Source organism: Ananas comosus, linkage group 21 (genome assembly GCF_001540865.1).
Source record: "Ananas comosus cultivar F153 linkage group 21, ASM154086v1, whole genome shotgun sequence".
In the NCBI taxonomy this organism is placed as follows: domain Eukaryota; kingdom Viridiplantae; phylum Streptophyta; class Magnoliopsida; order Poales; family Bromeliaceae; genus Ananas; species Ananas comosus.
In genome coordinates, this window is record NC_033641.1 from 1136786 (window position 1) to 1197733 (window position 60948).

The 60948-nt window shown below is 34.5% G+C and overlaps 4 protein-coding genes across 9 annotated transcripts; 1 reads left to right on the forward strand and 3 right to left on the reverse strand.

Moving 5' to 3' along the window:
- Positions 36993-39085, forward strand: LOC109726201 (F-box/kelch-repeat protein At1g67480). Its single transcript, XM_020255692.1, has 2 exons — positions 36993-37650; positions 38192-39085. The coding sequence occupies exons 1-2, from the start codon at positions 37136-37138 to the stop codon at positions 38817-38819; spliced, it is 1143 nt and encodes a 380-aa protein (XP_020111281.1). The 5' UTR covers positions 36993-37135; the 3' UTR covers positions 38820-39085.
- LOC109726202 (uncharacterized protein At3g27210-like) lies at positions 39398-43470 on the reverse strand. The gene is made up of 3 exons (XM_020255693.1): positions 43227-43470; positions 40336-40416; positions 39398-40138 (listed from the first exon to the last, which is right to left on the reverse strand). The coding sequence occupies exons 1-3, from the start codon at positions 43354-43356 to the stop codon at positions 39756-39758; spliced, it is 594 nt and encodes a 197-aa protein (XP_020111282.1). The 5' UTR covers positions 43357-43470; the 3' UTR covers positions 39398-39755.
- On the reverse strand, positions 46169-52504 carry LOC109726573 (putative pentatricopeptide repeat-containing protein At5g52630). Of its 5 annotated transcripts, none has more exons than XM_020256238.1 (3): positions 52169-52504; positions 49597-51838; positions 46169-46898 (listed from the first exon to the last, which is right to left on the reverse strand). In XM_020256238.1, the coding sequence occupies exons 1-2, from the start codon at positions 52274-52276 to the stop codon at positions 49631-49633; spliced, it is 2316 nt and encodes a 771-aa protein (XP_020111827.1). In that variant the 5' UTR covers positions 52277-52504; the 3' UTR covers positions 46169-46898; positions 49597-49630. The 5 variants fall into 5 exon arrangements, with proteins under 5 accessions (XP_020111827.1, XP_020111825.1, XP_020111824.1 ...); XM_020256236.1 differs by lacking the exon at positions 46169-46898 and adding an exon at positions 48539-48764; XM_020256235.1 differs by lacking the exon at positions 46169-46898 and adding an exon at positions 48539-48799.
- LOC109726654 lies at positions 53641-60596 on the reverse strand. 2 transcript variants are annotated; one of them, XM_020256396.1, is made up of 12 exons: positions 60480-60596; positions 60298-60403; positions 60129-60192; positions 59695-59796; positions 59555-59619; positions 58749-58835; positions 57519-57598; positions 56192-56408; positions 55914-55969; positions 54987-55100; positions 54402-54585; positions 53641-54024 (listed from the first exon to the last, which is right to left on the reverse strand). In XM_020256396.1, the coding sequence occupies exons 1-12, from the start codon at positions 60557-60559 to the stop codon at positions 53914-53916; spliced, it is 1266 nt and encodes a 421-aa protein (XP_020111985.1). In that variant the 5' UTR covers positions 60560-60596; the 3' UTR covers positions 53641-53913. The 2 variants fall into 2 exon arrangements, with proteins under 2 accessions (XP_020111985.1, XP_020111984.1); XM_020256395.1 differs by having other exon boundaries at positions 57519-57616.

Below are 60948 nucleotides of genomic sequence, written 5' to 3' on the forward strand. Positions count from 1 at the left end.
AGAGCTTATACACTTCTCTTTCTTATTCAATTTGTTCCTTTCCTCCCACAAAGGGGAAACATTAAGCTAGTAACTAACTTAAGCTATATATGAACTTTTGATTCTAATGCCTTTTTACCACATATGTAACAATAGCATTTGCTCCAAAACCCCTTGCAAATACCACCATGGTAGCTATTGAGGAAGCAAAGCGCCGTGCAAATCGGATTTATGCATGGCCCAGGATACAATATGAGTTTCTTCTCACACTTTTCATCACCCTCGTCATCACCGTTTCCACCATCACCCTTGTCACTACCACCCTTGTCACCACCTTTTCCATTACCCTTGTCATCACCTTTTCCATCACCCTTGTCATCACCCTTTCCACCATCACTCTTGTCATCACCGTTCACTATCTCTGCAAGCAAACCATTTTCAACAAACATATATGTATATAAAGTTAGATGCAAAACATGCTTTCACAAGAAGCACTTCCATTTATGTGAATATATTAATCTTAAGCTTAAACTGGTTTTGAAAGTTCTTGTATGTTATATAACATTAACATATATAGTTTCTCATGAGAACTACAAGCACCCATATATACCCCCCCATAATGAAGTATATATATAAGCTCCATTAAGGGACTTACATTGTTTGCATGTAGTTGTAATTGTGTTGTAGTTTTATTTACATGCTAAATCAATTACATGAATGTTTGATTGATGAATTTGAATCCAAATGCTATAGTTGGAACTGCAAAATAAAATGCAATTGCAGCAATTAGGCTACATGTGGATTGTCCACAGTTTGAACTGCAGTATTGGGAGATTGAAATTTTTAAACAAGAGGTAAGCCTACCTTTCTAGGCGCATTTCAAACAAAAAATATATTTTTTCTTCTGCATTAGAGGTAATCTCACCACGCTATAAGTAGAGTGACAAAGTTTGTAAACACTATTTTTAATTGCATGCAACCAAACATATTATTTACAACTACAGTGATTTCGACCACATCTAATCAAGCAATATACGTAATAGCTGCAATTGCTGCATTTTCAACTATACTGCATACACAATTAGATTCAACCCAAGGCTCCTTAAAAGAGGTGTGGAGACTCAATACCTATGGATAGAGAGACCATCAACAAGCATACAAAAATAATTGCTATACTTTTTCTATACATAGCTAACTTTCTTAATCATATATATTTGCTATAACATAATAGAGAGCCCTCCATATATATACCTCTAAGTATGAAAAAAATTAATGTGGTAATTGAATGAAGTGCATTTATGAGAAAAGTTGATACATTAATTGTAGTGAGATATGATATTTCATAAAGTGAGATTATAGAAGATTTGTGGCATTTACATAAGCTTCTACTTTTTGACTCTCTTAGTAGTTCGTTGACTATGCTAAAATGTTAAACAAGTAGTTTGTTGACAATAGAAAAATTTTAAAAACTTTGTTTATTTAGAAATGGCTAAATTATATATAGCTTTGGTTCTCAAACTATGAAACAAGTGATATTTTGGTTCTCAAACTTTAATTTATTGTAATTCGTGTATCAAATTTCTTAAATTGTTGTAAACTTGCTGATTCTCTCTAATTCTTTCACATGTAGATCTTTTTTAAAACAAATTTATGAGGGTGTCATTCTCTCTTATTTACTACCTTTGAAAAGCTTGATGACTATTGCATAACAAAATTTCTCTTATTTACTACCTTTGAAAAGCTTGATGAACTATTGCATAACAAAATTTATCCTATATATTGGATAATGTGTCTTGAATTTAAATGACATCGAATGCTTGTTTTGATTTTGATCTAATTTGAAGAGAAGTGAATTGTCTCTTAAGTGAGAAAGCTTTAGTCAAGTTAGATATAAATGAATTATCTGATCCAAATTGAAAGTTTAGGAAAAACTTAACATGGCATGTGAGACACATTATCCAATATGAGAAAGCTTTAGTCAAGTTAGATATAAATGAATTATCTGATCCAAATTGAAAGTTTAGGAAAAACTTAACATGGCATGTGAGACACAAGAGAGAGAAAGAGAGAGAGAGAGAGAGAGAAGAAGAAGAAGAAAAAGAAGACGAAGAATTACCATACTACATATCAGCTTATATATGCATAATATAAAAGTATAGAGTTAACATATCCCCAATCCCAAATCTTCTTCTCTCACTGCTTGTTACAATAGGTAATTAGTTCACCAGTACTAATAACTCATTGGGCTCACATTATTTATCCAAAATGCGTAGTTATTATCACTAAGCCCTTAATTCTTATAATTCCATACATAATTTTTTAGATCATAAGGTGATGTGAGACCTTTCTCACATGCACTTTCAGCTGATAAGTCAGCTTAATTTGTAACCAAATATAATAATCCGATCAACCAGCAGTAATAACTCGTTGTATCCAAATTAGCTCAAAATGTTTAAGTTTAGTTATTATTACTATATCGTTTGCCCTTATAATTCCTTTGCCATCCAATTGGGAGCGATTGAGGCATAATTTACTCTTTTCCTCGTGTCTTCATCTCTATGCCTCTCTTTTAATTTTTTTCTTCGTCGCCTCTTTATATATTTCTCTCTCTTTTCTTTCATGATCCATATTCTCTCTCTGTCTCTCTTTTTCTCTATCTTCCACCCCTTCTATCTTCTCCTTTTCTTTCTCATCAAGCTCTTTGCTACATATGCAAGGGATGTGTGTATATAGTTCTCTCTTCATGGTGTTTGTGCTAGCTTTAGGCTTGTTGTGTTGCCTCGCCTTTATTATATTGATAAATATTTCTGAGCATACTCTTCTTATAATGATCTTTTCAGTAGCATGATATCGATCAGAGTCAATTTCAAACACCTTTGTCTTGCAAGGTTGTGGGTCTAAATCCTACTTTTGATACTTAATAAGTTAAAATCCTTTATTATATATGTTGGAAATAATAGGCAGCAGAAACTTACAAACCGGATAGCCAACGTATCCGGGAACCGTAATCGGATCGGGTTGCTCGTTTTACAAGCCTTCTTGGATCGTCCTTGTCTCGATGCTTCTAGATCTTCCACGTTTCTCGTCTTCTTCCACGCGTACGCCTTACGTCACGGAACGGATCGCCTTACGTCACGGATGCCAATCGGAGAGGGCTACCAGAGTCCTCTCCTATGTCCACACCCTAAAATCCCGGGAACGTAGGTGGAAATCCCAGAGAGGAAGAAGAGAGAGAGAAGAAGGAAGATTTTGTGGATTCTCAAATTAGATCGTATTATTTTTCTGTCGTTCCTACGGGAGAAAACAGGGGCGTATATATAGAATAACGGAACCCCTAAATATCCTGAATCTCATTGGGGTTAGGATTGGGATATTTATTAACATATAATAAATATCCATTATAAGATATATTTCTTAACTGATAAGAAATATATAATTTATACTTATCCTAAACTTATTAGGATAAATCATGATCCACATCTTATGTGGATCGGGTTTAATCATAACCCGCCAATGTGGACAAACCAAATGGCAACAATATAATAATTTAAATCTCGTTTCCTACCTCCCCTATCAATTTCTCATTCCATTTATATCCATCATGTACATAAATAAAATGTGTTAGTACATATTCTTTAGCCCCTTTCATACTAAATAGATCCTTTGGATAACATATGACATAAGTTTGCATCTTAGGGTGACAATGGGCTATACTCCGCGCCTGTTTGAGGTGTCAACCAGCTAGGTTTTAGTGCCCATTATTATAGGCTGTGTTCACTGAGTGCCAGCAAGATATCAGCATGATAAACAACCTACCAATACCGTAGATCAAAATTCTATTTTCTTTAAAATTAGCCTATAATAATCTTAATAAAATGAAAATGATTTGATAAAAATATAAAATAAGCAATTGTAATATATTGGTGCAAAAAAAAAAAAAAATTTACAATATTGTGTGTCAGCACAGGTCTTTTTTTTTTTTTTACTGGAATGCATTAACATGCATGGCACGGTATGCACCATGCAATACTTTACTGGTTTTGGTAGATATGCACGATCTCATGCTATGACACTTAAATCCATGTTGTATATGTGTAGTAACTTTTACCACTTTCATAGGTTTTTGTTGAGAGTAGGGCTGGCAAATGAACGAGCAAACCAGTGTATTTTACAAGAAGCTAGACTCGAAATTAAGTAAGTCGNTTTACCTCAAACTTAAACAAATTTGAATAACTTAAAAAAAATTGAATGTAGATGAAAAAAAATTTAAATTCAACGTATTTAATATGTTGTAATATTTTGGGTATGGATTTTTATTGTATCTGATCCGAAACCGAAACTGACCGAAACCCAAATTTATTTTATGTTATATACTATATATATAAAGAGTTGGGCCAGAATACTATTAACAATATTTGCCTCCTTTTGTCATTAAGTTTTTAGCATTTGGATCAATTCCTTTGATCATTTATAGCCATTGGATTAAATATTATAACTAGTGGGGACCAGCCAACCCTAAGGGAACCACTCAATTCTAAAAGATTAATGTCATCCTAACCCTACAATTTTTTATCCAAGGGTAAAAACTTGATAGCAAAAGGGGTCAAATATTATCAATAGCATTTCAGCCCAACTCTCTCTCGCTCTCTCTCTCTCTCTCTCTCTCTCTCTCTCTCTCTCTCTCTCTCTCTCTCTCTCTATATATATATATATATATATAATATTTTAATTATATGTAGGCTGAGTGAGTAATCTGAATTTTATTAAAATTGGGCCAATGTTGCTGGCCCATAAAAACAAACCCATTGAATTATACATGCATAATATAAAAGCATAAGTTTTGTCTCCAATATTTATCTTTATCATTTGTGACAATCTCAACTTGAACATGGAAATCGAGAGCTTATACACTTCACTTTCTTATTCAATTTGTTCCTTTCCTCCCACAAAGGGGAAACATTAAGCTAGTAACCAACTTAAGCTATATATGAACCTTTGATTCTAATGTCTTTTTACCACATATGTAACAATAACATTTGTTCCAAAATCCCTTGCAAATACCACCATGGTACATATTGATGAAGCAAAGTGTCGTGCAAATCGGATTTATGCATGGCCCAGGGTACAGTATGAGTCTCTTCTCACATTTTTCATCACCCTCGTCATCACCCTTTCCACCATCACCTTTGTCACCACCACCCTTGTCATCACCCTTTCCATCACTCTTGTCACCACCCTTGTCATCACCCTTTCCACCGTCACCCTTGTCATCACCCTTCACTGTCTCTGCAAGCAAACCATTTTCAACAAACATATGTGTATATATAGTTAGATGCAAAACATGCTTTTATAAGAAGCACTTCCATTTATGTGCATATATATTAATTTTAAGCTCAAACTGGTTTTTTTCTTTTATGTTATATACCATTAGCATATATAGTTTCTCATGAGAACTACAAGCACCCATATACATCCCCCATAATGAAATATATAAGCTCCTTTTAGGTACTTACATTGTTTGCATGTAGTTGTAATTGTGTTGTATTTTTATTTACATGCTAATTCAATTACATGAGTGTTTGTTTGATGAATTTGAATTCAAATGCTATAGTTGGAACTGCATAATATGACACAATTGCAGCAACTAGGCTACACCTGAATTTTCCACAGTTTGAACTGCAGTATTGGGAGACTGAGATTTTTAAACAAGATGTAAGCCTACCTTTCTAAGCGCATTTCAAACAAAAAATATACATTTTCTTCTGCATTAGAGTTAATCTCGCCGCGCTAACAATAAGTAGAGTGATAAAGTTTGTAAACACTACTTTGAATTGCATGCAACCAAACATATTATTTACAACTGCAATGATTTCGACCGCATCCAATCAAGCAATATGCATAATAGCTGCAATTGCTGCATTTTCAACTACATGCATACATAATTAGATTCAACCCAAGGCTCCTTAAAAGAGGTGTAGAGACTCAATACCTATGGATAGAGAGACCATCAACAAGCATACAAAAATAATTGCTATACTTTTTCTACCCATAGTTAACTTTCTTAGTAATATATATCTTCCATAACATAATAGAGAGCCCTCTATATATATACCTCTAAGTATGGGATAAATTAATGTGGTAATTGAATGAAGTGCATTACAAGAAAAGTTGATACATTAATTATAGTGAGATATGATATTTCTAAAAGTAAGATTATAGAAGATTTGTGGCATTTACATAAGCTTCTACTTTTTGACTCTCTTAGTAGTTCGTTGACTATGCTAAAATGTTAAAAAGTAGTCTGTTGACAATAGAAAAATTAAAAAAAAAACTTTGTTTATTTAGAAATGGCTAAATTATAGCTTTGGTTCTCAAATTATGAGACACGTGATATTTTGGTCCTCAAACTTTAATTTATTATAATTCATGGATCAAATTTCTTAAATTATTGTAAATTTGTTGATTCTCTCTGTTGGGAATCCGGTACTCGCTCCGGTACTGGATCTTGTGAATCCGCAACAGATTGTTAGGATTCCGCAACGAAAACGTCGAATCCGGTTTTCACCATAAACCCGTCTCCTCAGCAGAAGCTGATACAATCATAAAAGAGAAAAATATGCAGGTAAAATAAGATTCAATTAAATAAGAGAATATTACACTTGATTCCTCTTCTATACAGAGTAGCTACAATCCGAGCCCTCTTTCTGAATCTCTTCTACCCTTCTCTCGTCTTCTATAAACTCAAAAGAAGACTTCTCTTGTTGGTACACCCGTGCACTAGGTGCATCAACTCTTTAACTCTCTCTCTCTCTTTTTCTCTCTCTCGTACGGCACATCCCAAAGGCTCCAGCCGTACTCCCTAAAAAATAAACCCATCAAGAGCTATTTACAAAGCTCCACCAAAACGTACCCCAATCCTAATATATTTAGAATTTCTACTCCAATAAATATTTAAATCTTAATTGATTTATCTCCAATAGATTTAAATATTTATTCTAATCTAATTAGATTTATACTCTAATTAATATTTAAATCTTAATTTATCTCCAACATATTTAAATATTAATTCTTATCCAAATAGGATTCAACTACAAATCTAACCAAATTCTAACAATCTTTATCCTGGTTGGATTTGTAATCTTCAACCGCTACGTCGAGCTTACCATGCAAGCTCCACCTTAAGCTTATCTCCTCCGCTCGATGTCGCCGCATCCGTCGCTCCGCCTCGAGCGACTGCACCTCCGCGAACTTTTGGAACCCAAATCGTCTTTGTTTCCGTTCTGACTGTGCTCCCATTCAGAACGTACAAGTTCCCACGCTTGTTCGCCTCGCACACGACTCGATCTCACTTTCGAACCCTCATAGCTCCACCTGAAGCCGAAATATCACAACCCTTCGAGTCCAACGCGCCTAACGAGATTAAATTTCGCTTCAATGCAGGAACATGTAGAACACCCATCAGCGTCCTCACGACCCCATCGTGCATTCAGATCTTCACTGTGCCGACTCCCAAAACTTTGCACGCCGTCCCGTTCACCATCAGAGCTTTTCCACCTTTGATCGCCTTATAGGTGGCAAAAGACTCCTTCTCTGGGCAGACGTGAAAGAAACACGCCGAATCGAGCACCCACGCATCATCCAAAATTTTCGCACCTCCGGTCGCCTCATACAGTACATCAGAATCGATCATCTCCGACTCTGCCGCCTACGCCACTGCTGTTATCGCCTCGTCCTGGTTCACGACAGTTTTCTCCTTCTGTCGCTTTAACTCCTTCAGATCATTCTGAAGTTTTCGACAATTGCGCTTGATATGCCCTTTCCTGTGACAGTAAAAGCACTCCACCTCGGATAGTGGCTTCTTCTGTCGATCTCCGGTCGCCAATATATTGTTGCCTCCTTCTTCGCTCTCACCACCAAAGCAGTATCCCGGCTCTGCGTGCCGGACTCCTGAGTCATCTTCCGCATCTCGTTCGACAGAAGCGCCGCCGTGACCGCCTCCACGCTCATGATCTCCTTGCCATAAAGTAACATGGTCACTAGATGCTCATATGTCGTCGGTAGCGAAGATAGTAAAATCAGCGCCTTATCTTCGTCATCCAGATTGACTCCGATGCTAGTCAATTGGGCCACCACCTTGTTGAACTCGTTCAGATGCTCATGTAGGCTTACCGCTTCTTGCATCCGCAGCGTAAACAGTCGCTGCTTCAGATACAACCTGTTCGTCAAGGATTTGGTCATATACAGATTTTCTAATTTCTTCCACAACTTCGCCGGTGTCGTCTTGCTGGCTACGTTTTAAAGAACCTCATCTGCTAATAATAGATGAAGCGTACTCAGCACCTTCTGCTCCATCTTCGTCCATGCCGCATCCGTGACCTCCGCCGGCTTCGCCTCCATCCCGTTCAACGCCTCGTCCAACTCTTGTTGTACGAGGATTGCTCGTACTTTAATTTGCCATAATCCGAAATTATTCTTGCCGTCGAACTTCTCGATTTCGAATTTCGTGGCCATCTTCGTCGATCTCTCCCTCGGATTGATAAACTTCAGCTCTAATACCAATTGTTGGGAATCTGGTACTCGCTCCGGTACCGGATCTTGTGAATCCGCAATAGATTGTTGGGATTCCGCATTAGAAACGTCGAATCGGGTTTTCACCATAAAGCCGTCTCCTCAGCAGAAGCTGATACAATCATAAAAGAGAAAAATATGCAGGTAAAATAAGATTCAATTAAATAAGAGAAGATTACACCAGACTCCTCTTCTGTACAGATCTAGTAGCTACAACCCGAGCCCTCTTTCTGCATCTCTTCTACCCTTCTCTCGTCTTCTATAAACTCAAAAGAAGACTTCTCTTGTTGGTACACCCGTGCACTAGGTGCATCAACTCTTTAGCTCTCTCTCTCTTTTTCTCTCTCTCGTACGACACATCCCAAAGGCTCTAGCCATACTCCCCTAAAAAACAAACCTATCAAGAGCTATTTATAAAGCTCCACCAAAACGTACCACAATCCTAATATATTTAGAATTTCTACTCCAATAAATATTTAAATCTTAATTGATTTATCTCCAATAGATTTAAATATTTATTCTAATCTAATTAGATTTATACTCTAATTAATATTTAAATCTTAATTTATCTCCAACAGATTTAAATATTAATTCTTATCCAAATAGGATTCAACTATAAATCTAACCAAATCCTAACACTCTCTAATTCTTTCATATGTAGTTCTTTTTGAAAACAAATTTATGTGGGTGTCATTCTCTCTTATTTACTACCTTTGAGAAGAGCTTGATGAAATATTGCCTAACAAAATTTATCCTATATGTTGGCTAATGTGTTTTGAATTTAAATGACATTGAATGCTTGTTTTCATTTTGATCTAATTTGAAGAGAAGTGAATTGACTCTTAAGTGAGAAAGCTTTAGTCTAGTTAGATATAAATGAATTATCTGATCCAAATTGAAAGTTTAGTAAAAACTTAACATGGCATGTGAGACACAAGAGAGAGAGAGAAAGAGGAGAAGAAAAAGAATTATCATACTTTATATCAACGTATATAATAGTATAAAAGCATAGAGTTAACATCCCGAATCCCAAATCTTCTTCTCTCTTTGTTTGTTACAATAGGTAATTAGTTCACCAATACTAATAATTCATTGGGCTCATATTATCTATCCAAAATGCATAATTATTATCACTGAGCTCTTAATTCTTATAATTCCATACATAATTTTTTAGATCATAAGGTGATGTGAGACCTTTCTCGCACTTTCAGCTGAGAAGCCAGCTTAATTTGTTACCAAATATAACAATCCAACCAACTAGCAGTAATAACTCGTTGGACCCAAAATATTTAAGTTCAATTATTATTACTATATCGTTTGCCCTTATAACACTACAAAAAAAGCGGTCTTTACCGACGCTTTTTAGATCATATAACGACGCACCAAAGCGTCGCCAATATTTCCGCCGACGCTTCACAAAGCGTCGGGAAGTGGGTCGGTAACCGCAGTGACGGCAGAAAATTGCCGACGCTTATAAAAGCGTCGGTAAACATACCGACGTGTGAATGCCGACGCTTTGTCGTGCGTCGGTAAGTATGTCCGACGCATAAAAGCGTCGGCCTATTGGTCGTTGTTTCGGAATAAAATGGATATAAATATTTGTTTGCCGACACGCAAAAGCGTCGGCAGTGATTTTTGTTAGCGATGCTTGAAAGCGTCGGCAAGCGTTTTTGTTCACGATGCTTTAAAGCGTCGGCAAAATAGTTAATATGATACTTTTGTATTTCTAAATAGTGACGCTTTGGTGCGTCGGCAATTCCATAGTGTATATTAATTAATTTATTTTTTTATAATTTTTATCAAAAAAGATATTTATTGTTTAATTTCTTCAACCAAGAATTAAAATCTACTAACCATGCACATCAATAATAAAAAATACCAATAACAACAATAACACAAACATATATACACAAACATATATATGAAAGGACATAACATATCCTTTCAAAAAAGAAAGCACATAACATAGAAACTTCATACCAATATATTTTGTGGTTAGAACAAATGGAGTAAAAGGATGAAATGGTAAAACAGAGCCAAAGTCTCAGGTTACTCTTCTAGTAGAATGGAAATTATATCTATGAAAAACTAAAAAATTTAACATCTATAATGAACAGCATAAAAACAAGGAGGTCGCTTAAGATGATTTTATTCTTTTTACCTTTCGTCCCTCAGACCGCTTTCTCAAATTTTTTGATGTGCTCTTTACCAGCTGGAAGATCAAGTGCTCGTTTAAACCTCTCTGAATCTATCCCAATAGGAAACTGAAAAGTTTAGGCCAAAGTGTGTAAGAACCATGAACACCAAGACTAGAAAAGGATTTAGTAAAAAAATAGAATGATTTGATCTATGAACAAATTAGGTAATTACATAAAGCACGCATGAGTAATGTTTGAAAATACTTGTAATACATTTTTTTAAGACTTATCTAATATAGATTAAGAAATTCGAAAACTAATGTGATACAATGCATACATACAAAAATATTGAACAATATGATGCAATAATATAATAACAGTGACAATGTGTATCAAACCACTGCCACTCTCATCAGTTTTCCTTGATCTTTTACCCCTTCTGGTGTGCCCTCAAGCCCAAAAATTCTTGCGCAAGCACTAATGAAGTGCCTTACATAATTGTATGCATGGAAACTGAAGCATGAAATTGCTTAGTAATAGTAAAACAACTAATAGAAAAATAGTTAGAAAGAGGATAAAACTATTTTTTTTTCCTTTAGAGAAAAAAACATGTATTGAAACTAGCTGGCCACAGGAATTGCTGGTTTCAACCATAGCTACACAGAGCAACACAAAATTTTCGAAAACACATTCCCTTCCTCTACATTTAAAGTTAAACTCAAATTAAAATCTAAATCTCATAGTAAAAAACCCTAATCCACCACCCAATTCAAATAAATGGGTTGAATCTCGCACTCTTCGTGGCTCCAAACCATGGGATTTAAATTTCGAAGCAAAAACAATTGATAAAAGGAAAAATCAAACCAGAAAAAGAATCGATTCTTCTCGATGTGTCGGCGTCGAAATCCTCCTCTCCCGCTCGCTTTCTCTTCCTTCGCCGCAGGAGACCGGCGAGTTGCCACCTTCGAAATGAAGAAGGGAAGGCAGAGAAGCGTGAGGTGGAGTAGGGCTAGAGGACGGCGCGCGACCTGGATGGAGGAGGTGGTGACGACGAGGCGAGGAAGGGGCGGATTTGGGAGAGGGAGCCAAACCCTAGCATACGTTGGGAGAGGGAGGCGCTGAGGAGAAAGGGTTGAGCGGGAGAGAAAGGAGGGAGATGAAAAGTGCCCAAATAAAAAATATAGCTAAATAATTTTAATAATAATAATAAATTATCTAACCTCTTTTGTTTCCTTATTTTGTTTCTCGCGCATTATAAATAACGACGCTAAACCCTTGCGTCGGTAAAATTTTGACAGTAGAAAAAATTGCCTTTAAAAGCGTCGGCATAAAAGCGTCGACACAGGCATATTTTTCTGTAGTGTAATTCCTTTTCCTTCTTATTGAGGCATAACTCACTCTTTTACCTCGTGGTCTTCATCTCTATGTTTCTCTCTTAATTTTTCCGTCCATTGCCTCTTTATCTACTCCATGACCCGTATTCTCTCTCCCTCTCTTTTCCCTTCATGACCCTTATTCTCTCTCTCTCTTTCTCTCTTCTTCTTCCTTATCAAGTTCTTTGCTACATATGCAAGGAATGTGTGTATATAGTGTTGGAACAAATACCGCACAGAAATCTGATTGTGATTTAAATCTAACTAAATTTTATGATGAAAATAAATAAATCAACTTACAGATTATCGCTAAATCCAAATAAATACTTTATTGATCCGGAAGCATGCGAAGCACTGCCCTAAGGCGTATTTCCGTCCTTACGTGCGGGATTAACCGGAAACACCGCCCCAAGGTACGACCGGAATTCCTCCTCCTGCGAGCACGATCGTGAAGGAGGTTGACGGAGACTCTTTCAACATCCAGCAAAAAAGGAATTAAGAGAATATAAAATTGATGAAAACTTAAAAATAAAACTCTCTGTTTTACTTGTTGTGGATGTTCATTGTACGAACAGTAAAAACAAGTATTTATATACATGCGAAAGAGAAAAGTTAACGTTGGAATTCCCAACGTTAACTTTTTTCTTAATTAGACCCCTTAATTAGCGCCAATAAGTGTCCGCATGTAACAGAGCGCAAGTACGCGAAACGTCCGCGCGGCATATGCACGGTGCGGACGCTCACTTAATAAAAAGATAAATAATAAAAATAAATTAGATTAATATTTTAAAATATAAAATTTTGAATTTTCATCAACATATAGTTCTCTCTTCATGATGTTTGTGCTAGTTTTGGGCTTGTTGCGTTGCCTCATCTTTATTATGTTGATAAATATTTCTGGACCTGCTCTTTATTATAATGATCTTTTCGGTAGCATGATATCAGAGTCAATTTCAAACACATTTGTGTTGCGAGGTTGTAGGTTCGAATTCTACTTTTGATACTTAATATATAAGTTAAAATCCTTCATTATATAATAAGTTAAAGTCTCCTATTTTCTACCCCACATATCAATTTCTCGTTCCATTATATAACAAGTTTTTGGCAGATAAGCATGATCTCATGTCACGGTATTTAAATATTTTTTATATGTGTATGTAGTAACTTTTACCATTTCTGTGGGCTTTTATTGAGATTATGCTAAGTGGGATTATGTTGAGTGCCACATGGCCTTTAATTAGCTACATAATTATGAGTTTTATTTATTTATCGTAGATGTCATTCTATTTCTTTTCCGGGTGTGTAGATTCCATCATTTCCGGGCTTCATACTTGTGGTGGTAAAAAATAATAATAATAATAATTTGAACTAAACGATATACCAACGGTTTAAAATTATTATAATAATAATTAATTAAAACTGCTAGTATAAGATATTTTTGTCAACGGTTATTACAAACTGCTACTAATAAACCCATTGCCACAAACCAATATTTTTGTAGTGATTTTTTCCATGCGCTTAGATAGCCTATTATAATATAGGCGTTACGGATACTAACACGGAACACGAGACACGACACGACTAGAATATGGTAACTCGGTAGCTTTCAAAAAATTAGAACACGGACACGACATGGACATCGCTAATTGCAATGATCTCGTTTGTAATAATATTTGTTGTTTCAAAAAAAAATCAAGTTCCAGTAGTAAAAGAATAGGGATTGTTCTCATCAAGAACCAACAATTAATATATTTCGTTCGAATAACCTGTTAGGATTTGATTAGATTTATAGTCAAATTCTGGTAATATTAGAATAAATATTTAAATATATTAGAGATAAATCGAATGAGATTAAATATCAATTAGAGTACAAATCTAACTAAACTAGGATTAATTGGGTACATTTTGTCAGTGTATGACCAAAGCCTGATCTTTGTATGAAAGCGGATGCACGGGTAAATAGAGATAGTCTTCGTTCATTTAATTAGAAGGCGAAAGAAAAGTGAGAAAGACTTTTTTTAAAAGAAAAAAAGCTCGGATTGAAGCTACTTAATGTGAAAGAAAAGTCAGGCGTAATTCTTTTCTTGATTAGTGAATTTTATATCACCTGCATTTTTTGTTTATTTCACTTGCTAAGGAGCTAGCGAATATTTATAATAGAAATTCGATTTGACGCTTAAGTTGCGAAATTTCAACAATCGGTACTAGAGCAAATACCGAAATTACAGCATTAAGTATCTGAACGGATTACGAATTCTCAAAATACGATATCAAATCAATTAGCAACAAATTCTCACCATAATTAATTTATTTCTTTCTCCTCTTATCTCAGTTTTTTGTACCACACTTATAACAACAACATCCACCAGGGTTTGGTGGAACACAGCGACCGCCAAGACAGTTGTCTGGTATGCAGTTCTCGTTGCAGACTGCAGGGATGCATGGACGGCCCATATCGCACAGTCTGCCAACTTTCACTCTCCCTGCAACAAGCCATTTACAGCAAACATATATGGTTAGACACACAAAACATTAATAGGAAAAACTTCGAGTACCACACCCTTGTAGTTTTGTATTTTCTCACTTCAGTACTCTGTGTTTTAAAATGTATCACTTTCGTAACCTGTGGTTTTATTTTTTTCTTTTTTGTAGTTCCCTACATTAATTTTTTTCGTTAAATCAGTAACAAAGTTAAAACTAAAAATTACTAATGTAAATATTCAATAAACTATAGGTTGGGTATCTGAAGTTTTTTGTATATTATTTAATGAAAAGTTAACGAAGGGGCTAACGAAAAGAAAAATATAAAATCACAGGTTGCTAAATTGATACACTTTAAACCACATATTAGTGTGAAACCATAGGGATGATATTTAAAGTTTATCCAAAACCATAATATTAGGGTAAATCTAAAACTGCCCTCGTATATATAGTTTAGCGTGTTTTTACTCAACCGTGCTACTGTATAATAATACATTCATTTGCAATGCGCAAGACGGTTATAAAAAATAAAGTATAGATTGCACGATAAATATTAAAAGAATTTCAAGTGACTCATTTAGGGCTCGAACTCGCTCGTCTCGAAGTTAGACTCGCTCAAACTCAACTCGAATTAATTTTAACTGAACTTAAGCCTAAATTTAATTAGGCTCGAAATTAATTTCAAGTCAAGCTCAAGCTGAGATAAGCTCGCTCAAGCTCGTCTCGTTTCCACCCTCTACACTTCACCAACCAAGTTGTGGTTTTCAAAAAATCATCACTTTGTTATTTTGGTAAACTTTTATACTAGGTGAAACAAGAATAAAACTACCCTATAACTACTAGTAATATAATTTTTTTTTTATTTTATGAATAACAATTAGCAATATTGCTACCACCCAAAAAGAAAGCATATNTAGTAGCCTAGTTCTATATATATATATATATATATAGAATTAGGCTGGAATACTATTAATAGTAAAACGCTCTTTTTGCTATCAAGTTGTTAATCCTTGGATGAAAAATTGTAAGGTCAGGATGATATTAGTCGGTTAGAGTTGAGTGGTCCCAACAGGGTTAAGTAGTCCCCACTGGGTTATAGTATTTAATCCAATGGTTAGAAATAATGAAAAGAGTTGATCCAAAGGCTAAAAAACTGGTAGCAACAATGGAATTTTGCTACTAATAGTAGCTGAGTCCAACTCTATATATATATAGTCTCCATTAGAGACCCAATTAATATTTACCAGTGGTGGAAGAGACCATCAACAACAAGCACACAAAGATAATTGCTACACTTCTTCTATCCATGATTAATTAACACTCACACTCATACATATTTCATAATATTTGCAGTGCCCTTTATATATCAATAAAATGTTCAAAGTATGGGGAAAATTCAATGTGGTAATTGAATGAGGTGCATTAATAGAGATTCATTGTTCTATGCAATAAAAAGAACACTAAGTAAGTAATGGGGAGATATGATATTTAATAAAGCAAGATTATAGAAGATTTGTGGCATTTACTTGCATCTAGTACTTTTTGACTCTCAATTAATTGTTCATAAACATAGAAAAAGAAGAAAAAAAAAATTCCCTCACTTAGAAATAGCAATTACTCCTTTTGTCCTTTTAAACTTTATTTTATTATAATTTCTAATATACTGTCTAATTTAGTTGATCAAATATTGATGTGTTGTTGATATGGTAACGATATGACTTCTTAATAATTGCCAAGTTATCAGTAACAATATATATAGATCGATACATTATTATCACATCGTGATTTATTACTATTCAATCAAGTTAATTAGAATGTAGGATTGAATTATAACAAGAAATTATAGTAAATTAAATTTTAAGGACCAAAGTATCATGTGTCTCAAAATTTGAAGAAGTGTAATTCAGCCTTTGCGTCATTTATCATATAAAGCTATTTCACTACAATTTTGACAAAAGCTTCAATTAATGTTTCATATGGAATTTACATTTCATGTGGTATAATATTCCAATCCCACTCTATCATCTTGTAACATGAATTTTTGTAGCACTTCAACAACCTAACTGTTGTTACCTATTTCTAATTTTTATAATAATCAGGTCACTTTATTAAGTAGAGTAATAAGTAATTAAGCTATTACATCAAAGCACTGTTGCTTTATTTATCAAATCACTGTTGGCTTAAAGGAACCAGTATCCTAGCTGGCCTGTGGCAGAAGTTCAGGTTGAGCGAAGTCACGTTCAAAATGGTGAAAGGCCGGGTTAAGTCGAGTCATGTTTAAAATGGCGAGAGACCGGATTGGACCGAGTCATGTTCGAAGCGGCCGGCGGGAGGTTAATTGGGCCAAGTAACAATCGACGCCCATCTGTACTTTTTAAATGAATTGGTAGTATCTTTCTAACAGCTTGAGCTTTTGAAATTAATGATTAGCAGCAACCGACAAGTGGTATCAAAGCCAAAGCCAAAGGTCACGGGTTCGATTCAATTTCCGCATGCTGTGAATTTGTGAAGGTCCGATTGGACTGATTCATATTCGAAGTAGCGGGAGGCTAATTGGACTAAATTACAATCGAGATAGCAGGAGATTAGTTGGACAGAGAAACAATCGAGACCTGTGGGCAATATGTTTATGCGCTTTATACGTGAATAAGTTGCATCTTTTTAACGGCTCGAGTTTTTGAAATTAATGATTAGCGCCAATGAATCGACAATCACATCTATAATTTGATATTATAGTCGAATAATAAAAACTATAAAATAACCGACCGTCCCTAGAGTAAGTGGCAAAGGGCTTGGTGGTTAGTACTCGAGACCCAAGTTCGAATCCTAGTTGATTTACATTTCTAACTAAGTAAAAAAATAAAATAAAATAAAATAAATAAAAACTATAAAATAATATAATAGTTGAAATGATTAACATACTTGATAGCTGAATCAAGTGTCTCATCGTTACTTCATTATAGTTTAACGACCCCAATAAAATTTCAAAAAAGTGTAGTTGCTAACAATGTAATTATGTACCCTTGTTTTTAAAAAAAAGTTATTTGTATCGGGATGTGAATTTTTCATCCCACCAATTTACTGGGTGGAAATCACTTACTAACCATTTGATGTGACTAGTAAAATCATCTCATCCGGCCCATTAAATGGGTGGAGTGTAGGATATACATTAGGATTAGGATATACATTACACAATATCAATGCATGTTTTATAGAATTATTAGCTAAATTGATTAATTCCAACAACAATGATAGTTAATTAGAGTCATTAATTTGAGTACCAATGTTTCCTGTAAAATGATATCAGAGTCAATTCTAAATCTCAATTCATTTATCAATTTTGCGTGTCTCGGTAACTATTCCTTTCTCATAGACATATTTTAGTTTTTTGTCGTGGTGTCACATGAACACTCTTCCACATTATTTAATGTGTGACTACTAGGATGACACCCCAATTGAGGTATCACATGGACTATTAAGACATCCAGTAATGTGCATTAATTCTATCTTTACACTTTTGGCTAGTGAATCAGTTATGACACCAATAGTTACAATCTACCTAATTAACACTAATAACTTGTCGAGTCGAAATCAGTGATCCAAAATGTTTAAGCCGATTATTAGATCTAATATGCCCGTTACAATAATGCCACTCACACTCTCTTATATTATCAGATGTGGAACTATTGAGACATCATATTTATACTTCATCTCCTCGCTCTTTACAGGCGGGTTTGAATTAACAGAGTTGTATAACTATATCTCTCCACTTCTGAAGTTTAATTATAAATAATAATAATATTTGCTAGTGCAAAACAATTCAAGTTCTAGTAGTAAAAGCATAATTAAGGGCTGTTCTCATCAAGAACCAACAATAAATCTTTTTTAGTCCCCACAAATTATATAAGTGGCACAAGCAAGTAAATTAATTAAGAAAGTGATTAATAGTCTTTTTTTCAATTATTCTGAGTCTTTTTACCACAGTTATGACAACAACATCCACCCAGAATACCTGGAGTACAAACACGGACAAAAATTTGCTGGGTCAGGCGCGCCCCAAAACTAATTTAGTTTGGGCACGCTGCCCGGACTGGTGCGCCGCGTGTGTGTCCTGCCGGCCCCATCTGCAACGCATTGAAAAAAAAAAAAAAAAAAAAAGTGGGGCCCCTTTTTTAGAAAGAGAGAAAAGAGAGGGGGAAGAGGAAGCGGCTGGGATGGGCGCCGCGACACAGCCGGGTCGCCCATTTCCGCAAGCGCGTGCCCAAACTAATTAAAGTTTTGGGCACGCTCCCACAAATTTTTGTCCTACAAACACCGCCCCTAGACCCATTTCGAGCAACAAACCATTCGTAGCAAATATATATATAGTTAGATGTAAAAATAATATTAGAGTACCAAATCTCAAAGTGCCCTCATTATATATAGTTTAGTTTGTTAAATAGCACATATATTAAATATATTTATAGATATTGTATCAAATTGAAATAAATATATATATATATTTTTATAAGTTCAAGAGCAGAATTTGATCACGTGAAAAATTATTTTATCTCCAAGAAACTACTAGAAAGGTCTAATTAATTAAATAGCTTTAGAATAATACTATATATAATGTATTATATATATCCTTAATCCTTATATAGTAGATGTATATAACATAACATCTTGTTAGTTGGTATTTGGTAATGGTAAGTAATATATTGGGCTTTAGGACAGGCCCAGGCTGGGAAAAATTTTAGAATGCAACGGGTATATTGGTGACGTGGCGTAACAAACCAATCAAATGTTTCCTTTTGGAGGTATATGTCCCATCATGATTGTAAAAAAAATATTTTTATTGTACTTTTGTTTGAAAAGAAGAAATGTGATTGATTTGTTATTGATAACGTGGTGTAAGTGTGACAGTGTAGAATTCCTCCCAGGCTGGACTCGGGCATGTCCAAATAGGCACGTATTCGGATCTAAAATTTTAACCCGGCCTAGGCCCAAAGTTATAATTCGGATACCTAAAGCCCGGCCCATAATGGCCCATTAGGTTGGGCTTTGTTTTGGCCCAGGCCCAATTCCACCCCTTGCGCATGGTTTAGCTAGACCTGCCAAACGGGCGAGTTGGGTAACCCGCCGGCGGGTCATTGCACCCGTGGATTATTTGGGCATGGGCAAAATTTACACGAAAATTTTTGGATAGCCAACATCTTTACCCATACACGCCCGCGGGTGGGCGGGTGGGTATGCAGATTACCGGCAATTTTTTTTTCTTTTTTGCTCTTATATGTTTTAAATACAAAACACATTTACATAAGTTTTAAAAGTATAACATAACTCATTATTTAAAGTATCATAACATACAATAAAAGTATTTAAAGCCTCAAAAAAAAATTCATAAAAAAGTAACGTGATAGGAAATTAGGGTTAGGATTTTTTGGATGAACAAATAAATAAATAAATAAATAAATATATATATATATATAGAATTGAGCTAGAATACTTTTACAAGTATTACCCTCATGATGCTATTAGGTTCTTAGCCATTGGATCTACTCCTTGATTACTAATAGTCCTTGGATCAAACACTATTCCATCTATCACCACCTACCACCATCATTTCAACCTCATATCTCTCCATCCAATGGCTAAAAACTCAAAAGCACCACTCACATAATACTTTTACAAGTATTCTAGCTCAACTCTCTCTCTCTCTCTCTCTCTCTCTCTCTCTCTCTCTCTCTCTCTCTCTCTATATATATATATATATATATATATTAAGAAAATAGATTTTGTAATTAAAATATATGTGTGTGGGTACTCGTGGGTTACCCAAAATGCCCACAGCTTAATGGGTACACATCCGTTTTACCCATAATTCTTTTGGTTGGAAAAGTTGGTACCCATACCTGCAAATTTGCGGGTAACCCGTAGGCACCCGCGGATTTGAGTCGTGATTGCCAGGTCTAGGTTTAGGTCATTTTTGTTATGTCACCTTGTAATTCAAAAGGTTTCACTTTGTTCTCTTGTAGTTTAATTTATTTTCACTTTATCATCTCGTGGGGGGATATGAAGTTTACCCTTTCGAAAAGCATCACTTTGCTATTCTATTAAACGGAAGATCAATCTGTAAGAACAACTTTCTGAACCACAATATGACAAAGTGAAACTGTGTTATAACTACCGGTAAAAAAAAAATTTTCCTTTTTTATGAAGAACAATTAATTAGCACTCCTAAGTACCACCCAAAAATGAAGTATATAGGCTCCTTTAGAGACCCAATAAATACCTACCAATGGTGAAAGAGACCATCAACAAGCACACGAAGATAACTGGCACACTTCTTCTGTCCATGTTTAAGTAACACTCACACTCATGCATATTTCACAATATTTGGAGAGTCCTTTATATATTAATAAAATGCTCAAAGTGTGGGGAAAATTTAATGTGGTAATTGAATGAGGTGCATTTAATGTTGCTACTCACCAGATGCATTAATAGAGATTCACTGTTCTTTGCAATAATAAGAATATCCTTGGTAATGGTGAGATATGATATTTAATAGTGAGAATATGAAAGATTTGTGGCATGTACTTGCATCTACTTTTGACTCTCAGTTAAGTTGTTAGTTAAAATAGAAAAAGGGAAAGAGAATTTCCTTTTTAGAAAGGGCTAAACATTAATTGGTCCCTAAACTTTGTTTTGTTGTAAGTTCTCACTCAAATTTTTTAGATTATTATAATTAAGTCTCAATGTTCAATTGAGTTCATCGAATGCTGATGTATTGCTAAATATCCTGAAAAGCCATTTCATTGTATAATCAATTTCTACAAAACCTTCAATTAATGTTTCATACGGAATTTACATTTCATGTGGTATAATTTGTTGGCTTAAAAGAAACCAGCATCTTGCCCAGTAACGGGAGGCCAGATTGGTGCGAGTCATGTTCGAAATGGCGGGAGGTTGGGTCATGAATTTAATCACTATCTTTGATATATAAGGGCTTAAATTATGCATTATATAATAGGTTAAACCATCCATCTCCTATGTATCTCACCTATCAATTCCGCTTGTCTTTCTATATCCATCATATGCACGATGTGCTCACTCATTTCCTACTAAGATTGATCTTGTAGTTAACATATCAGTTTGCATAAAATGTTTATGTTTGGTTAATAGTTCTAATGTGCTTCTTATATCTAAGTTCCTCACACTTTCCCACGTCATCCAACATGGGACTCATCCTTATCAACCTAATTAAACATACAGCCGAAGATCACCAGACAATATGAGACTCACCTTACAATTTCGGCTGGTGAATCATCTCTGATACCAATTATAATGACCAAACTCACTGGCACTAATAATTTATTGAGCTCAAATCATTGATCCAAAATAACCCAAGTTATTAGTTCTATTAATGTGTCACTCTGTCATATTATCCAATGTGGAACTATCGAGGCATCATACAAATTACTTCTTCTGTTTGCTCTTTACAACTAGGTTTGGGCTAATGGAGTCATACGTACGACTGTATCTCTCAACTTTTAAGATTTTTTACCACTTAGATGACTTATTATGATCCGTCTGACCTGCTTAAAATTCTTTCTCATCAAAAGAGTTAATTTCAGAAAGATGAGAGAGAGAGAGAAAATTTGTTATGCCATCAATTCACACATTCAAAATGCAAAATGTATAGGGTTCTTTCTCACCAAGAACAAGCATATAACTTGGCTACATAATTGGGTACTCTCCCCTCCAAAGCATAAACAAAACTTAGGCAGATAACTGACAGTCCTTTCATTCTAACTTCTTTCTACCGCATGCCCGGCAACAGCATGCATCCCACTTGCAAAACCCACCAAGACAGTCATTCCCCATGCAAAGCATATTGCAAGCTAAGGGGGTGCACAGCCCAGGCTTTAGTTTGAGCCTCATCTCGCACTCCACTTCCTCGCCTTTCGCTGTCTCTGCAAACAAACCATTTGTTTACCAAACATATATTGTTAGATGCAAAAGTAACATGATGAATATATATTAACTTCAAAGTGCCTCCTCCGCTTGTTTGATCGAAAGTGAAACGTACTCAGTTTAAAATTACCAGAGTTCAGGTGAAAATTATGTTTCTTTCCGCTATTTATTTGTATAACAGTGGAATCGAAGCTTTTCCGGCCCTACCGTTTGTTTGGTGGCAAGTGAATGACGTAAAAATAAGAGATGTGAGAGACAGATAAATATGTTTATATTTTTTTTCTCAAATTTTTTTTTTCTTGGAATTGACCTCGGTGCCATTTTGGAGAGTCTGATCAGTTTCGACCAAATGTGAAGTTACGATAAATCAAACAATGGAAGTGAGCATTTAATTATGACCAAAAACCACTTGTTCTTCTCCATTTTTAGAAAAACAAACACATCTGTATATCACTTCACTTATTATTTACAAAATAGGACTTAACTAGTATCACGTGCTTTTATGTTTATTTCTCTATTCCTCCGTAGGAACTTAGTGATAATTGAGATAATTAAAAAAATAATACTATTTTATGCATTCAACAAGACTATTATAATGTATCATTCTGCTATTGTATTAAATGGAAGATACTTAGGTGAAACGAAAAATAAAACTACATAATAATTAAGTACAACTAAGGATGCAAACAGAGCGGATCCAGGGTTAAAAGGGGCCCCCCCACCTCCCACCCTTTTTTCTTAGCAGTGCGTAGTAGATTTGGGCGGACTCCTCCAGCCGATTTTCTTAGCAGGGTGTGGCAGATTAGGAACGGATTGAAGTTTATTCTGTATTTAATTTACCCCCACTTAACCGTTCTATTCAGGGCGAGTCAACGAAAGGGGATTTTTAGCAGATCAGTATGGATCAAAGGGATCGAAAAGGTCCTCCTCCTCCCTCTCCATTCTTATCAGTACTGGGCGGATTTTGGGTTAAATTATTTTTCTTATTTTTGACTCTTACTTACCTCCCCTATTTAGGAAAAGATCTCTATCAACTCGAATCCATTTGCATCACTAAATGCAACTTTCTGAACTACGGACCGACAAAGTAAAAAATGTTAGCACTCTTACCACCCAAAAAAGGAAGTACCTACCTATGGTGAGAGAGAGCATCAACAACAAGCATACAAAGATAATTGCAATACTTCTTCTATCCATTCTTAACTCTCACACTCACACATGCATATATATATATATATATATATATATATATACATTCCATAAAAATGGAGAGACCTTTATATAACAAAATGCACTTTAATGAGGCCCATAAAAGATTCACTTTATTATGAATACCTGGCCATAGTGAGATATGATATTCCCCAAAGTGAGATTGTGGAAGATTTACAAAATTTATTTGCAACTCTTTTTTGACTCTAGCTCACTTATTCATTTAGAAATGGTTAAATTACACTTTTTGTCATCATACTTTAATTTGTCATAATTTCGAGCTTAAATTTTCTAAGTTAACGAAATTAAGTCACACTATACAATATAGTTGATTGGATATTGAGATCTTGTTGATATATATAATAACGATGTGACATCTCGATCTAAATCATGTCACTGATTGTAATACTGTCACATCAACAACATATTATTATTCAGTTAATTTAACTGAATCGTGAGATTCAATTCGATTGTAATAAGTTAGGAAGTTTCGACTATAAATTATAAAATTTAAATTTAATGACCAAAATGTGGTGCATCGTAAGTGTAATTTAGTCTTGATAGAAGTGTATACAACAACCCAATTGAATTACTTGGTTATGATGATGACCATCACCCTTTATATAAGTAGCTTAAATCTTAATTTCCTATCTCACCTATTAATTCTACATGCATAATTAAGTTTATGTATGCGTGAAAACGATCAAATATGGTCAGATTTTTGGCAAAATTATATTCGCCTCCATATTTTTTTAGTGACGAGTATTCGGATATAGATATGTATTAGATGCTAAATTTTCGTTACTGTACCCGATTAAAATGAATTCAGATTCGAATTTGTAATCGAATATTATTCAGATAATAATATATATTAATATATTCACGGACGGTGTCATAGTGAAGCCCACAGTGGCCATGACCTCCCTCAACTTTTAAAAATTATATATAAGTTATTTATAGTAAAAATTAAAATATTATAAATTGTAGTTTTATGGGGTTCAAATTGATTTTCTTTTATAAAATTTGCGTCCCAATCTTTTCTCAAACTCGTCGGCTTTTTTCTTTCAACTCTTATAGTCTTGCTCCTTCTTGAACATATTATTATTGCTGTCGCTAGCAATAAATCGCCACTGAACCAAACAAACTCCTTTTCTTATTATCTGAGATCAAATTTTTTCTGCCAAATCTAAATCTCGCCCCCGCACCCCCCGAATCTTAATTTCTGTCTTCGTCCATAAATAAATCTATAAATTAGAATTAGTACTAATAAGACATGTATCAGATGCTAAATTTTCGTTACCATACCCGATTAAAATGAATTCAGATTCGAATTTGTATTCAAATATTATTCAGATAATAATATATACTAATACTATTCACATTATTGTTGCTGTCGCTAGCACTAAATCGCCACTGAACCAGAGACAAACTCTTTTTCTTACTATCTGAGATAGAATATTTTCTGCCAAATCTAAATCTCGCCGGCCCCGCCACCCACCCCCACTCTGAATCTTAACTTCTGACTTCATCCCTAAATATATCTATAAATATAAACTAGAATTAGTGTGAACAAGACTCACGATGCATCTAAAGATTTACACTCGTATTCATACTTCTTATGCCTATATTTTATTTAATAAAATTTAATATTTTACCATATCCTCTAAAATTGAATTTCTCTGCTATTATAACCATCACCCTTCGTACACCGTCGCTAGGAAATTAAAGCTTAAGTACTACTTAATTATTTATTAAATCACAATTTTAAAATGATATAGTTGAATAATAAAAATGTTAAAATAACATAGTAGTTGAAATGAGTAGCACGCATCATCACGCCAATTCTTATTAATAATTGAATTAGAAGTTAAAAATTAAAGTTTAATGACTCAAATAGAATTTCATAAAAGTTCAATGACTAATGTTGTAATTTGCACATTTTAATTGTTTGCATCAAACAAAGCAAAAGATTCATTTGATTTCATTACAAATTTTTATTAGAGTTAACCAAATTTTGAGGAAAAAATTCTCATTCAAATAATTCAGTAGTGGTCAATTTTAGAATCACACATAGTTAAGGGGGGTCTACCAAAATTGTTACCTTTTTTAATTATTAATTAGCATTGCGTTGCACATTTGTTTTATATATNNNATATATATATAAAATTTTGTATGTGTGGTACATCATGTACCTTAATTTATTTATTTTTGACCAAATCTCATATCTAACAAGGAGATTTTTTTTTTCCTTTTTTTTCGGAGGAAAATATTTGATACTATGGTTTTGTTTTGACTTTGTTGAGGGTTAATAATATTTTGATGTGGCGTAGAGGATGCAAACTCAATCCAAAGACATTGAACTCGATTCATTTTTTAAAAAAATAAATTTATTTAAAAATATAAAATAATTAATTAGATTTTTAATTTGGAACCGCCATCGGCCAACCAACATGAAGGCTGGGCTTGTGAATAGGCTTAAAATCGAATTGCTTGTTTAATATACGAAGCGAGTACGAGCTTAATTTTTCAGCTCGATATAGTTAGAATATATATACAATTTTTACTTATTTATCTTACTTATATTGTAATATATAAATAGAGAGAGAGAGAGAGAGAGAGAGAGAGAGAAAACGGTTATAATATTCTCGAAAGCATGTGAGCCTCCGTACTTTCAAATTATTTCGATGATGGAATATTCAATGCGCTGATTGGCTTTGTTAAAATGATTTAATGTATTGAAACTATATAAAAATTAAATTTTATAATTTTTTGATATTATTTATCTAGTGATCAAAGAGTCTTAACTTGATAACAACTTCCGATAGCACTAACTTCATAGTGCTTCCAACTTTTTAGCCCTTTTATTAATTTTTTTACGGCTTGGATAATATATAATAGTGAGCCCATATTGAGCCAAAATTGTTCACTTTTAAGATACTTTTCTTTTGGGAGAGAGAAGGGTAACATGCATGCTACCGGTTTCATTCATTTCTTATAGAAATAAATTTAACTGAAAATATGAATTAACTTGGATTCGAACTTGAGATCTCGGGTACCAACCACCAAATTGTTTGCCACTTGCACTAGGGACGATTGGTCACTTTTAAGATACTTTGATCCCATATTCAAAAGGTTAGAAACAACAATGACTCGTGTTCAGCTCGAGCTCATGGCAATCTTGAAAAGCCCAACTTAAGATCGGCTCGCTATTTATTTGAGCTGGCTCGTATTCGGCTTGATTTCGTGACACGGCCGAAAAGCCTCACTCGAAAACGCCTCGCAATTTAACTCGTTGTTCAACTCATTAAAAAGCGGAGCCAAACATGAGCTGGTCTCAACTCACTCATATACGATTCGTTGATAGTCCTATCATCATGTCCTTAACCAACTTCAATCTAAAAATTTTCCTTCTCCATCAAATTTTCAGGCCAAAGCAAAATTCGGAGGATCAAGGTGCGAAGTAGATTGATTTGTATTATAGTCCTATAAAACATTTAAAATAAGGGATAATATGCCCCTTCAAAAGTCAAAAATATCTTCTTTATTTCTGGAGGACTAAAATATTTTTGTTGATTAAAAAAAAAAAAATCAAACATCTCTATTTTTCTAGGGTTTATTCAATAGATTGAATTTTAGAAGGGCATGTTGATAATTTCAAAATAAATTTAAATATTTTGAATAGTAGTGAAGGGTAAATAAGCAAAAGCTTCTTTAAATAAGTAATATTTTTCTGTAAACTTAACAAAAAAAAAGGAAAAACTTATATACTACTGCAAACTTTATAAATTAATGTTGTAAAAATACATATTAACTAGTCAAAGACCCTCAAATCTAAAGGCCTTACTATAAATCTTAATTATTAGGGTTAATTTCTTATAGGTCTCTAAAAACATAGTGAATGACGAATATATCTCTATAAAGTTTAACTTTCATATGTTGTCCCTACAAAAGTCTTTATATTTTCAAATATATCCCTTTAATTTGTTATCGTTAAATAACTGTTTATATTCTCAATTTCGCTATCACAAATATGTCCCTCCAAAAGGCATAACAGTATAATATAAGAAGGGTAAAAATATCAAAAACTAACCAAAATTAAGTATTTAACCTAAACTATCATCCGTTTAGATCTAACTATCTACTTTTTACGAATTTTAATTTTACTACCTAATCTATTAATTTCTTTAATTAGAGCTGGCTAATAACTTTTTAACTTCAAAATTTGAATCCGTGGGTTATCTTTACAGATTTAGTTAATATATTTTGTACAATCTTAATAATTAAAGCAATCAATCTTAAAAGTTATCAAATCAGTCAAATTTAAGAAATTGAATGATTGCCTATTAAAATTAAAATTTTAAAATATTGAGTAGCTCAATTAAAATGGCTTATAATACAGATAAATCTTTATATAAATTTTTTGAAGTAAAATAATAATATTTGGATGTTCATTACCTGGCATTGAGTAATCACAAACGTCAGCAAGCACTAAAAAAAACATCTAATATTAAATATATAGGGGAAAAAAAAAAACGTTATCAAAAGATAAGATTTTTAACTTATAAAATAGGAAAAACTTCAAATACCCCTGTGGTTTCGCACTTTCTCATTTTAGTACCCTGTGATTTAAAGTGTATCAAGTTAGTACCCTGTGGTTTCGCACTTTCTCACTTTAGCACCCTGCGGTTTCAAGTTTATCAAGTTAGTATCCTGTGGTTTCATTTTTGTATCAAATTAGTAGCAAGTGGTTTCAATTTTCTCTTTTTATTATTCATTTCGGGGTATATAATTTAACGAAATTTTAAACCACAAGATACTAAAGTGAGAAAGTGCGAAACCACAGGATACTAACTTGATACACTTAAAACCACAGGGTACTAATTAAAGTGAAAAAGTACAAAACTACAGAGTACTAACTTGATAAACTTTAAACCACAGGGGACTAAAGTAAAAAAGTGCGAAACCACAGGGGAGATATTTGAAGTTTTACCTATAAAATATTTAGTATCAAATATTATTTATATTTAATTGCATATAGTTTTCTATAAATATCTTAAATAGCAGATATATTCCTATAAATTTCAACTTTCAAATATGTCCCTGCGATTAGGATCGGTTAAAAAAATATAGTTTCTCAAGTAAAATATTTAATCCTAATTAGTAAATGAGTTAAATTGATCGTTTTACTCCTCGTATATTATTTGATAAGATATTTTATGAGAGGATATTTCTACACGATTGTAACATGCAAGCCAAGTGGACCCCATGGAAGTCTAATCTGATCGAGCATCATCCAAACACTATCGATCTCCAGCTACACGAACTTGCGACTTCAAACTAAACCAGTGAAGGGAGAATCACAGTTTCTCCCTACCCCCAGTCTATAAAATGAAGAACTGAGAAATGCCTGGGGATCTCAACTTTTGGATATCCCATTATATTGTTGATGTGTTGGGTACCACTATCAAAGGTTAGAGTTTAAAATTTAGGGTGTAATCACTACAACAAAAACGGTCTATAGCGACACTTTTAAATGTAGGTACATGTCAAAAAAGTGCTGCTAGCTAAAATTACCGACACTTTTAAAAAGTGTTGCTATATGTGGGGTCGCTAGGTATATAGTGACAGTTAAAGAGTGTCGCTATAACCTAAAAGAGTGCTGCTAATTTACCAACACTTATTTAAGCATTTAGCAACCGTCGAAACTCTATCTCGTTGGCTACGGTGGCGGAGGAGGACGACAGAAAAGGCTCTTTGTCTAGAATTTTAGTGAATTGAGTGAAGAGAGAAGAAAAGATGGTAATTGATTTTCTTTTTTTTTTTCTTTTCTGTTTGTAATCGGGCCAAATGGACTGGGTGTGGTAGGTTGAGTAGAGTAATCTTTTATTTTTGGTTGGATTGGGCTTTATATTTAGGCATTAGTAGATGTGTTTTTAAGTTTTAGTATAAATGGGACACTTACTCAAAAGTGTCCCAAACATGTGTCGCTATAATCTAATTCTGTTGTAGTGAATGATGGTCCTTAGGGTTTAATAATGAAGTCTGGAGTTTAATAATTATTATTAAAGTGCAATCTATGCCTATATCTATACATGAATTTTTATACCTAAATTCTACATGATGTAACCTTTTAATTTAGTGAAGTGGGACCCTAAGCTGTTTCTTCTCTTCTCTAAAAAACTACATTTATTCTATTTTTTCAAATGCCTCTTCGCTTCGAGTTGCATTTACTCGCATTTAGTTTCTTCTTTTTTTTTTCAGTAACCCTTGGCCTACCATCCATGAGAAGATGTAAAACATTTGTACTTAAATTTATATTATATAGTTATACGAAGGAGGTGCTTTCCCTTCTTCTGATGATCGAGGACGAGAAGTATCGGCTAGAATATGGAGTCGCGAACAAAAGGTTGAACGCATTGTGGTACCTCACAGAATCGTCAGCGTCGACAAAGGATGTCCTAAACGAGGGTGCAAAGGAGTCCGATATCTATGTAATAAGCACCTCCTTCCTCTAATGGCTTCCGAGTACAAGAAGTATGAGCTAGAATATGAAGTCGTCGGGAAAGGTTGAAGGCGCTGTGGTGTCTCACAAAATCGTCGACGTCGACAGAGAATGTCCTAAACGAAGGTGCGAATGAGTTCAATATCTATGTAATAATTTTTTTCTTCTATAGTTCTTTTCTATTTTTCGTTTGAATTATAATTTTATTCTAAAAATTTTAATATACTTTTTATATTATTAAATTCAATCAAATATGATTGTATTTTTTTTTCAATTTATATTTATTTATTTATTTTAAAAAATTATACTAAAAAATTTTTATTTCGTCGGTATCGTACGGGTTTCTATACTAGTGTTCATCATTATCCTGTCAAAAGCAGCACTCACTAAAATTATTGTTCACTTTTTTGATGACATAAATGGGTGTGCTAGAATCATCCCTTTTCTAATCCAATTATAGGTAATATAATTGAAATGCAACAACCAAGTGGGGAAAAAACAAGAAAAAAAAAGTCAACTCTTTTAGAGACACCAACACACGCACCATCTCCATAATTTTTTCTAAAAAATTTATATACGAAGAACACCCTCAACTATAGGCTAACTTAAAATTGCACCCCTCAAATTTATAGTTTAAAGTTTATGAACAAAATGTTATCGGCCTGACCGACCACCCTAGAGTAAGTCGCAAGGGGCTTGGTGGTTGATATCCGAGACCCAAGTTCGAATCCTAGTTGATTCACATTTCTAGCTATGTTTATTTCTAAATAAAATAAACGAAGCAGATAGCATGCTACTCATCTCTCAAAAAAAAAAAAAAAAAATGTTACCGGTCTTATCAACCGATTTCTAATCAATTCTGACTCATTAATAAGAAAATGGAAAAGGATGTGAGTGACACCTCCTGCTCTGAATCTACTCTTTTTACATCCCTAGTTGTATTCTCACTAAATAAAAATAGACAGTATTTCATTTGAGAACACAAATACGGAATTTCTTCAAAAATCAAAATAAAAATTAATCAGTCTCGAATTAATTTCGACCCGCTAAGAAAATAAAATGAGAGGCCAGAGACCCCTCCCGCCCTAGAATATACCTTTTTTTTTATATCTTTAGTCATATCCTCATCAAATAAAACTGGATAGCATTTCATAATTTGAGAACCAAATGTGAAATTTTTTTTTAAAATCAAAATAAAAATTGATCAGCCTCAATATATTCCGACCTGCTAAAAAATGAAGTGAGAGGCCAGAGACCCCTCCAACCTCAGAATTTGCTAGTTGTACTCTTACCAAGTAAAACTGATAAAATTTCATAGTTTGAGAAGCAAATGTGAAATTTCTTCAAATTCGAATAAAAATAATCAGCCTCAAATTAATCCCGACTCGCCAAGAAAATGGAATGAGAGACCAAAAACCCCTCTAGCGCCAGAATCTACTCATTTTATATCCTAATTGTACCCTGACCAAATAAAACTAGATAACATTTTATAGTTTGAGAACCAAACACAAAATTTCTTCAAAAATCAAAATAAAAGTTAATCAAGCTTGAATCAATTTCGATCCGCTAAGAAAATGGAATGAGACGCCAGAGATCCCTCCAGCTCCAGAATCTGCTCAACTTATATTCTAGTTGTATGCTCACCAAGTAAAATTAGATAACATTTTATAATTTGAGAACCAAACATGAAATTTCTTCAAAAATCAAAATAAAATTAGTCAGACTCGAGTCAATTTCAATCTGTTAAGAAAATGGAAGGAGAGGCGAGCGACCCCTCCAACCCCAGAATCTATTCATTCTACATCCTAATTGTACCCTCACCAAATAAAACTAGATAACATTTTATTGTTTGAAAACCAAACGTACAATTTCTTCAAAAATCAAAATAAAAATTAGTCAGGCTCGAATCAATTTCAATCCGTTAAGAAAATAGAATGTGAGGCCAGAGACCCCTCTGGCCCCAGAATCTTCCTTTTTAACATCCCCAGTTGTACCCTCACCAGATACAACTGGATAGAATTTCAGCTCATGTCCACAAAAAAAATATTGGCCCCACTGTTGGAAGTCTCTGCATTTTCCTTTGTTATTAGAAAAACATGACACCATCCTTATCCATAAGGGAAAACTTCAAAAACCCCCCCTGTGGTTTTATGCATTCTCACTTTACTACCCTGTAGTTTAAAACGTATCAATTTGCCCCCCTGTGGTTTCATTTTTATCTTTTCGGAAGCTTTTTCGTTAACATTTCGTTAAATTATATACAAAAAACTTCAGATAACCATCTATATTTATCGAATATTCACTTTAGTATCCTTTAATTTTAACTTTGTCACTGATTTAAGAAAAAAATAATAATAAAATTGATAACAAAAAGAGAAAAACGAAACCACAGGGGGGCAAATTGATACGTTTTAAACCACAGTGTACTAAAGTAAGAAAGCACGAAACCATAGGGGGGGTTTTTGAAGTTTTCCCTATCCATAAACTATTCATGTTGAAGAGGTCAAAAAAAAAAAAAAAGAAAAGAAAAAAAAAAGTAACTTTATTAATTGTACCTTTCCAAATGATTGGGTAAATTTTGGAAAATGATGTCACAATTTGGTCCTTATATATTTTTTTATTTAATTATGTACATTAAATTTGTCTATTTAAAAAGTAAGTTAATTTTTGCTAAACACTTGTTGGGTAGCACAGTAATTATTATCTGAAGTGAATATTTTAACAAAAAAATTTAAATAGATATAATTTAGCATCTGAAGTGTGACAAATGTTAGAATTTAGGCACTAAAGTGCTAAAGTAAATAAATAGAACAAAAACTAAACAACAATAAATGGAATGTAGAGCGACTACACAAACATTTTAATTTTGTCATTTAAATCATTTTAGAATTTTTTTAAAAAAAATTCAATAGCTAAATTAGCTATATTTAGTTTATTAATGCAATTTTTTTTGGACAAAGTGATTAAAACTATTAAGTTTGATAAAATTCTCAAATTATTTTTTTTTATTAAAATCAATTTATAAGGTGTTTGGTTTTCCGAAAAATATTTTAGAAAATAATTTTCTGACTAAAAAATATTTCCTGTCTATTTTGATTTCTAGAAAAAATAATTTTTTCAATTTTTTTTCAGATTTTATAGAAAAGTAATGTTTTTATTTTGCAAATTTTTTACTCAAAAAATAAAACCTGTGAAAAAAATTAATTTTTATAATTTTTTCTAAAAAAAATTAAATTTCTAGGTTTTTCAGAAACCAAACAAACAACCCTCTGATTCCAAAACAGCAAAAGTTTGGGGTTGCAAATCCAAAAAGCTGAGGGAGGTATTTAAAAATAACTTATAGTTGAGGGGTCTTTTTGCATTTTTAACCGGTTTATCATCTCACCCACTCCCTTTCTCCTTTTCCCCTTTAATTTCGACCCCCTTTTATCTCTCCACTCTCTCTCTCTCTCTCTCCATTTTCGGGTATTTTGAGCTTCTTAGATAAAATTTCCATTTTAGGTATATATTTTTCCCCTCTTCCCCTCTCTCTCTCTCTCCCTTTAATTGGTCCTTATCTACAGATTAAATTTTGTTTCTGCAAAAAAAAAAGCTCTTTTTTTAAGGGTATTTTCTCCCTTTTCCATGTTTCCAACTTCGAATCATGCAATTTTAAGGCAAATTTTAGGGTTTTCCCATTACAAATCTCTTGATCTGTGTGGAAGTTCTGATATTTTTGATGTTGGTAGCTAAAGATCCCAACTTTATGCTGTAGATCTGTTGTGTTTTATCTCCTCTTTCGTGGGTTTTGATTTTTTTTTTTTTTTTTTTGATGATTTGTGAAGTGCCCTTTAAATATTTTTTGTTGAATAACTCTGCTAAAGTGTATTGTTTGGTTGATTTTTCTTTTCTTTTTTTTTCCAATGCAAAAAAGGGATCTTTAGTTGTTTTAGCTTCTATGAGCTCCATTTAGGGGGGAAAAAAAAAATATTTGTTAGATTTTGGTTACTTTTGTTTTGAAGCTCTGTAAAAATATCTAAACTATTGCGTTGATGAGGTTTATAAGAAATAATACTTGCTAGTCCTTTGGACTTGCATTTAATTTTTGGCACTGATGATGTAGTAGTATTTGTTATATTATGTTTTATGAGATTAAATATTTTTATTGAATAACTCTGCTAAAGTGTGTTGTTTGGTTGATTCATTTTTTCCTTTTTCTTGTTTTTTTTCTCCCATTTGTGATTCCAATGTAAAAAAAAGAATCTTTACTTGTTTTAGGTACTATGAGCTCCATTTAGAAATTAAAAATCTGTTTGTTTGGGTGAAAGTGGAGAGGGATGAAGTCATTTTCAGCCAGAAACGATCACTTTTGTTGTTTGTTTCACCGTAATAAAAGAAACAGTCGAAACTCGAGTTACTTGAAACAACGTAATTGACTTCGGTACAGTGAAGAGAGGTGAAGGAAAAAATAATAAAATAATACAAATGAATAATGCTAGTTATATTTAAATATATTTAATTATGGTACTAATTACTCTTTTATTTTGTTTGCATATTTTAAATATATTTAATTATGGTACTAATTACTCTTTTATTTAGTTTGCATATTTAAGTTTTATTACTTTCTTATTTAGTTTGTACATCTAAAATATGATAAAAATTGATTACTTAAGTATTTATATTAAAATTTTTAATTATATAGGAAGTTAATTATATTCTTTTTATTTATTATATTATAATTTATTATTTATGCATAAATTATAGTTTTACATTATTCACTTTCTGCTAAACAAACAGCAAAACTGAAAAACTTCACTTCCATAACTATGAAATAAACAGCAGAGGAGAAGTAGCTTTCACCTAACTCCACTTCAACCCAAAGTCCAGTTTCGGTGAAACAAACAGGCCCTAATGGGTGATCTTTGATATCCTATATTAGCTTTAAAGGTTTTGGTTACTTTAGTTCTGAAGCTCTTTAAAAATATCTAAGCTGTTGTGTTAATGAAGTTTATAAGAAATAATACTTACTAATCCTTTGGACTAACATTTAATTTTTGGCACTGATGATGTAGTAGTATTTGTTATATTATGTTTTAATCTTATATGATTTTGCCATTTTTGTTGCATGAAGTTTTTGAAACCATTTCTCCTTTGATGCTTTAATTGATTGGGGGTCTTTGTCACCTGTTTTTTCGATGCTCGAGTTGATCTTTGGCCTAAATATGGCTTCATTATCTTCAATTGCAGCATGCCATGAGGATTCATATATGTTCCGCTTAAGAAAATTGGTTCACAATCTTAATACTTTTAGAAGTACTGAGCCCTTCATACTTCCACGTCGTTTCTGATGACAGGACATACGAATTAATTATCACTAGTATATCTTGTGAACTTCCTAGGAACCAAATTTCGTCATTTTTCGACATTATTTATCTATTGTTCAAATGGTCTGAAAATTAACCATTTTCGATGACAAATATAAGGTGTATTTGGGACAACTTGATCACTAGATAAATAATGTCAAAAAAATCACGAAAATTTTGGTTTCTAGGAAGTTCATGAGCTGCAGATCATGTTTAAAGCCACCGATCGTCGATTCAGATATCCTGTCACTGGAAACGACGGGGAAGCATCAAGGACTTGGTACCTCGAAAAGTATTCTAGCTCATTTCTAGATATTAGTTCTTTGTTTAAATTAGCGATTACTTCCAATAGATTTGTGAGCATAGTCGTTGTTTGTAGTGCCATGTTATTATCATTATTACGTACAATCCAAGATATATCCCGGGAATTTGAGTTGTCAAGAACGCAACTAAAGTGTGAGAGAGCTCAATTGACTTGGTTTTTAACTTGATATCAACCCTCTAGAGATTGAAGTACAATTTCTAATCTAAGAAAATAGTTGAACAATACAAGAACATTCACGAAACATATCACAAGGGATTTGTTTTCTTCTTTAATAAAGTCAGCTTGGTATATTCTATTGTGAATTTGTGATATTCTAAAGATATTCTAAATTGCACAACTCCTTTAAATTCCAACCTGTTTCGTGTCGTTTTAAAAGTGGATTGGCACCGATTCCATTGCCACTATAATTGGAAATATACAAGTGTTTACATACTGAAAAAAGCAAGGATGTTTGGCCAATAGAAGGTAAATAGGGGCTTCGTAGGTATCTCGATCATGCAATTCATCTGATCATTAATCGTAATCAGATACTTCCATGTTTTCTTCATATATAGACATTGCAAATAAATATGTTATCTTCGACGTATGTTACAATGATAGTTTACAGTTTCACGACTTTTTCTCACTTGAATGTTTCACTGAATTGGATGCTTTTCAAGTATTGCAATTCTTAGAAGTTGTCAACCACATTAAACGGTTGCCTGATACCTGGAAAAGAATGTGTTACCTTATTTACTATAATTTTTTTTTGTTTGTTGCAGTTGATTCAAATTCAGAAAATGGAGGCTACAGGAGGTTAAGTATAATTTACATTTCTGTGGCTGTCAGTAGTAAGTCTCTCTCTCTCTCTCTCTCTCTCTCTCTCTCTCTCGGGCGCGCGCGCGTGATAAAATTTATAATGTCATTGGCGTTCTTTGTAGATTCTGGAAAATGGTCAGTGGAAAGAACAAATTTTACGACATTAATAAGGTGATTGGCTTCTCGCGGTCAATCGACAAAGCTTGCTCCAAAAGGTGCCTCTCTCGAATGGCATTTGAGACGGAGAGAACAAAATCGAGGGCGTCATCGGTGTTCAAGAACCAAAGTTCCGCATCGTTCAAGCCCTTGTCTCTGAAAATTCCTATAAATGATGGATACCATGAATCGCCCCACTTGACCAATCACCACATATAATATATCGGAAAACTCCTGTTACTCTCCCCCATTGTCGAGGAGGCACGCTAAAAAGCGAGCTTAACGAAATCCTTTGCATAAGCTTTGCAATGCCCGGTTTCATTGCCGCAAAGAAGCAGTTTGCCGAATCGGAGATGAGCCTCGGCTCGGAAACTTCTGCTGGGCTGAACCCTGAAGGGCTTTCGACCGAAGCAGAAAACGGGTTTCATTGGGCTTTAATACCCGGGTTACCCGACGACGTTGCAAAGTTTTGCCTTGCTTTAATACCCAGGTCCTATTTTCCCACTATGGGTACTGTGTGCAAGAGTTGGAGATCATTTATCCAAAGCAAGGAGTTTATTATAGTGAGAAACGAGGCGGCGAAATTAGAGGAGTGGATATATATGTTAACCGGCAATGAAGAAGGGAAGGGGAGTCATTGGGAGGTGCTAAGCTGCTTCGGGAAAAAGCAGTTTGCTCTTCCTCCTATGCCCGGTCCGACGAAAGCCGGTTTCGGAGTAGTTGTTCTCGATGGAAGGCTTTTGGTGATCGCAGGTTATTCGGCTGATCATGGGATAGAATATGTTTATGACGAGGTTTATCAATATGATTCGCGACTCAACAGGTATCGCTTTTATCTATATTTTTAATGTACAATTCGTTGCTACTTTAGAGAAAGTAACCAATGTATAGAACTTACCTAAACTCTAGACCGTTTTGAATCGACTGTTTGACCCATTCAAAATTTTGATTTTGCTATCTAATCTTTCAGTTTGTTTAATTTGAGTCGGTCAATTGCACTTTTGGCTTCAAATTTTGGCTACGTCGTTTATCATTACAGGTTTAGCTAGTATATATTTCATGTGATTCTCGCAACTATAAATTTATTAAAGTAAGAAATTAGCTTAAAATTTTGAAGTCAAAGTGCCGTGACTTACTCAAATCAGACAAATTGAAAGGTCGGATAGTAAAATTAATTTTTGGAAAGGTCGGGCGGTTTTACCCTAGTAATTTCTATATTTGGTTGCAAATTGATGCGAGGATCAGATTGAATCCTATGAACTTATAATTTTATCATGCGGCTTTCCTTTACAACTCAGCTCTTCGAACTTTGAATCTTTTAGAGCTTCTATTGTGTTTGCGAGTCTCTGAACTTGTTGGTACAGATGGAGCATGCTTGCTAAGATGAACATTGCGCGCTACGACTTTGCATGCGCCGAGGTCAACGGGGCGGTGTACGCTGTGGGTGGCTATGGATCGGGCGGCGATAGCTTGTCGAGTGCCGAGGTGTATGATCCCGATCGAAACGAGTGGAGGCTCATTGAGAGCCTTAAGAAGCCTCGCTACGGATGCTTCGCGTGCAGCTTCGAGGACAAGCTCTACGTGATGGGCGGCCGCTCCAGCTTCACGATCGGCAGCTCCCGCTCCGTCGACGTGTACGACCCGTCGTACCACTCTTGGTGCGAGATCAAGAACGGGTGCGTGATGGTCACCGCGCACGCGGTCCTCGGAAAGAGACTGTTTTGCATGGAGTGGCGGAATCAGAGGAAGCTGTCGATCTTCGATCCGGCCGACGGCTCGTGGCGGAAGGTTTCGGTGCCCCTGACGGGCAGCTCGAAGATAGGGTTCCGCTTCGGCATTCTCGACGGGAAACTGCTGCTGTTCTCACTGGAGGAAGAGCCCGGATACCAGACGCTGATGTACGATCCGGATGCCCCGATGGGAGCAGAATGGCGGATATCGACGGTTAAGCCGTCTGGGCAGTGCTTGTGCACTGTGACCATCAAAGCGTGAATGTGTCGCATCGAGTTCGAATCACATCTAGTTCTCGGCGAGGGCAAGGTATTGTCGCTGTCGCTGTCGCTGTCGTTTTATTTTTGACAAACACATGAGGCTATGTTTATTTATGTGTGCTTCTCTTTGAGCTTTATCTTTATTTGCATGTGTTTTCATCAGAGGTTCATGAACTATATAATGAAATGCTTATATGAGTTAAGTATGTTGAATTATTTATGAGAAAGATCGAGGCCCACAATGAAAAGTACAAGAGTTTTAAAGGACTTTTATGCAATTTGTCCATTTGTGCATGCACAATTTGTAAGAGGCCTTAATCACATAATTAACATGTTGGGTAAATTGCACTTTGGTCCTCAAACTCTCACAAAGTTTAATTTGTTGCAATTTTTGTTCAAACTTTCTGAATTGTTATGCTCAAGTCCTAACAATCTAATTTAATTGGCTAAATATTAACAAATTATTGATGTAAAAATAATATAACCATCTTAATTATTATCCTATCATCAATCACAATATTATCATATTACTACTATATTAGTAACTAAATTAGATTGTGGAATTTGATTGCAATAATTAAAAAAAATTCAAGCAAAAAGTTATAACAAATTAAATTTTATCTCACTGTTGTTTACATTTTTCAAATCTTACACTCAAAGAGTTCCAGCAATCTTAGAACTTCCCTCAGAAACTAAACTGTAACACCTCTCAAACACTCTCAAACAGTTATTTCAAGAATCAATCGCCGCCGCCGACGCGTCGATAAGCGACGGCGAATAAAACAGCACCATATTTCTCCCTATACATCTCAACAAAGAACACATCTTGTGTAATGGCTCTGTATCATGTACATTGTTGTCGGGGAATCTGCGAAAACCATGTATGGTATGAACATACAAGCACTTCGCAAGAGCGAGCTGTGGCGAAAAGCCGTTTTCAGTGAGCAGGGCTCGTTTTCGGCTTCCTCCTCTCCTTGGAGCTGAGGCTTCGCGCAAGGTTCGGCAAGCAACACTGCATGCTCTTGAACTCTCTCTCTTTCTTTCGCTTCGTTTCTATTTTACCGGAGTTGGTATTGAGATTGAGGTTTTCCATTTCCGCGCCGCTTTTGGTCGCCCCGTTTTCGGTGTTTTTCGTGGTGGCATCCTCCTCGCCTTCTTGGTTCTCCTGAAGAAGTTCGGAGAGCTTCTGTTTTTGATGATTCGGAGAAGATTCAGGCGGAGAGTTAGGACTAAAGCCCAGAGGGGAGGATTTGGATGCTTGAGATCGTCGAGGGGTGGCGAAATGATGGTTCGGAGTACTTCCTCGCGAAGGAGTGAAGTCTAAAAATGAAATTGAAGGAACAAGAATGCGTTATTTCGAATCTGCATGCTGGAGCTTGAAGCATGTGTGTCAAATTAGAGCTTATTTTTGAAGTCCGAGAGTTCTGATAAGGTTGTGAAGTATTCTACTTCTGCTTCTTGAATAGAGGAGCTATTCTAGAAAACCGAGCGAAAAGAAAGAGTTAGAGCAACCTTACCCCCATTTACGCTGAAGAAATCATCTTCGCAATCCGAATCCAAACACGGCCTCGATTCGAAGAAAGCATCATCTTTACTACCTATTGCCAAACATAATGTATCATTTATAGAAGTTAGAACTATGGATAATAGGCTTTAGAAGAAATACTCAGTGTAACATGGATTGATTGATTGAGCTTGAAATTAGAAAATGTTGTCCATTTATAGAATCAGGCTGGAATACTTGTGGAAGTAAGGGTTTACTTCCTGGCCATTTCATTTGATGAAGAATCCGAATTGACGATCCACGTCGTTAAACTTGATCAACGCTATTTGAGCTTCTTATGTTTTGTATTTCACAACTTTAGGATATTATTTGCCTAGTGATCAAGCAATCTCAAATGATCTCAAACTCACTTTATATTAAATATTAGAAAATGTTAATTTTGAGACTGCTCGAATGTTGGGTAAATAATATCATAAAATTGTAAAATTTGAAGCCTAACAAGTTCTAATAGTCTAAATCAAAATTAATAGTGTGGATCGTCAATTCAGATTTTCCATTATAAAAAACGACGCGAAAGTAAACTCTTTTGTTTACTTCTAAAGGCTTTCAAGCTAGACTCTCCATATATATTCCTGCAAAATTAAAATTTATGTACATATATATTCCCGTAAAATATGAATTTTATGTCTGCCCTTGTTGCAACCAGCACAAGAAAGTAGAAATTGGAAATGAACAAGAAAAAGAAAAAAAAAAAAAAGAAAAAAAAGAAAAGACAAGAAAATTTAAAGAAAAATTTAGAGGTAGCAAAATGGTTTGATGCATTGTTAAACAACAACCATTACAATAGTGCTAATAGCAAATAAAGAGAAAACAGCCAGTTTGACTATTTTCAAAAGCTTAGGTTGACCTGAAATTGCTACAGAAAAAAGCCATAAACTTACACCATAATCTACATTCTTATCTTTTCCCTTTTTCTTTTGGGGAGAGAGAGAGAGAGAGAGAGAGAGAGAGAGAGAGAGAGAGGGGTAGCAAACTACCCTTTTAGAGAGAGAGAGAGGGGTAGCAAACTACCCTTTTATTCATTTTTGTAAACAAACTTAGCTAGAAATATGAAGCTATTAAGCTTCTAATTTGGAACCTCAGATAACAACCATCAAGCTCTTAGCAAATTACGCTAGGTATAGTCGGAATCTTTTGTTAAAAAATATTTTTAGAATTAGGAGTCTGAGATCCAATAACCCTGGTTAGGGTTCCTCCCCTGAAACTCAAATTCCTAACCCCTCCGACACCCCGTTCAGATGCCTTACCACTAGAATGCGAATAATTTGGCCTCCACATTCTTATCAAAATTTACGAAATTACTTTCTTTACATAAATCTATCCACCCAACCACTTAAAAGAAAGGCAAAATTTTGGGTGAATTTGTCAATAAATCAGGAAGTTCAATTCAAAATATTCATAGTTTTTCACAATTTTGGTATGAGAAAAGAAATGAAACTCACAAGATGTTACAGTGTACCCTATAAATTTCTCTCTCCAAGTCAACTCTTTTGGTTCCATGATTTTTTTAAAAAAAAATCAATTAAATTGGAAATTTTGTCAACGTTAACTGTTCTATATGTTTTTCCAGCCAATGATATTACAAATTGTTTTGATAGTTAACAACTGATCCCCAATAATATCATTAATTTTGATAAATTTTCAATTCAATTTAAAAAAATAAATGAATAAAATTTGATAAGATACCAACCAGAAAAAGTAAATTTGGAGAGCCTATTTCTCAGTGTCCTATAGTTGAGGGAGTTTACATACATTTTGTCATAAAATATCCATAACTGATAACTCTTTACATTTTGGTTGCACACAATATTCATTAAATCTAATCAAATTTAATAATTATAAATATTGATTAAAACTGATAATTTTTTTCATCTCCACATCAAAATAAACTTTGTTAATAATAGCATTTTCTTTTACTACAATAAAACAAGGAAAAAAATTTTTCAAATCCACAGGGTGTGACAATTTACCTTATTATACAATTAAGGTAAAAATTTATGCTAATCCCCTCTACTATAGGCTATTCTAAAATGACTCCCCCAACTTTTTTTTATATTAGTTAGTTTAAAAAATTTAGCTAAAAATGTATAAAAGTTATCTGAACCACGAACCATTTTGATTTAATTATCTAATCTTTCAAAATTTTAAATTAAGTACTCAATCTTTTAATTTATTTGATATAAATTATTCGATGGCTCTGTGCGCACAAAATTTAAACCAACCAATTATTTATTTTAACGAATTTTATCAAATAAAATAAACCAAACTCATAAAGATAAACGATACATTCGAATTTTGAACTTAAAAACATACTATCTGACTCAAATTAAATAAATTTTAAAAATTAGACAATAAAATCAAAATTTTTAAAGATCAGATAACCAGATCAAAATGGACAACAGTTAAAATATGTTTTATAAATTTTTACCAAAATCTTAGCAAATTTATTGATTTCATAAGTTATTAACCAGTAATCAAGCTAGTTTTATTGGCTAAAAAGTTATTAAAGTTATTGAATTTGATAAAATTACTACTAAATTTGATAAAATCTCTAGATTCTTTCACTAAAATTACATAATTTTGAAAAAAAAAAGTAGAATTTGAGGGAGTCTTGAGGGGCCAATTTCAGAATCGGCTACAGTTGAGGGGTTGTTCATACATTTTCACCTTGATTAAATATCTTAATCGTTGAAATCTACTATCAAATTAAACCCTCAATCAAATCAATCCAAATCATACGAACCAAAATCAAACAATCATTTATGATACAATCTAAAACCCTAAAACGAACAACGAAAACAAAATTAAATCACAAAAAAAGGGGTAAAAAAAAAAGTTCCATACCCGAATCGGATCCGAGGGAGTTGCGATTGGATCCCAATGCCCCATCGCCATTGTTAGGGTTTCTCTTCCTGCGGGGCAACGAAAATGGGATCCTCCTCGCCTTCGATCCCTCGCGGACGCCGAATTTCATGGCGGAAACTCTAGGATTTCGGCCTCAAATTAGGGTTTTTCGAGGACGAAGGATCAAACAATTGGGCACAAAATTCGATTTGGATTTGAGAGAGAGAGAGTGTGTGTGTAAAAAGAGATATTTTTGTTATGATTTGATAAAAATGTGTGGAGACCCCTCAACTATAGCCAAATTAGAAATAGACATCTCAACTTTCAGGATTAATTTCATACAGATCCCTACAAACATAATAAATTATAAATACATCTTTATAAAATTCAACTTTCATATGTTGTTTCTATAAAAGTAATAATATTTTCAAATACGCCTTTCAGATTTGTTATCGTTAAAGGACTATTTATTTTATAAATAAAATGATCTTTTTGACATTACAGATATATCCCTCCAAATGGTTAATTCACCTTATTAATTAATTAGGATTAAGTATTTTACTTATGGTTAACTAATTTTTTTCTCAAGAATCCTAACGGTAGAGACATATTTAAAAAACATCAGGACTTTTGCAGAAACAACATATAAAAGTTAAACTTTATAAAAATATATTTGCAGTTCACTATATTTTCACTTTTCCATATTGTGGTTAAAAAAATTATACTCAACTATTTTATAGTTATCAAAAAAATTTATTTTACTATCTTATTTAATAGTAAACCTTCTAACTTAAAATATTAAAAGAAAAAAAAAAGTCGGGTTATTATAGAAATACGCATAAAAATATTTAAGGGAGGTTTCTAAGTCTAATAATCAAAAAATTTTCTTTAATAATTAGCTGAATTTTTATAGTTTTGACTAAGATCACCTAAATTATCTTTAATATGTTCTCGAATTTGGGTTCGAATTTCTGATTTGATAGTCAGATTCGGATTTTTAAAAATCTATCTCAAATCCGACCAGTTGACATTTCTATTCATAATGCATCCAAAATTTTTCACTATGGGTGGCGTAGTTGCGCAGATTTATTAAATTTGATCACTATTTGCTGGCTCTGATTTAATCAAATTTAAGAAATGTGATTGGCCGGTACCAAAAATAATATTATTAATATTATTAATTTTTGCAAAATAATAAGTTATTGCTTACTATGAAAAGATATTATTTAACATCTTTCGCAACCTATTTTTGAGTAACATATTTCACAACCTAGTGAAATATTTTTTTTTTAATTTGTTTTCTCTTTCATGGAAAGAGTATTTTTATTTTTAGTCCATTAAAATCAACTTCACATGAATGAAAAATAATAATAATAATAGAGAAAGGAGCTGAGTTTTTGAATTTTGTATGTTTTATGCAATTAGAAAATATCATAGAAATGAAAAAAAAAAAAAAAACTTCTTAATTTTTATCCCACATTTCTAAATATTTTAAAAAGTTTTGTTTTGTTAACAAAATCAGCTTTAAATGTCTGATTAATTCCTATTATCTGAAGTAGAAAAAGTTGTTAAAAAACTTAATTCAACACTCAACTACCCATTAAGCCAACATTATAATTACAATATGGAGTACACTTTGAAATGCTATTTTTTTAAAAAAAAATATTATATTAAATTAACATTTTTTATCTTCAAATTATGAACCACGTGACATTTTGATCTTCAAACTTTAAACTATTAAAATTTTTAACTTGAATTTTTATAATTATCCCAATTAAGTTCCATGAGCCAATTTAGTTAAAAAAATATTAGTTATTGCTAATGTATAGGGGATGTAACAGTGTTGAGATTAATGACGCAATAACGATTAAAAATGTTAAAGCATTTCCACATCAACAATAAGTCAATATTTAGTCAGGTGAATTAAGTTCGATTGTGGGATTTAATTATAATAATTTAAAAAATTCGAGCCAGAAATTACACTAAATTAAAGTTCGAGTATCAAAGTATCACAAGTCTTATAGTTTGATAATTAAAAGTGTAACGAACCGTCCCTAGAGCAAGTGGCAAAGGGCCTGGTGGTTGGTATCCGAGACCCAAGTTCGAATCCTAGTTGATTCACATTTCTAGCTAAGTTTATTTCTAAATGAAATAAACGAAGCAGGTAGCGTGCTATCTATTTCTCAAAAAAAAAAAAAAAAGATAATTAAAAGTGTAATTTAGTCCTTTTTTTTTATGAGAAATGCTAGGTCTACGACCCAGGGTCATAAATGGTTACACTTCTAATCTAATGGTTTAAGGGTTTAAACAAGTCTTTTTGATTTTTAACCAAAAAAAAAAAGCTAAGATATACAAAATCTCTTGGTAAATATACATTTTTTTCACTTTTCACCCTCTTAAAATTTTTAAAATATTTTCAATGGGTTACGGCTGTTATGGAGAGGAAGAAACGATCAAATTGTCTTTACTTGTTCTATAAAAAATAATTTTTTAATATATTTTTATTAATTTTAAGAATATTTTTTATATAAATTATAAGAAATAAATAGAACAGTAATAAAATTCTGATGGAAGGAGGCTAAATGTATCAACTTAGAAATTTGAGGGAGTATATAAGTTTTCAAAAGTATGGGAGGGGAATTGAAAAGTTGGATATTTATAAAAAAAAAATTTCAATAATTTAACCAAAAAAAAAATGATAGGACGGAGTAATATGCAAATTATAGTCTTTAGATGGACTAAGTTGTAAGATTATAATCTCGAATTGTAGACCTAGAAGCACCTTTTTTTTTTTTTTTTTTTTTTTTGGTCATTTGTAAGTTAGTGCCATACCATGTCTTTTGCATGTGGGGTGGGATTTTGACTCAATCACTCACATGTATTTGCACCCCCAATTTGTCCTTTTCACACTTGATACATTAATTAGTGCCCAGTTGGGTTGGTTTTTTTTTTTTTTTTTTTTTTTTTTTTTTTTTTTTTTTTTTTTTTTTTTTTGGTGTTGGTTATGCCGTATTAAATTATATAAAATAACTGTTATTTTTCTAGAAACTAAGTTTGGGTTAGAGATATTTTTGATAGGTTCACAACGTGAATTTGAATTAAATAAAAAAACATTAAGTACACTAGGAGTCTCGCTTGACTGGAACTCAGTATCTCCTATTTTGATGCTATTGTAAATAAATATGAAACGTCATTCTCTGTCAGCTCGCTGTTAGAGGTAAAGGATTGTTTTATTTAATTTAACAGCGTACCAAACAAGAGGTGCTGAGTTCGAATCCCAAGAATTTAAGAGTCCATCGGCACAGACCGTACCGACCGTGCCTACCGTGCCAACATGATATCGGCATGATACAATTCCTGTGCTGATAGTACAGCTCAAAACCTTCTATTTTTTAAATTAGTTAGTTATTTTTTCAATAAAGTTCAAAAGATTTGATAAAGATACATACTTAACTATTAAAATATTTTGTTGCTAAAAAAAACTAAGTATTTTATGTCATTATATGTCGACACACATGTATTTTTTGTTACCGACACATATTGATACGACTCGGCATGCACTATGCCGTATCATGTCGGTAAGTTTTCGGCACGACCCCGTCCCATTTAATTAAGCCCGTATTTAGGGTCTACTAAAAAACCTGTTGAATATAAAATATACGGCCTCGAGCCCTGAAATGAATAAGAGTGTTAAATGAAAAATACATAAACATAGTTAATAAATGATTATTTTATTTAATTTAAAATATAGAAGTTGCCGAGTAGTTGGTTGTTATAAAAGAAGTAGGTGCGAAAATTGCGACAAAAAATGTAACCCTATTTGACATTTATTTTGTTTAAAAAAAACATTTAATGTCAAATAAATAGCCCATTTAATAATGACCTAACGTGCGTTTATGAACTTACTTTGCGAGACTAGCGCATGTTTTCTTCTTCTCTTGGATATTAAACTCGTAATGTTGACCTGCTGGATGATGGTTAGGCTCAAAAGGTTAATAGCATTAAGCGTACCAGAATTAGAATGATTTTAGAATGGATGACCTTTCTATGAAGCAGGACGGCACAGTTGGTTTCAGAGCTAATCACCAGTCGAAAGTATGAAATTAGTCTTGACTAAACCTATGTGATTTATCCAAAGCGATTTATAAAGATACAGCCGATCTATAAAGATATGGTTAACGGTTAGAATGTATCTGGACATATTCTTGATGGACGAATGTAATTATTATTCTTATATTAAGTTATGTATATATATAACATACGTGAGTTCCGGTCTAACGCTAATCCTAATTTTCTGTGACGACTCCATCTTCGGAGATAAGGGAATAGACTCAAAACGTTCCGTTTTTTTACAGATCGTGAACGGGAACGAACCGCAAGCAAGAATCATCGTCTACAATTTAAATTTAGAAACGGAAATCATCGTATGCCAAGGTTATTCGGCAGGGAACTAGCAGTATGAAATGAGACTCAGTTAAGCCAGAGTTATATAGCGGATAGAACACAGCTTCCACACTGATGGCTACTATGAATGGAGCGCAGCTCCCCACAAAGTTGGCCTTGACTAACAAAACGAATATCACATCACCTGGTGCTTAAACTGTACCTAGGCCTAAGAGATTAGGAGAGTTAAGCATCCAGAAGTGTGAGATAAGTCTCAACTAACCTAGGGTTACACAGCAGGCCAAATGCGGCTCTCCGGCTGATAGCCGTTGTGGGTGGAGCACGACTCCCCACGAGATCGGCTAAGGTTTGCGTCACATCGACTGATGCTTGGGTTGTGGCTGGACCCAAGAGATTTTAGAGGGGTTAAGCATGCTACAGCTAAATTAGTTCTAGAATCATTGACCCCCGTGAAGCGGTGAGTCAAATGCATGATCATCTGAGCTCCCACTTATAATTATGTAGAGATCGACCTTGCGACTTCGGTGGGGGGTACGAAGTGGTAATCGTGAAACGTGTTAGCTCCTCACTCTCTAACTTTCCGCTTCCGAACAGCCCCAAAGTTAACTTATGTTTGGTATCCATGTTATTTTTATTTTTAATTTAAATGCTAATTCTATATAATTTAATATATCTGCAAATGAATTTTTCTCTCATTGTTACCATTTACTAGTTTATAATGCACTTTGGCCGAATAACAAACAGCAACTTATTTAAAATAATTTTGGAAACAAAAAAACTTGCTTTAAATTTTTATTTTGGTTGATAAATATTTCACCTTGAACTATAAGAATTATAAAAAAAATCCACCATCCCCATCTACTCTATTTTATATAAATGTTATATTAAAAAAAAAAATGCAATAATGTCAAATAAGGCCAGGTTTCATATTGTGATCAAAGTTACGTTTGTGATCAAAGTTTCGGGCCCGATACTCACTCATTCATTTGTAACATGATCAGATGTTTATTCAAGTCGTCGTAGTTGTATTCCTAAGTTCGAAACCTACCCGATGGTAGCTCTAAATGCTCCCTAGCCCGTCAGGCCATCAGCTCGAATCTTAAAGCAAGAGGAACAGTGATGATCTTGTCTCATCTGTGAGGTACATCCCATATTATGATTAGGGCCACCTATTTTAGGATTAATTACATATAGGTCAGGTCCCTACAAATATAGTGAATTATAAATATATCTCTGCAGAGTTCAACTTTTATATGTTGTCCCTGCAAAGGTCCTAATATTTTCAAATATGTCTCTGCTGTTAAAATCCGTTAGAAAAATTTAGTTAATCATAGGTTAAATATTTAACCCTGATTAGTTTATGAGATAACTTGATTTTTTTATCCCTTTTATATTGTACTGCTGTGGCTTTTGGAGGAACATATTTGCGATGGCAAAATTGGCATTTCACTTATTTGTTGTTAAAATAGAAATAGTCCTCTAACGGTAACAAATCAGAATGACAAATTTGAAAATATTAAAACTTTTGCAGGAAAACAAATAGAAGTTGAACTTTATAGGAATGTATTTGCAATTTACTATTTTTGTAGGGACCTGTATGCATTTAACCCCCTATTTTATTGTACTAGGTGAAATAGTAATCAAGGGGGCAAAATGCTACACTTTAAATCACGAAAGCGGAAATGATATAAAGTGAGGGTTTAGCTCACTACTACCCAATTTCATATTTGAAGCCACACAAATCAATATGAATTTCATGACCCTTTCTGTCGAAAAAAGAAACACAGAAAAAATCTGATCAATTACTTCAGAAACACAGTGATCAAATTTTTGTTTTTGTTTTTCTCTTTCTTTTGGTTAAGTAATTAATCAATGTATTCACAGGATTCTAAAATCAAATGAATTAATTGCAACCTTTCTAAATGCTCAGAGTGTTTACAAGGGCTCAGGTGCGATTTTTACATACCTCGCAACCGCGAAATGCAGCTCCGAGAAGCCTCTCACAAAAGCGCGCCAAAATCGCCGCACGAACATCGACCGCCCTTGAACGTGTGAAGCCTTTTGCTATCTCTGACGACGATTTCTCTGTCGGTCAATGCCGAGAATAACTTCACCGAAGTGTGGCAGTCCCTGCACATAGTGATGTTCTTAACAACTCGAATCGACGAATGCCGCGACGTGTTTATCAGCCCGAAGGCAATAGCTAGTCTCTCGCTGTGATGAGTCACTGGAACGAAAGCTTTCTCGCTGTCGTCGTCTTCGTTTTCAGATAACTCGACGCTTTTATACGGCACGTAGCCCAATTCTTTAGCTTTGTTCAGTAGATTTTCCAGCAATTCATACATCTCGCCGCTTTGGCGGTGAGACCGATCGTCGGCCCTAAAGAAGTGTACTTTGTCTTTCACCGTAATCCAGCTTCGGTCCCTGATAAATCCGATCTTCTCGTCTTTCATTAGCTTTCGAACCCTCGATACATCGTGCCATCGCTCCGCCGACATGTACATATTGAGCAACAACATGTAAGTCTCAATCCCTCGAGGCTTGAGCTCGAGCAATTTATCCGCGGCATAGAACCCCAATTCCGTATTCCCGTGGCTCCGACACCCGGCAATTAGGATGGACCAAATGATCTCGTTGGGCTCGAAGTTCATCCTCTTTACGAAATCGAACGCGTCTTCCAATCGACCCAACCTCACGAACATGTCGACCATGCACGCATAATGGTCCATGACGGGCTCGATTCCGTACTCACTCTGCATCATGTTGAAGTAGTACTCAGCCTCGTCGACCAACCCCGCGTGGCTACATGCGGAAAGGACACCGACGAAGGTGACTTGGTTCGGCCTAACGCCAGCTAATCTCATGTCCTCGAAGAGCTGAATCGCCTCTCTGGACCGACCGTGTTGAGAGTAAGCGGTTAGCATCGAAGTCCACGATATAAGAGTCCTTGTACGCATCTCGACGAACGCTTTCGCGGCCTTTTCAATGCACCCGCATTTGGTGTACATGTTCACCAATGCACTACTAACAACAACATCGGACAAAAATCCGGTTTTTATAGATTGAGCATGGATTTGCTCGCCCTGAGTTAGCGCTACGAGACCGCTGCAAACAGTTAAGATGCTCGAGAAAGTGAACAAGTCGGGTTTCATACCAGCACGGTTCATTTTCAATAACATTTTGAAGGCCTCGATTCCGCTAGAGTGAGCCGCCACGTCGTCCCTCGCGGAAGAGATCATCTGGGCATGTCCCGCGATCATCGCGTTCCACGTGATCACGCTTACGCTCTCGATTCCATCGAACAGCCTCCTCGCCTCATCAATCTCCCCGCACTTTAAGTACAAATACATGACCGAATTTTTCACTGGAATGTTCGATTCGCACCCGAATTTGACGCAAAACGCATGAACTTGCTTCCCGAGATCGAGATCATGAACGACGCAGCACAAGCTGAGCGCGCTCGTCAGCGTGAACTCATTCGGCTCCACATCTTCCAAAAGCATGTCGACAAACAATCTCAAGCCCCGCTCCGCATCGCCATTGTCGCCGCACGCGGATATGATCGTCGTCCACGAGATCACATTCTTATCCGGGATCCGCTCAAAGGCCTTCATAGCCGAATCCAAGCTACCGGATTTCGAATACAAGCTACAAAGAGAGTTCCCCGTACTCGTGTTCGACTCAACACCGTACTTTATAACATACCCGTGAATCTGTTTCCCGAGCTCGTTAGCATATAAAGCGCAACAGGCACTCAGAACGGCTCCCAGCGTAAAACTCGTAGGATAAAAACCCGAGTCTATCAACCGAATAAACACTTCGACCGCGGACTCCGGTTGCGAGTTACGAACATATCCGGTGATAAGAGCGGTCCAAGTAACGACGTTTCTCCTCGGCACTTTATCGAACACCTTGCGGGCATGATCCGTCGACCCGCATTTCGCGTACGCGTCGACGAGAGAGGTTGAAATGAAGAGATCTTGGAGTGTTCCGGTTTTTACGATGTGGGCATGGACGATTTCGGCCTCCGAGAGCGAGCTTTTATCGACGCATCGCTGCAGGAGGGGGACGTAGAGGGATGATTCGATGCGGGTGCCGTCTTTTAGGATGTCGAGCGCTTCTCGGAGGTCGAAAAGCGGCTGCGAAGGCGCTTCAGAGGCGGTTTCTTGAGCTGCTGAAGAAGAAGGGCTTCTCTGGCAGGAAAAGCTCTGAAAAACAGCAGAACAGCTAATTAATAGGCTGGTATAAGAACTACTTTTGCATTTACTCTAACAAATTAAAAAACTATAAATTTTGTTAAATCAAACAGTAACTTCATCATGTTCTACCTAAGAACTCAAATTAAATGATTCAGAGTCCTATGCCAATGAAAAAATAATAACAATAAACAAATTTTTCGATCTCTAGTCGAATTAATGGAAATTAATCAGAGCAAACTAATGGCCTATAGTTGAGAGTTGTCACTACACTTTGTTCTTGTTTCTTTTTATTGCTGGGATAAGATAACTACTTATTCAGGTAGAATAAACAGGGATAACCTTCTCAAGGGAGAGGGAGGAGGGAGGAAGCTTCTTGGTGTCGGAGTCGAGCTTGTGGAGAGTGGCGGCGCCGCCGCCGACGGCGAGAGAAGGGAGAGAAGAAGCCATTAATGAACAAACAAAAGAAAAGAACAAGAACAAGAACAAGAAGAGGGAAGTGTGAGAGTGATCATCATAAGATTCATATGTTCATTCACTCTCTCTCTCTATCTATCTATCGATCTATCTATCTTTTTTAGGGTTCTTATAAATTGATTGAGTTTTTCTTTTTTCTTTGTTTTTTTAACATTTTTGCTTGTGGTGGGGAGGGGATTGAAGGGAAAGGGAAGGGGATAAGGAGCTTCTTTTATTTGCTTCTTGGTGTGTGGAGGGAAGGGTGGGTGGGGGAAAGAGGTGGTTTACAGCAGTTACATGATGGAGGGTAAATTGGGTAATTTGCTGGACTTTCTAATTTATCTGAAGATTAATATTGAAAATATTTTTTTTACATTCCAATCTATTTCAACTATATCTTTAAATTTTGTTAATAAATTATTAGCAATGATTATCATCTCTATAAAATTACTGTTTACCCTTTTAAATATATCCTTCTACTATCACGAACTTTTTTTATTTGTCCTTAAGTTAGGAGCACAAAAAGTATTTCGATTTTTAGTCTTTTCAAATATACCCTTCTATCATCACCAACATTTCTTATTTGTCCTTAAGTTACGGATAAAAAAAGTATTTTAATTTTTTTTAACTCCGGTAGATATTTAATCATGTTTAACCTAAGTTAACTCAACAAGTGGTAATATTTTGGAATAATAAAAGAACATATGAGAAATATATTAGAAAAAAAAAATAAGGATAAATAAAATATTTTGATATTATACCCATAATTCATCCGTACATCCAAAAAGAGGCGTTGATATTATACCCACCGTTCTAGAGTTGATAACATTTTAAATAATTTTTAGTAAATATAAAGAAAAATATAACAAGTAGAGTATTAATGATTTTGGATGAAATGAGTGTAAAATATACAACCCACTTTAAAATATACCCGTAGCATTACTCAAGTTTTTTTTTTGTGTTTTTTTATAGTTTAGGCCCCTCAAAACTATTTATTGCACATTACAGAAATAACCGTATTTAGTAGAGGGCAAACTACATATTTTACGTGAATATGGTAAATAATTTATTGTATTCACATAAATAGTATTCAAACACGATTATTCAATCTTTCAATTTGTTTGATTTGAGTCAATTAACGGCACTTCAACTTCAAAATTTAAATGCACGTTTACATTTACAGATTCAGTTAATATATTTCATACAATTCTCACAACTATAAATTTAATAAAATAAATAATTAGTTTAAATTTTAAAGTCAAAATGCCGTTGATTGACTCAAATCAACCAAATCGAAAGGTTGGATAGTTAAATCAAAATTTTGAAAAGTTGGATAGTTAATTCAAAATGATCCATAGTTCAGATAAATTCTATACAATATTTACACGAATAAAAGAGACCAGCTAAATAGGTGGGCGCGCGCGGACAAACACTAGATGAGAGGTAAAACTCAAAACATTCTTTAACTCTCATTACAACAAGGAAATTGGGGGAAGCAGTTACAAAACTAAACACCCATCAAAATATTTTAGTTGAGTACCACATACATGGATCTTCGCGAGAAGCGACGAAAAGCATAGAATAGTTTCTGAGGCTGAATGCTTCTGGGAGTTGCAACAAACATATTTTGCTTACTTTGAGTGGAGCTCGGATTGCATCTCGCGGACGAGTATCTCCTCGATAGCATCTACAAACCGCACGAGATGGAGCCTTGTTTGTAGGTCCAACGAGTTCGACAGCTCCTATAATAATAACAATGGATATATAACTAGAGAGGATGTATTTTATACTAGATTAAGGCCTATTTAGCGTAGCTGCTTCTCAACTCGAAAAAACAGCAGTTAAGTGTTCGGCAAACAAAAATATTTCAAGCTTCCGCTGTGTGGGAGTAGTAAGTTAAAATCCTTTCGTTTTTTTCGTTTAGGTTCCTAATTCCTACCTCAATTAAACACCATATTTCAGGGCCCTATGAATTATTCCAACATGCACAAAGCTATTCATAGGGGGCAGTCTAGCAGAGTATAGTTAAGATACTCTGCCAGACTGCCATTGCAAATAAGATACTGTTTTCTGAGCCTTCTGTTAAAAATGGTCTTTATCTCCGACAAGTGTTACTTACCTTGACCTTGCAGAGGAAACTCAAAGATATGCTTTTTGACTGCTTGTCCGAGCTTTTGATTGAGATTAATTTCAGACCAGAAGATGATAGTGGCCAGTCAAGAGATATCTTGATGAAGGCGTCGATTCCCCCCACCAGGTGGGCTGTAACAGTCTCATCTCTGTCCGAGTACTCAAAAGAGTGTCTGCAACAGGAAATGTGTGCTTTGAAATGAAGATATAAAGGTATTAAAAAAAAAAAAACATTTTCATTAAGTAGCAGAAGTTTAATCACTGCCATCTGATGCATTTGAAATCTACGCTTTAAATGAACCAACATAATTTTTAAGAAGCTTGTTCTCATTCAAATCAGCTCAGACTTTACCGAGCAATTCTTTTAGAAAAATCATAACTACACGAAGGTTAATCTATAAAATTAATCCCTAGGATTTTTCAATTTCTAATTTGAGAACCAAGTATATGGTAAGGCACTAAGAGCGGCTACTTTTGATTTCTCAATTATAGATAGACATTTGTACCATGGAAGTCCTAAATCCATAACGAGAAATATTTAGCATTCATTATGGAAACTGCGGAAAAGAATCACCTTGATTTGTTTGCATCCTTCACCAGCAAGCGTCTTAAATTACACAAAAGAATACGATGTTGAACTTGTCTAACAAACCATCCCAAGGAGGAGGTAATCGAAGAGATGAAATCTCTGCAAGATATTTAAAAAAAAAAATTGAAGAGCAACCTTGAACTAAAATTGGAATACATCGTAGTAGAAAAGTAATTAAAGCATTTATTAGTAAAGGTGATGGGGTATGTGCGAAACAAAAACTGAGGCACATTGTCGTGAATTGTATATGACTGAGTTTCTTCACGAAGTATGCATACGAATTTCGGCCTACTACGTGCCGACAAAATCATTTGATTGCCAAGTATCCAAATAAACAAGAAGAGAAAACCCATGGTGTTAGAATTGTGCTTAGTGCATATTCACCCGAAAGTCCCCGAACGTAAAGAAGTGAAAAATCACGAGTACATGAATCATGCCTGGCAAAAGAAACAGATGTATAGAAAACATGAGTTTTTTTTTACTTATGAACATGACACGATAGTCAAAGGTGATAACTGGTTGCCTAGACAATACTTTCTTGGCTTCTAGTGGCCTCTAGGTGTTTTGTAATAGTTGATGTGATGCTTGAAGATGTGCCTTGCACTTCCAGCAAAAAAGGAAAAAAAAAAAAGGGAAAAATAAATAAACTGTATTACATAGAAGTTGTGTTTTTATATATATATATATATATATATATATATATATATATATATATATATATATATATGTGGCAATGATACAAAAGGAGGCAAAAGGCATCCAATTATAAAGATGCACAAAGTGGAAGCAAGTTATGACTTATGAGTCTACATCTATGTAACCATGCTAAGTATGCTCAAGGAATTAAACAAATTACAGTTCCTTCATACAGCAAACTATGAGAAATAAGCAAAGAAAAACTAATTAATATACCTGGAGGATTTGACCATATCAATCAGCCCTTCTATATATACATCATCAGGGAAAATCTGAATAAGACAAAAGTTAAAACACAGTAAATTGGAACTAATTACCATACAGTTGAAAACAATAAACTAAAACAAGCAACGGCGAAAAATTATGAAAGAGGAGTGTCAATGTTTCTTTTAGAGATTTGGTCATTATATTTCAAGAAAAAAAAGAGGAGTTGACTTTGGATCAGAATAGAACATGAGATTTGTTAACATGCACAAAAAAATGTATAACATTACCTCCACACTCTTCAGCTCCATGGTCTGGTCCATAACTTCTATAAGCAACTCATGATCTGATATACATGGTTCTATGGCACAATCCAACTTGCGCCCAAGAACCAAGCCATCAGAGGTGGGTATAGACATCTTCACAAACAGCCTGATGCAATTATGTTCAAATTCTATGATCTTGACTTCAGATAACATATACTCAACTTGTCCTATTGCTTCAACCCTGAAATAGATAAAAGAGAAGAGACAAGTGTCTCAGAAGAAGTTTATTTTTCTTAGGTAGTAGTAGAACCAAAAAAATCATAATGACAACGAGACAGAGAAAACGCATCAAGAAGATGAGTGTTCTGATGGCAGCATTCATCCAATTCTTTAGGAAAGAGAGACAGTAAATTTGCTCAGATACAAGCAATATACTACTGGTTGGCAATTTAAGTTTAATAAAGTATCACAGGCAACAAAAGTATGTGAGAATCAAAACGCTATGTTGGGCAGTATTGACATTTGACAGTTATAAGGATCAAATACAGTCGGTCAGATTACATATGTATTATGATGATTTTCATCCCATGATCAGTGATCTTAAACATACCATTTCATAAACCATCTGAAAATATTCAAGATTTTCCATTAACCACACTTGCAAAGTTAGCTACTTTCATGCATGCATGCTGCTGTACAATTTAGAAACCACATGTATGCTCTTTGAAATTTTCTTCCGAATCTCAAGATTTTCCTGCTATACCCCAGCAAAATTAGCTATTTGCATAGAGAACGCATTCAACAATACATATATGTCCTTCCTAGTTTCAATTTCTTACAAGAATACTCTTATCTTGAATAGGCTGGGTCATCCAATCCATGAAAGGGTTGCTTGGTTAAGGTCTCCTGCAGAGGGGCATTTAAGTAGGAAAAAGCAAAATTCTCATGCAGTGTATGTGAAAGTTCAGTTTTGCAGAAAATGTGCATAATGAGAATTTAACGGCTCATATGAAAATCTGTATTTAAAAAGGCTATGATAAAATAGATAATTCCATAGGATATATGCAATTCTTAATTAATTAACAGTCCAAAGCAAAGCATGTAAATATTGCATCATGATCAATGATCTTTTACTTCACCACTAAAATAAAAAGTGCATTTCTATCATTATTAGAGTTATGAAAGCAAACTGGGCGAAAAGAGCCTAGATTTTATGTACTCAATATAGATGCGAAAATCAAAGTGAATTAATCATTTTAATGTTAGGAAATTCATGCTTCTTTCTAATGCTTAAAGCAACAAAAGGCACAAGAGGATATAACATACTTCAACCCTGAATTTTGAAGGCTACCTTTTCAAGGCATAATCAAGACTCTGCAAAACATTGACATTCGATTTACTCTTCTCAATTTGCTGATCAAGCTCCAATGCCTGTAAATTTGTGAATAACTAAACATTTTTCACAACCACAACATGCATAAACTGAAAGACCTGAGAAAAGAACATATTTTGAAACCATAAGATAGTAAATTAGGAGTTGATTAAGGTACAGGAAAAGGGAGTCCAACAAGATAACAAAAGTAGTGCAGCAGCACCAGCACAAGGTGGCGGCGAACGAAGATAGTAACTGATTTCCTTCGCATCAAGGAAGGTTAACAAGGGCACAAATAGAGAGCCACATGGCACATTAGTCAATCGGAGGCACACTTCAAAGTCAATTGGGCCATTATGTCCAGTTTAAGTTCAGTCTAAGTTCATTCTGATCTTCTTTTGCTGATTTGGTTGAATTGGGTTAATGGGTTTAATATAAGTCCATTTAGATGCAAATCCTATTAGAATTAGAAAAATGAAGGAATTCATTTTGTTTCTAGAACTTATTATAATTTTATTCAGATAAGATTTTGGTTTACAAACTTTAATTTTAAACACCGAGGAGGTTAGATTTAAATAAAGTCCTATGGGCAGGCTGTATTCATAGATTTGGCTGATAAAGGTTTTGAGATTAGGGTGTAAGCAAGCTCCCTTTTCCTCTCTCCTCCCCAACCATCCCTCCCCATCTCTTCAATAATTCAACCATAGTGGCCTACCTTTCCCACTAATTTCTACCCGGACAAGCCCTCATATCGTAACACCTACCACTTCCCCTTCTCTTCTATTCTTCTTTTTTCTTACCCATCTTATGATCTTTAAGGCTTCTACATGCAAATGTCCTGCATCACTTAATTGATCCAAAAAGTTTGTTTTTTTTTTCCCCTCTCCTTGAACTCTCTCTAGATGAAGGGAAAACTATATCCCGTTTTTTAACCCTTGCGCATTCAAGCGCAAAATTGTTCTGTAGTACTTATCTGAGAAAAGAGTTCTAGTAAGAAGGCAAAAAACAAATGCTAAATCAGAATATATATATCTGCAAAGAAATGGCACCTCAAACTTGTAATCCAATATATATATATACATATATATATAGATGTATGTATGTATATATATCTGCAAAGAAATGGCACCTCAAACTTGTAATCCAATATATATATATACATATATATATAGATGTATGTATGTATATATATCTGCAAAGAAATGGCACCTCAAATTTGTAATCCACTTGACTTTCGCACAAATCACCTGGAACTAATCTGCCATCAGGGAGACCAGATTGCAATGAGCCCAGAGCCTACAAGTTCATAAAAGAGTCGTAAATGCCACCATCTTACAATGAAATTACCACAGAAAAAGGAAGACATTAATGCAAGCCTGAAGCAACATATTCTAATATATTAACAAAAGTAATTCTGTCCATCCCCAAAAAATATAAATGCCAAATGGACAATTGGTAAGAAAACAAAACGGTGAACATCCGCAAGCAGGCTTGAGAAGTTCAAAGTACTCTTTAGGACTATAAAAGAAAAGCAGAAAGAAAACAAGTTGATTTTGATCCACAGATCCATTAAGAAGCTGTACTGCATCCAGCACCCGAACAGCTCAATAGATATTACTAATTTCAATCTAACATCTAGCAACATATAGATGTCTCTCAGCATGACTGCAAGGTATCACTCCAGAGAGACAAGACAATTAAAACTTCTCAAAGAACAAATTGTGTTTTAGATGTTGCATGCAACATAGCGTGAAGCAACAGATAGTTGAAGTATTCCGTCACTAACTTGTGATCTTGTCATGGGAACCTAAATTTCTTCAAATGTGACAAGAAGTTGGCACTTTTTTATTGTATTACTAAGTATCATATGCTACTGTAAGATTTGTATCTTTCTAATGACCAGAACTCACACAACAAGAAGAAATAACCATGTCTAGCATAGAAAATGGAGGAAGTGTACTCAGCTAACCAAGTTTAAGTTAATAAATTTAGCGCGATCAGAATGACAAACTGACCCCCGAGTCAATGAACTTCAGAGAGCACGCCAATGCTTCAAGGTCACCATCCAATTGGGCTAAATCTGTACAAAAAAGCCAGTGATAAGAGAAATGCCAAGAAGAACAGGGGATATAACACAGAAGAGAACTGTTATTACCTCTATCAGCCATGTCTGTGAGACCACTAATCTCAGCTGAGATTTTCGAGTTTTCTTCTTCCACTGAGCTGATCTCCTTCTTCATTCGCTCCACATATGCATCTGCAAAAAAAAAATGTAGATAATTTGAACTTAACTTAGAAAGAAGGCAAAACAAGCTAGCTTTTTTTCTGTCATTTTTTTTACAAATACACATACAAATATGCTATCTTCTGCATTATTTGCGCCAAATTAGTAAACTTAGTTATAGAAAAGAAATAATTGGAGAAAATACTAAAAAGTACAGATTTCTAGAAGAAAAGGTTATCAATTTTAGATAAGAAATGATAAATTAGTAATCAAAAGCGTTTCATCATTCACACTAATTACATGCACTGGATCGAAAAAAAAAAATTAAAGAAGTTGAGTGTTTCAGTAGCTCACAAAGAACTCACCTAAATCTCCACTTCCGAGAGCGGCAATATCCGAATTCTCCGACTCTATTTGCTTGATTTTTGCCTAAGAATCGATCAATAGTTCGAAATTAACTTCAAAATCCTCATGGGGAAAAGGGCAATGACTACGGAAATGGATTTCACAAGAGAATCGCATCAAACATGTTACCTGGAACTCAAATGCGCACGCTTCCAACGACTTGCCGAGCTCCGAACTCGACGAATCGCAGGATCCAACGCCATGGATTCGCCTCTGCGAGAGCTCTTCGAATCGGCTTTGGAAACCAGAGACAACGGAGTGAGAGAGTGGGGCAAGGTAAGAGGCTTGAGGAGGAAATGGAGAGATCGTACCTTCGAATCGCCCCCAAATCGATGGGGTCGGCATCGAAACCCTCAGCCGGTGTAAGGGTTAGGGTTAGGGTTTCCGCCATGACCGTTTGCTCGCCGAGCTCGCTCTCCCCCTCTCTCTCTCTCTCTCTCTCTCCCGCGTATGGTTTCAAATACTAAAAAAAAAAAGTCGACGTGGTGCACCACGTCACCTCTGAACCGTGGTGGCCCGCCATTTAAATTATTTTTTATAATTTCTTTTTCTTCAATGGGAATAGTCTTATAATTTTAAGTTAAAAATATACGGCAATAAGTTTGAACAACAAACTATATTGGTTCCTAACTTCTAAAATTTTAATTTACTATCCAATCTTTTAAATTATTTAGTTTGAGTCGGTCAACGATATTTTAATTTTAAAATATGAATGTATCGTTTATTTTATAAGTTTAGTTTGTATACTTTATATAATTTTTGTAATTATAAATTTATTAT

What these genes read in the sequence shown, in the direction of transcription:
- LOC109726654 (XM_020256395.1), bottom strand. Translation starts at nt 60,559, where the DNA reads ATGGCGGAAACCCTAACCCTAACCCTTACACCGGCTGAGGGTTTCGAT. An exon ending in TCTCGGAAGTGGAGATTTAG is followed by an intron (nt 59,797 to 60,128) that starts GTGAGTTCTTTG and finishes TTTTTTTTGCAG; the next exon opens with ATGCATATGTGGAGCGAATG. An exon ending in TGGAGCTGAAGAGTGTGGAG is followed by an intron (nt 55,970 to 56,191) that starts GTAATGTTATAC and finishes TGTCTTATTCAG; the next exon opens with ATTTTCCCTGATGATGTATA.
- LOC109726202 (XM_020255693.1), bottom strand. Translation starts at nt 43,356, where the DNA reads ATGAAATTCGGCGTCCGCGAGGGATCGAAGGCGAGGAGGATCCCATTT. An exon ending in CTCCCTCGGATCCGATTCGG is followed by an intron (nt 40,417 to 43,226) that starts GTATGGAACTTT and finishes GTTTGGCAATAG; the next exon opens with GTAGTAAAGATGATGCTTTC. An exon ending in TTTCTTCAGCGTAAATGGGG is followed by an intron (nt 40,139 to 40,335) that starts GTAAGGTTGCTC and finishes TTTCATTTTTAG; the next exon opens with ACTTCACTCCTTCGCGAGGA.
- LOC109726201 (XM_020255692.1), top strand. Translation starts at nt 37,136, where the DNA reads ATGCCCGGTTTCATTGCCGCAAAGAAGCAGTTTGCCGAATCGGAGATG. An exon ending in TATGATTCGCGACTCAACAG is followed by an intron (nt 37,651 to 38,191) that starts GTATCGCTTTTA and finishes TTGTTGGTACAG; the next exon opens with ATGGAGCATGCTTGCTAAGA.
- LOC109726573 (XM_020256238.1), bottom strand. Translation starts at nt 52,276, where the DNA reads ATGGCTTCTTCTCTCCCTTCTCTCGCCGTCGGCGGCGGCGCCGCCACT. An exon ending in CCTCCCTCTCCCTTGAGAAG is followed by an intron (nt 51,839 to 52,168) that starts GTTATCCCTGTT and finishes GCTGTTTTTCAG; the next exon opens with AGCTTTTCCTGCCAGAGAAG.